We start from the raw sequence: 60,948 nt of genomic DNA, 5'->3' as shown, positions 1-60,948 counted from the left end.
GATATATGTGAAATCAATCCCAGCCCCTTACAGCAATGTGATCTCGACTGTGATTGATGGGGGAATTGATCCAGACATTGAACTGAATTCAGGAGAGTTGTGTCACTATGTGCAGTCCTAACCATCTCAGCCATAGACTGTGCCGAATAGAGATGTGAGGGAATAACAAACCCAGTATTTCTTGATTGCTGTTATTTTAATGCTGACTGTACTCTAGCTATCAAAGTGATGCTGATCAGAAAACCTTAACTAATTAACTCTCTTCACTCTAACTACGAATCAATTCAACTGGAAAAATAAGAGACATGTTTATTATCTTAAAACAAATCCATTGTGTAAAATCCAATATAGTATGATCATTGGAATTCACAACACAGTCATTCTTAAAAATCAAAGGATCAGCTTGTTACCTCTTTGTAAAACACTGGTGGAAATATCTCAAGTGTGCATGGCTAGGTCAGTGATTTTCACACCATTTTATCTTACATTTGGCACAGTCCTCAGCAGGAGGGTTAGCTGGGCACCAATTTTGCCAAGACCCAACACGTCTTTGAATTAACAATCCTCAAAATATTCAGGTCCGATTTCACTCCCTGGTGAACCTGTACATTCCATGTGTGTTCATGTCAACGGGCTATCAGTGGAGGTTCCCGAACATAGAGAAGGGTTTGTTGATGTGAGCATTGGGTCGGTAACCAATTCGCTCATTTATCTTTTCTCTAACTTTGGCATCATCTCGTGCGCCATTTGCACTGTCCACATCACTGGAGCTCACCATGACCCCTTCCTCACGCTGCTGTTTCTTCCGATTCTGCAGAAAGACCAGACCACATTAAGGATTTACTCGGTGTGCCCACAGCTCCTAAAATACTTCAGGCAGAGAGAAAAAAAAAATTAGACATATTGGAGCCAGAAGGCCAACAGCCTGAGGTTTCACCAGAGATTCAGGACTGCCCCATAGCAAAAACTGGTAAAAGCTCTATGGAGCTCGAACATCCTCATGACAGGGCATGGGGAAGTGTATGTTCAAGCTATAGAGGATTTAGTAATTAGGGGGACAGTAAGCATCTAAACCATAAGACGTAGGAGCAGGAGTTGGCCATTCAGCCCATTAAGTCTGCTCCACCAGTCATTGCGATCATAGATGATCTGAATCCTCAAACCATACATTCCCTTAATAATCAGAAATCTGTCGATCTGAGCCTTGAATATACTTTGTGAGCCTGTCTCAATAGCCTTTTGTGGTGAAGAATTTCAGATTCAGTATCCTCGGAGCCAAAAATCCTCACCTCTGCCTTAAATGGGTGACCCCTTATTCTGGAATTATGATCTCTGGTCTAGAATCTCCCATACGTGGAAACATAGTCTCGACATCTACACTCTCAAGCCCCTGAAGAATTTTGTGTTTTAATAGGGTCATCTCTCATTCTCCTAAAATCCAGTGAGTGCAGGCCAACATACTCAACATCTTTCCATAAGAAAATCTTCCATACCCGGAATCAACCCAGTGAGCCCCCTCTGGACTGTCTCCAATGCCAGTCTAAGTTTCCTTAGATAAGGGGACCAAAACTGTTCCACTATATTGTAGGTGTGGTCTGACTAGTGCTTGTACTTTTAGCAAGTGCTCCCTGTCTTTATATTTCATTCCCTTTGAAATAAAGGCCAACATTCTAATGCTTTCACCATTACCTGCTGAAGCTGATGTTAACTTTTTGAGATTCATGCACGAGGACTCCTAAATCCCTCTTGTGCTGCAGCTTTTTCCCCATTTAAATAATATTATTTTCTTCCTGCCCAAGTTCATAGCCTCACATTTTCCCACATTATATTACAACTGCCAAATATTTTCTCACAAGCTGTCTATATCCCCCTTCGGTCATCCTCCTCTTTTTTTTTAAAATTCACTCATATGTGGGCATTGCTGGTTGGCCAGCATTTATTGCCCATCTAGCTGCCCTTGAACTGAATGGCTTTCTAGGCCATTTAAGAGGACAACTAAGAGTCTGGAGACTTATGTAGGCCAGATCAGGTGAGGATGGCAGATTCCCTTCCCTAAAGACATTAGTGAATCAGGTGAGTTTTTCCAACAATCAACAATGGTTTCACAGTCATCAGTAGTTTCTTTATTCCATTTTTTTATTGAATTCAAATGTCTCCATCTGCATTGGCAGAATTTGAACCAGAGTTTCAAGATTAATACCATTGGCCTACTTCCTCCCCATTACATCCCATCCATTTTTATGTCATCCACAAAACTTGGCGACAGTATATTTACAATTTGGATAACGGAAGTGAATGCAAATTGTGATTAATTGTGACCTACCAAGCATTGATCCTTGTGGCTTCACTAGTTACAGGTTGCCATTCTGAAAATGCCCCCTTCGTCATAACTTTGTTTGCTATTTGTTAGTCAATCCTTCGTCCACGTTAATATGCTATCTAATAAATTAAGTTGCCTTATGTGTGGTACCTTATCATGTGCATTTTGGAAATCTAAACATATTACATCTATTAGTTCCTTTTATCCACCATGCTCGTTATTTCCCTAAAGTACTGTACCAAATTTTTCAGGCACGATTTTCCCTCATGAAGTCATGCTGACTCTACTTGATTATATTGTGTCTTTCTAAATGCCCTGTTTTTATATTCTTTATAATAGACGCTAACATTTTCCTAACAACTGATGTTAAGCTAACCAGCATATAGTTACCTGTTTTTGTCTCCCTCACTTCTGAAAAAAATGTACTATATTGGCTGTTTTCTAACTCTGTTGGACTTTTCCAGAATCTAAGGATTACGAAGATTATGACCAGTGCATCCACAACCTCTGTGGCTACTTCCTTTATAATGCTAGGATCCATTTTGTAAACTTGGCATGCTGCACCATCTTGTGCCTGGATGAAAGATATTGAAGAAAGAGGATCCAATTGTTATGCGGACAACATTGGAAAGAGAAAGCAGAAAGTCTGGTTTTGGGAATACCAGCAGCACAGAGCCAAATTGCAAACAATTCTTCAAACCTTCTAATCTGTGGATTGTTACATAAATTCACACACGTCTTTAATAGAGATAAACAGATTACAACGGTGAATCTATGGTTGAAAAAATGGTGTTGAAGAGGCAGGTTCCATTTCGTGCGACACTGTAATCAATCCTGGGCCTGGAAGAAACTGCAGCTGGAATGGTATCCACCTGAATAGAGACAAGATGAGGGTCCTCATGGAAATGTTAAATCAGGAAGTCAGAAAGACTTTAAACTAATAAATACCTGGGGGAGGTTGAGTGAAAAGTGTAAATAAATGTTCAAAACAAAACAAAAGCAAATAGAATAGACTAAGTCAGAAATTGTGCTTTAGATGCTCTTGGTAAAGGGAAAGACTAAATGGTTGAAATGAGTAAACCAGAAGAGAAATAAGAAATGTGAGAGGAAAACTTCTTTAATCATAGAATCCCTACAGTGTGGAAACAGGCCCTTTGACCCAACAAGTCCAAACCGACCCTCCGAAGAGTAACCCAGCCAGATCCATTCCTCTAACCTATTACTTTACATTTACACCTGACTAATGCATTTAACTACACATCCCTGAACACTATGGGCAATTTAGCATGGCCAATTCACCTGACCTGCACATTTTTGTACTGTGGGACGAAACCGGAGCACCCAGAGGAAGCCCACGCAGACACGGGGAGAGCATGCAAACTCCACACTGACATTTGACCAGGCTGGAATCGAACCTGGGCCCCTGGCGCGTGAGGCAGCAGCGCTAACCACTGAGTCACCGTGCCACTCCATGAACAGCTTCTGATAAGCCAAGCAGATCACATCCTCCCATCATAACAGTTTGGGGGCTTGGGTCATAGATTTGGACAGGTTTAGACAGATCCAATCTGAGATTTGAACAGATTTAGGTTGCGAGAGATCCCAGCAGATTTAAACACAATGGAAAGGACAGATTATAGTTTGTGACCCAAATAAAATAGAGGATGAACAAACAACTGAATGAATTGTTGAGGCAATTTCAACTTAGCAGGTAAACAATAGGCATTACTGAGACATGGCCTTGAAATGGTCTGGTCTGAGAACTAAGCTTCCAGGTTCTAAGATCTATAGGAAGACTAGGGAAGGATTAAATAATTTCTATATTAAGAGATGATACATGATGTAGAAAGCAGCCAGAGGACACTAATGGCTAGCATTAAGAAATAGAAAAGGACATGGGAGTTGTGAATAGCCATTCCCCCAACTAACAGCTGTAAAATGGCAGTGGTATAAATGTAGGGATGAGACATGCAAAAGGCAGAGTAGTTTTAATGGAAGATTTTATCTTCCATCTCGCTTGGGCTAAGCAGGTATGGTTATGTTAGAAAATTACCGCATTTCTTGAGCGTGTTCAAGGCAGCTGTTTTGCAACAATATATCCTAGAACCCACAAGGGGGGGCAGGCCATATTAGGTTTAATTAATGAGCCAGATTATGGTGCAGGAATATTTACCCAAGATCGATCTTGGAATCTATGGATTCCTTTTCCCTTGGCCAAAACTTTTCTCTATTGTAATTTCTCTCCTCTCTTTCCTCACCATTCGAGTTCACCTTGTTCATAACACCCATCCGGTGCTCAATGATCCTATTCCCACTAAATCACTGACCACCAACTTACCTGTCATTGCTCACACATTAACTAAAATTACTAGTGGTTCTTATCTCCTCTGGTTCGGAGCCTCTCTCCTTCAAATCTGCCATCACATTCCCCTTATCAAAAAATCTTGAATTCCCTGTGCGTGCAAATTGCTGCCCTTTTTCCACCACCCCCTTTTCCAAAATCCTTAAGTGTTGGTGGCATCTCAAATCTGTGCCCAACTTTTCCAAAACTGAGTGCTTGAATCCTTCCAATTAACACCGCAACAGCTCTTATTCGAGTCACAAACTACACCTTCTTTGATCATTCAAAGGTAATCTCTTCAAACAGGCTGTGGTCTTCAATCAGGCTTCAACATGGTGGCCATCTTCTTCCAATGCCTCTCCCTGTTGTCTAGCTGGATGGGAGTCCACTAGCCCGATCCCAGTCTTGTCGCATCATAGCTGGGCAATTCATTGGGCTTCTATTTCTATTCTTAACATAACTGCAGATTTCCCCCAAGGATTCATTTTTGGCCCCCTCCTTATTTCTCACGAAGCCTTGGCAACATCATTATCAACTCTCAGTGCCAGTTTTTACATCTACCTGACTACTACTTCCCTTGACTCTCCATTGTCTCATCTTTATCATTAAAAATTGCACAACACCAGGTTATAGTGTTGGACTATAACCTGGTGTTGTGTGATTTTTATCTTTGTCCACCCCAGCTTCTCACATCATCTTTATCAGCTTTCTGCTCTGACATCCAAGACTAAATGGAAGAAATTTACTCCAACTAAACTGAGAGACTACAGGCCCCTGTTTTTGATAACTAATAAAAGCCCCGTTCTGTTGCCATCGATTCTTACCCCCACTGCTTTTTGCTGAACAAGATGGTGTGCAACCTTGTAGCATTTAACTCCAGGTGAGCTGTAATCACATACTTAGGTCAGAATGAGAAACGACTATGTCCACCTCTATTGCATTATCCGACTCTGTGCATTACTGCTTCATCTGTTCTGCTGCTGAAACCCAATCCATGCCTTTATCTTCAGACTTAATTATTTCAATCATTTCTAGCCGATCTCCCACATTCTAACCGCTGTGAAGTTGAGGTAATTAAAATTTCTGATGCCTGCATTCTAACATGTAGCATTCACCAATCACCATTGTACACGCTGATCCACACGGACTACTAGTTAAACACCACCTTGATTGTAGAAAATCTTCATCACTGTTTTCAAATCTCTCCATGGCCTGGACCCTCCCCACATTTGTAATATTCTCCAACTCTGTGACCTCCTGCACCTCTCATGCATTTGCAATATCCCTAATTTTAATTATTCTACCAGTGTTGGCTATGCCTTCAGTTGCCGGGTTCCAAGCTCTGCAATTCCTTTACTTAATCTTTCTGCCTTTGTCTCACTCTCCTCAAGACATTTCTTCAAACCCACTTTTTTTAGCCATCTGACAATTATCTAATGTGAGCTGGTGTTCTCTTTTTTTCGTAATGCATCTGTGAAGTGTCGCACAACATTTTATTAGATTAAAAGGTGCTCTATAGATTATTGTTATGCATATTGTGTGTTTGAAATGGAGAAATGAGAAGTCAACTCCAGCACGCTGAGTCAGAGACCATCCCACATAATACTATAGATTTTGGAAATTTGAAATAAAAACAGAAATGCGAGGAATAATTACACAGTCAGGTAATATTTACAGTGAACAAAACTAAGTCAATTTTTCAGTTGACCTTCCATCCAAACAGAAGTCACCAACCCGAAATGTTGACCAATGATACTGTCTGGGTTATACAGTCATAGAGATATACAGCACAGAAACAGAGCCTTTGGTCCAATTCATCCATGTTGATCAAATACCCTAAATAAATCTAGTCCCATTTGCCAGCATTTGGCCCATATCCATCTAAACCCTTCCTATTCATGTACCCATCCCGATGCCTTTAAATGCTGTAATTATACCAGTCTTCACCACTTCATCTGGCAGCTCATTCCATATACACACCACCCTCTGCGTGAAAAATATTACCCCAAACATCTCTTTCAAACCTATTCCCTCTAGTTTTGGAATCCCCACCCCAGGGAAAAGACCTTGTCTATTTGCCCTATCCATGCCCTTGATGATTTTATAAACCTCTGTAAGGTCACTCCTAAGCCTTCGATATTCCAGAGAAAACACCCCCAGCCTATTCAGCCTCTCTCTATAGCTCAAATCATCCAATGTGGACAACATCCTTGTAAATCTTTTCCGAACCCTTTCAAGTTTCACAACATCCTACAGTAGGGAGACCAGAATTACACTCAGTACTGTAGATCCCCCCATACTCTCAGGGGATACGTTCCATGACCTACCGCAGAAGCCTGAAAACGCAGATAGAAGTGAATCCATTCATTTCAATGGGAAACTTGCCTTCCCAGTAGCCCCGGTCCCTGGTTCCGGAAGGTCCCCTTTAATATGTTTGGGCCACAGTACACCGTGGAAAACAATTCTGCAGATACGGGGGTCATCCTGTATTCCAGTAGTGGCCTATCCAATGTCCTGTACAGTTGCAACATGACCTCCCAACCCCAATAACCCAATACAATAACCAATGAAAAAAAGCACATCAAAAACCCTCTTCACTATCCTATCTGCCTGTGACTATGCTTTCAAGGAGCTATGAACCTGCACTCCAAGATCTGTTCAGCAACACTCCCCACAATCTAACCATTAAGTGTATGAGACCTGCTCTGATTTGCTTTCCCAAAATGCAGCACCTCGCATTCATCTAAATTAAACTCCATCTGCCACTCCTTGGCCCATCTGATCAAGATCCTATTGTACATTGATGTAACCACCTTCGCTTTCCACTACACCTCCAATTTTGGCATCATCTGCAAACTTACTAACCATACCAATATTCACATCCAAATCATTTATATAAATGACGAAAAGCAGTGGACTCAGCACCAATCCTTGTGACACACCACTGGTCACAGGCCTCCAGTCTGAAAAGCAACCCTCCACCACCATCCTCTGTCCGTTCCTTTGATCCAGTTCTCCCTCTATTCTGTCTGATCTAACCTTGCTAACTAGTCAACCATGAGGAACCTTGTCGAATGCCTCACTGAAGTCCATATAGATCACGTCCATCGCTCTGCCCTCATTAATCATTTTTAATCATTGTCTGTGATTAACCCCTGAATCTTTTAATGAATATGACAATGAGATTAATGGAAAGTGTTCAAAAGTCATAGAGCCATACAGCACAGAAACAGACCCTTCAGTCCAACTCAGCTTCCCGAACTAAACTAGTCCTACTTGCCATTGTTTGGCCCATATTGCTCTAAACCTTGCCTATTTGTTTAGATTAGATTAGATTCCCTGCAGTGTGGAAACAGGCCCTTCAGCCCAACCAGTCCACACTGACCCTCCGAAGAATAACCCACCCAAACCCATTTCCTTCTGACTGATGCACCTAGCACAATGGGCAATTTAGCACGGCCAATTCACCTGACCTGCACATCTTAGGACTGTGGGAGGAAACCCACAGACACGAGGAGAATGTGCAAACTCCACACAGACAGTCGTCCAAGGCTAGAATAGAACCTGGGACCCTGGTGCTGTGAGGCAGCAGTGCTAACCACTGAGCCACCATGCCGTTTAAACAGAGTTTCAGTTATAAAGGGAGGCTGGATAGACTGGGACTTTTTTCACTGGAGCATAGGAATTTATCAAATCTATAGATAAGGTGAAGAGCAAAAGTCTTTTCCATCAAGTGCCGTTTACCTGTTTAAACGTTTTTTAAATGGTGTAACTGTACCCACATCTACCACTTCCTTTGGCAGTTCATTCCACATAAGAATCATCCTCTGTGTGAAATCATTTTCCCTCAGGCCCCTTTTAAATCTTTCTCCTCTCACCTTAAAAATAAGCCCCCTAGTTTCAAATTCCCACACTTGAGAGAAAAGACCTTTGTTCTTCACCTTATCTATGCCCCTCATGATTTTATAAATTCCTATGCTCCTGTGAAAAAAGTCCCAGCCTATCCAGTCTCTCCGTATAACTGAAACTCTCCAGTTTTGGCAAAATCGTGGTAAATCTTTTCTGAACCCTATGCAATTTAATAATAGCCTTCCTTTAGCAGGGCAAGTAGAGTTGGACACAGTACTCCAAAAACAGCCTCAAGATGACAATCTAACTCCGATACCTAATGGTCTGACCAAAGAAGGCAAGTATCAAATGCTCTGAATGCTCGTAGTATTCATAACAAAGTAGATGAACTAACGGTACAAATCATCATGAATGATTATGATGTGGTAGGCATCACAGAGGTGAGGTTGCAGGGTGTTCAGGACTGGCAGTTAAACATCCAAAGATTTACAACTTATCGAAAAGACAGGGAGGTGAGCAGAGGGGCGGGGTTACCTTGTTAGTTAAGAATGCAATTAAACCTATGGCACTGAATGACATAGGTTCAGATGATGTGGAGTCTGTGTGGGTGGAGTTGGGGGACCACAAAGGCAAAAACCATAATGGGAGTTATGTACAGATCTCCTAACAGTGGTCAGGACCAGGGGCGCATGATGTACCGGGAAATAGAAAGGCAAGCTCACAGTGATCATGGGGGACTTCACTATGCAGGTGGACTGGGTGAATAATGTTGCCAGTAGATTCAAAGAAAGGGAATTCATGAAATGCTTACAGGATGGCTTTTTTTGGAACAGCTTGTGATGGAGCCCACAAGGGAGCAGGCCATTCTGGACTTGGTCTATGAAATGGGCCATATTTTATCAAAGATCTTAAAGTAAGGGAACACTTAGGAGGCAGTGATCATAATATGCTAGAGTTCAGTCTGCAGTTTAAAAGAGAGAAGGCAAAATTGGATATAATGGTGTTACAGTTAAATAAAGGTAATTACAGGGGCATGAGAGAGGAACTGACGAAAATTGATTGGAAGCATAGTCTAACGGGGAAGACAGTAGAGCAACAATGGCAGGAGTTTCTGGGTGTAATGGAGGACACTGCAAAGAGGTTCATCCCAAAGAAAAGCAAGATTATTTGGGGGCGGGGTGTCAGACAGCCATGGCTGGCAAAGGAAGTCAGGAAATGTCAAAGAAAAAGACGACAGCCTACAAAGTGGCCAAGAGCAGTGAAAAATCAGAGGATTGAAAAGGCTACAAAAAGAAACAGCGGGTAACAAAGAGAGCCATTAATATTAGAAATTATAGTAAAGGTTTCTTTCAATACACAAGAAACAAAACAAGAGGCAAAAGTAGACATTGGGCCCCTTCAAATTGATGCAGGAAGGCTAGTGATGGGAGATAAGGAAACAGCTGAAGAACTTTTGCGTCAGTCTTCACAGTGGAAAACATCAGTAATATCCCAACAATTATGGAGAGTCAGGGGGCAGAGTTGAGTATGGTAGGCATTACAAAAGAGAAAGTGCTAAAAGAGCTAAAAGGTCAAAAAAATTGATAAATCTCCTGCATCCTAGAGTTCTGAGGGAGGTGGCTGAGGAAATAGCGGAGGCATTGGTTGTGATCTTTCAAAAGTCACTGGAGTCAGGGAAAGTCCCGGATGATTGGAAAATTGCTGTTGTAACTCCCTTGTTCAAGAAAGGATCAAGACAAAAGATGGAAAATTATAGGCCGATTAGCCTAACCTCAGTTGTTGGTAAAATTCTAGAATCCATCGTTAAGGATGAGATTTCTAAATTCTTGGAAGTGAAGGATCGGATTAGAACAAGTCAGCATGGATTTAGTAAGGGAAGGTCGTGTCTGACAAATCCGTTGGAATTCTTTGAAGAGATAACAAGTAGGTTAGACCAGGGAAACCCAATGGATGTTATCAATCTAGAATTCCAAAAGGCCTTTGATAAGGTGCCTCACGGGAGGCTGCTAAGTAAAGTGAGGGGCCAAGGTGTTCGAGGTGAGCTACTGGCATGGATTGAGGATTAGCTATCTGACAGAAGGTAGAAAGTTGGGATAAAAGGTTCTTTTTTGGAATGGCAGCCAGTGACAAGTGGGATCCTGCAGGGTTCAGTGTTGGGGCCGCAGCTGCTCACTTTATATACTAATGATCCGGATGAAGGGACTTGGGGCATTCTGGCGAAGACTGCCGATGATACGAAGTTAGGTGGACAGGCAGGTAGTACTGAGGTGGTGGGGAGGCTGCAGGAAAATTTAGACAGTTTAGCAGAGTGGTCCAGGAAATGGCTGATGAAATTCAATGTGAGCAAATGCGAAGTCTTGTACTTTGGAAAAAAGAATACAGGCATGGACTATTTTCTAAAGGGTGAGAAAATTCATAAAGCCAAAGTACAAAGGGATCTGGGAGTGCTAGTCCAGGATTCTCTAAAGGTTAGCTTGCAGGTTGAGTCCACAATTAGGAAAGCGAATGTAATGTTGTCATGTTTCTCAAGAGGGTTGGAATATAAAAGCAGTCATTTGCTTCTGAGACTTTATAAAGCTCCAGTTAGGCCACAGTCAGAATACTGTGTCCAAGTTTGGGCCGCATACCTCAGGAAGGACATACTAGCACTGGACCATGTCCAACGGGGATTCACACGGATGATCCCTGGAAGGTTAGGGCTAACATACAATGAACGGCTGAGGATCCTGGGATTGTATTCATTTGCGTTTAGAAGGTTGAGGGGAGATCTAATAGAAACTTACAAGATAATGCATGGCTTAGAAAGGGTGGATGCTGGCAAGTTGTTTTCATTAGGGGGGAGACTAGGACCCATGGGCACAGCCTTAGAATTAGAGGGGGGTCAATTTAGAACACAAATGAGGAGAAATTTCTTCAGCCAGAGTGTGGTGGGCCTGTGGAATTCGTTGCCACAGAACGCAGTGGAGGCTGGGACATTAATGTCTTCAAGGCAGAGATTGATAAATTCTTGATCTCGCAAGGAATTATGGGCTACTGGGAAAGGGCAAATAAGTGGAGTTGAAATGCCCATCAACCATGATTAAATGGCGGAGTGGACTTGATGGGCCAAATGGCCTTCTTTCCACTCCTATGTCTTATGACTTTCTTAACCACCCTGTGATACAACTTTCAAATTCAGTTTTTATAAAAGTTAGGTACATAGGCTCAAATCAGAAACACCTTGGTCAACTGTGTATGGTGAAGTGAATGTTGAAATTATAGATCACTTCATGGGTCAATGTTAGTAAATTTCTGAACAGGGTGATTAGACAACTAGAAATGACCCATAACTTCACAGGTGACACAAAAATTATAAGAGCATAAGACCATAAGACATAGGAGTGGAAGTAAGGCCATTCAGCCCATCTAGTCCACTCCGCCATTCAATCATGGCTGCTGGGCACTTCAACTCCACTTACCCGCATTCTCCCCATAGCCCTTAATTCCCCGAGACAACAAGAATCTATCAATCTCTGCCTTGAAGACATTTAGCCTCCACTGCACTCTGCGGCAATGAATTCCACAGGCCCACCACTCTCTGGCTGAAGAAATGTCTCTGCATTTCTGTTCTGAATTTACCCCCTCTAATTCTAAGGCTGTGCCCACGGGTCCTAGTCTCCTCACCTAACGGAAACAATTTCTCCCCTTAATCTTCTAAACTCCAATGAATATAATCCCAAGATCCTCAGTCGTTCCTCATATGTTAGACCTACCATTCCAGGGATCATCCGTGTGAATCTCCGCTGGACACGTTCCAGTGCCAGTATGCCCTTCTTGAGGTGTGGGGACCAAAACTGGACACAGTACTCCAAATGGGGCCTAATCAGAGCTTTATAAAGTCTCAGTAGCACAATGGTGTTTTTATATTCCAACCTTCTTGAGATAAGTGACAACATCGCATTTGCTTTCTTAATCACAGACTCAACCTGCATGTTGACCTTTAGAGAATCCTCGACTAGCACTCCCAGATCCCTTTGTACTTTGGCTTTACGAATTTTCTCACCGTTTAGAAAGTAGTCCGTGCTTTTATTCTTTTTGCCAAAGTGCAAGACCTCGCATTTGCTCACGTTGAATTCCATCAGCCATTTCCTGGACCACTCTCCCAAACTGTCTAGATCCTTCTGCAGCCTCCCCACTTCCTCAGTACTACCTGCCTGTCCACCTATCTTCGTATCATCGGCAAACTTCGCTAGAATGCCCCCAGTCCCTTCATCCAGATCATTAATATATAATGCGAACAGCTGTGGCCCCAACACTGAACCCTGCAGGACACCGCTCGTCACCGGCTGCCATTCTGAAAAAGAACCTTTTATCCCAACTCTCTGCCTTCTGTCAGACAGCCAATCCTCAATCCATCCCAGTAGCTCACCTCGAACACCATGGGCCCTCACCTTGCTCAGCAGCCTCCCGTGTGGCATCTTATCAAAGGCCTTTTGGAAGTCTAGATAGACCACATCCACTGGGTTTGCCTGGTCTAACCTGCTTCTCACCTCTTCAAAGAATACCAACAGGTTTGTCAGGCATGACCTCCCCTTAGTAAATCCATGTTGAAGTGGTATTGGAGTGGTAAAAAGCAAAGAGCAAAACCTTAGCCTCCAGCCTTTAGATGGACTGTCAAATGAGTTGAACAGCTGCAAATGGAATTTAATTCTGAAAAGTGTGAAGCGATACATTTTGAGAGAAATAACAAGGCAAGGGCATGAGGACATGATAAACAATAGAACCCGAGGAATCTTGATGTGGATTTGTCCACAGATCCTTGAAGGCAACAGGAGGTGGTTCAGAAGGTACACAAAAAAAAACTTGCCGTTGTCAGACAAGGCACTGAACACAATGAAAAGCTTTATTTGCGAGGAGTACAGGCATAACATAGTAAGGAAGGACATGGCGCGGTGGCTTAGTGGTTAGCACTGCTGTCTCACAGTGCCAGGAACCTAGGTTTGATTCCAGCCTTGGGCTACTGTGTGGAGTTTGCACATTCTCCCCGTGTCTGCGTGGGTTTCCTGCTCCAGTACAAAGATATGCAGGTTAGATAAATTGCTCATGGTGTTCAGGGATGTATAGGTTATGGACATTAGGGATAAGTGCAGAGTAATAAGGTAGGGGAATGGGTCTGGGTGGGTTACTCTTTGGAGGGTCGGTGTGGACTTGTTGGGCCAAATGACCTGTTGCCACACTGTAGGGATCCCATGATTCTATTGTATAGTAAGCAAGGGCATAAAGAGCATAGGGTGCTTAGCCAGAGTGAGGCGTATTGCAGAGGAAGAGTGCAAAGCAAGATCAACATTAACTTAGGCCACTGCTGGAGCACTGTGTGCATTTCTGGTAGCCCTCTATGGGAAGGATGTGTTTGCACGAGAGGGAGATTTACCAGGATATTGAGACACAAACTGGGGTTGTTTTCCTTAAAGCAGAGACGGCTAAAATACAAGACCAAGTGCTAGAAATTTGTTTGGAATAGGCAGAACTCGAATGGCCGATAGTGTAAAACACAGCGGCTCTAATGTAGTAAGAACTCCAATGTTACAACACAGGCCATTCAGCCCATCAAGTCCAAATCTCTCTCCACTGGGTCCAGTCCCACGGTCATTCATCCCGCCTGATTTGAAGCGGTTTCCCGTTCCCTATAGGAGAAAGTGAAGGCTGCAGATCAGACCCGAGAGTGTGGTGCTGGAGAAACACAGCAGGTCAGGCAGCAAAAGAAGCAGGAAAACCAAGCCCTTCATCAGGAATCAGCCTCAACCTCGAACCTCCTGCTCCTCGGAGGCTGCCTGACCTGCTGTGTTTTTCCAGCACCACACTCTCGACTTCCCGTTTCCTTTGTCGGTGCCGTCTCCAGGCGGTGCTGGGTCAGGCTCTGGAGTGAACGGTGAGCTTGGGTAAGCGATGGCAGAGGCTCTGCCGAGCTCTGGGGACCCGAGCCTGGGACCAGCCTTGGCCGAACTCCTGCCGCCTCGTGACTCACCTCCAGCTCCTTCTTCATACTCTCAAACTCCTCGATATCGTCCAGTTTCAGTTCGAGCCGGGTGGGCTTCCTCCGCAGCATTCTGCCTGCACGGCTCACATCCAACTTGGAGGCTTCGAACCCAACAGGCCGCACTCGCCAGGGCGTTCGCGTCAGCCCCGCGCGGCATTCTGGGACATGTAGTTTCGGAGAGGGGGGAAACGACTACAACTCCCAGCAAGCCGTGCGCGCTGTACGATGGGCAGTGTCGTCTCGAGATGAAGAACTGCAACTCCCGGCAACCAACGCGGCGCGCCCTAAGCCTTTGACCCGGACGCAGTTGGCGTCAGCCTGACGATGGTGTAGGAGCTGGTAAGGGCCTTGCGGGGTCGGCTTGGGTTGGAAGCGTCAGCCCCGGGGTGGGGGGAAGAGAAAGAGAGAGAAAGGATCGTCTAAAGCTAGGCCTTGACTATCGCCGTCGTCTTCCTTTCCTTAGCCGGGCCTGAGGCTTGCAGGCGTTGTTTGATGGTGAAGTTGGTCAGTGTGGAGAAAGCTTGTGCCAGAGGCCGTCATTGAGCCCCAATGTATGGGGGGGGGGGAGTTGGGGAGAAGGCTGTGCTGGATCAGAAACCACACGATGCTCTAGTTGTGGTCCAGAGCTTTATTAAGGTTCGGCGTAAATTCCCCTGCTTTTTCCATCAACATTTCTATTTTTGAAGCTCATGACTCCCATGTGCTTTGTTAATCGCGCTCTGTGCACCCTGCAACCTTCAAAGTTTGCATGTTGTTCTCTGTCTGCACGCTCTTTAGGACTGGGAAATTAAGTATACATTGTTTGCGTCCAAAATGAATGATTTGTTAAATCCCAATCTCTCAGCCAATGTGGTCTGACAGGCAGTTGCAATCATACACTCCCTACACTGTGGAAGCATTTGGCCCATGGAGTCCACACTGAGCATCCCTACCTGATTCCTGTAACCCTACATTACGCATGGCTCATCACCTAGCCTGTACATCCCTGGACTCTTTGGGCAATTTTGCATAGCCAATCCACCTAACCTATCTTTGGGCTGTGGGAGGAAGCCAGAGCACCCAGAGGGAACCAACACAGACAATGGGAGAATGTGCAAACTCCACACGCAGTTGCCCAAGGTTGGAATTAAACTTGGGATCCTGGTGCTGTGAGGCAGCAGTGCTAACCATTGAGCTGCTGTGCCAGCCTGTGGAGTTGGTAATAGTGGTATCATTAGTCCTCTTTCCAAGTTTGGTATAATTGGTAAATTTTGAAATAATTTCAATAATCAAATAACATCTAAAACCCATCCCATATATCTATAATATATTGACAAGCTAATCTTTTGTAAGAAGATAGTTAAGAATAAGATAGATTAGATTACTTACTGTGTAAACAGGCCCTTCGGCCCAACAAGTCCACACCGACCCTCCGAAGAGCAACCCATCCAGACCCATTCCCCTACGTTTACACCTTTACCTAACACTACAGGCAATTTCGCATGGTCAATTCACCTAACCTCCACATTTTTGGACTGTGACAGGAAACCGGAGCACCCGGACGAAACCCATGCTGACACGGAGAGAATGTGCAAGCTCCACACAGCTAGTTGCCTGAGGTGGGAATTGAACCCGGGTCTCTGGCGCTGTGAGGTAGCGGTGCTAACCACCGTGCTGCCCTTTATTCCCCCCTTTGAGTCTTATTACACTTAGTATGCATTTAGATACTTTTAATCAACCTATTCAGACAAGTTATGGCTGATTTGTACCTCAATTCCAATAAACAATCTTCATTCCAATTTTCTTGGTACTTAGACAAAATAACAATCTTATCAAGTTTCTAGCTCAATTATTCCAATGTGCATTGGTTTTGATTTGGGGAGATTCTGTTGTCTTTGATTCTCCTGGTTTCCTGCTTGTTTCTCTGAAGATCCAAATATTTGTATCTGCTCCTGGGCTAGAAATCAACTCTCATTCAGTTCTTCCTGTTCCAATTTATTTCCCAAGGCATCAAAAGAACAGAATTCCTTTGGGCAACATCTGAATTTAAGTATGCAGATGCATGTACACACAGACACAGATTAGAGCGAGAGTCAACAGTCTGCCTTTCTCTGATTAAAGTGGTTTGTTAATATTGTGCATTTTCCACATCTTCAGTTTCCTGCTTCATATTACAAGAATGTCTGATGATGATGATGCTCCGTTGCCTAAGAAATCTCGGATTTACTATGGAAGCCTTGAAGAGAAGGAGAAAGAAAGGATTTCCAAAGGAGATGGAGGATACCTGGGGAAAGATGCTGTGAAAGCTGGGATAGAAGCTGGACATATTAATGTATCCAGCAGTAAGTGATGATGCTTCAGTTTCTTTTACCTGTATAATTGGATAGTTACTCCATCTAATTGAGTCAGAAAATGTGGAGCTGCTGAAAGATTGCTGAGAATTTTAGAAAGATAGCTGGGAACGATAGTAATAAATAACAGTTTTAGATGATTTTGGGCAGTATTTTAGATGCAAAAGTAACAAAGTCTTTAACGTTTGAAACACTTTTGGAAATGGTAACAATTTTAATGAAGAAGTTTGTGCACAGAAATTTAAATGATGTTCTGGATACAGTAGAGACCAAATATGTATTGTGCTGTTCTGTCTCATCTTTAGGTACAATGCCAGCACTTTCTAGTGATTGAGAGGAGATAACAGGTTCTGTTGGTATTCCACAAAGGTAGTTGATGAAGATTAGAGCTTGATGCAATCATAGAATCCCAGCAGTATGGAAACAGGCCATTTGGCCTAATCTCTAATCCGACCCTCCAAAGAGTAAACCACCCAGACCCATTCCCAACCCAATTACTGTACATTTACCTCTAACTAATGCAACTAACCTACACATCCCTGAACACTATTGGCAAATTTAGTATGGCCAGTTCACCCAACCTGCATACTTTTGGATTGTGGGAGGAAACCAGAGCAGCTAAAGGAAACCCAAGCAGACATTTCTGAGCAATTAAATTTAAACTTGCACACAAAGATGTCCTCCCCCAAGAACCACAGTTTAAATTGGATCCTTTAGTGGGGGATACAGGGAAGTCTCAGTTAAAGCCAAATACTGGCAAGTAATGAATGTACAATTAACAGATGTTCAAAAGAAAGTGAATTGAAAATATTCTGGCTGTTCAAAGCAATGTTTAATAGATCTCTTACCAGTGTGAAGTTGCTTATATGATGACATGTTTTGACAGTACTAATCCTTTATCCCACACATGGCCGAAATCAAAAAGTACTCTGCAAAACTTTGCATTTCAAAACCTCCTTTACTCTGAGGTTCTTCACAATTTCTTTGCACATGCTTTTCTTTTTCTGAAATGGTTGATGATTTGCATCTACCCATTTGTTTAGAAATCTATTTTCTTCCCTCCAGCATCTGTTTCAAGCCAGCAAAGTCAGTTCATAACCTCTCTCTCACATTTTGTATCCCATTGTGAAGCATTGTCTACACTTTCTGGATGTACCATTTTCAGTAGGCCCAATGTACAGAGTCTCCTTAAATTATTTCACAAAGAGAATTCCATTTCCACAGCCTCCACACGAACCAGTGTTTAAGCAGCCAGTGTACTTTTACAAACATAAGAACAGGACTAGGCCAATCAGCTCCTTGAGCTTATTTCTCATCCTGAGAGATCATGGCTGATCTGTGTTACCTAACTCCGTATACCTGCCTTTGGCCCATTCCCTTTAATATCTTTGCTTAACAAAAATGTATCCATCTTTTATTTAAAATGAGCAACTCATCCAACAGCCCTTTTAACAATTCTTTTCAACTTCCGAGCCCCACAAGCAGAAAAACAATGTTTTTCTATTCCTGCCCCTCAGAAATATTAAGAAATCATATGCTCTGGAATGCCCACCAGAAAAATTAGCATCGCTACATTTTTGTTTCTCTTTATTCATTGACATTGAGGGTGACACTGGTTAGGAAGCATTTATTGCCCATTCCTAATTGCTCAGAGGGCATTTAAGAGTCAACCGCATTGCTGTGAGTCCCATGTCGGCCAGACCAGGTAAGGATGGCAGTTTCCTTCCATAAAGAACATGAGTGAACCAGATGGGATTTTCCTGACAATTGACAATGCATTCATGGTCATCATTAAACTCTTTCTTTCAGATACTTATTGAATGCAAATTCCTCCATCTGCCATGGTGGGATTTGAACCTGGATCCCCAGAATCCTTTCTGGGTCTCAGGATTAACAGTCTAGCAATAATACCACTAGGCTAGCGCCTCCCCAAAATGACTAGTTTCACGTGTTTTGGGTCACCCATGAATGGAGAACGTGAACTTTGGTATGCATTTCGCCTGATTTAATTTTTAAAATGTTTTATTTCCCCTTGAAACATTCTCAACTTCAGGATGTTCTATCATAGGCCCTGACTACAACATGTCAAATGTAGCATCTGGTCAAGTCTCAGGCCCCAACTAACTCAACTGACCAAACAAGCATTGTGGTGTTCTGTCTCATCTTTAGGTATAATGCTAGCACTTTCTGATGGTTGAGAAGAGATAACAGGTTCTGGAAGTAACATCTGAGATAGGAGATAATGTTATCCAAGACTAATTTGCTTAATATATTCAACAATTGCTTAAATTTCAGTACAGGTAAGGAAAGTCAAGAAATTTTAGCTCCTAATTAATAACTTAAACTTATACTTCAAGATATCAGGACTTAGGCAAGAACTACTACTGTACAAGTTGAACGAAATGATCATTATAAATTGAACATGGTATTTCATAAATACTGTATTCTGTCTTTATAGGGAAGCACTTAGGTGGTAATATTTTAACATGTAATAGGTGGGAGGGAATGTTGTGATGAGGACATTGGAATCTGCAAATGGATATAGATATAGTGAATGGGTAAAAAGTTGACAGATGGAGTTCAGTGTAAGAAAGTGAGAGATTTTGCACTTTGGCAAGAAGTTTGGTTCCTGTATTTAAGAAAGGATATATTGGCTTTGATTGCAATTCAAAAGAGATTCATTAGACTGATTCTAGTTATCAAAAATGGCTAAACTGTTTTCAAAGAGCAGCTAGATAGATGTTTGAAAAACCAAGGAGTTGAGGGCAGTATGGGGATGACACAAAAAGGAGTTGAGGCGGATCAGCGATGATAGGACAGTCTTGACACCTCTTGCTTCTTAATATCTTACTCTTTTAATTTAATCATCCTGTTCAGATGTGTTAGGAAACACCTTCAGGACAGGGGTGACCTAAAGACAAATTTATGGACTGCTACTGTATTGTAAGATTCAAGATCTTTAAGTTCTTTAATTTATAGGATTTTGAGAATCTTTAGTTTTGTGGGACAAAAACTAGAAGTGCTGCAGTTGTCAAGAATTAACTTTGATTCTCTGTTTTCCACCATTCTCCAAGGTAAAAGATTTCTTGGGGTTCTTCCACCAACATTTTTTAAATCTGTTTATTGGATATGGGATTGCTGACTGGGCCAGCATTTATTGCCTATCCTAATTGCCCCTGAGAAGATGGCGGTGAGCTGCCTTCTTGAACCCCTACACTCCATGTGCTGTCAACCCCCAAAGACATTAGGGAGAGGGAATTCCAGGATTTTGACCCAAGAATACTGATACAGGGTAATATATTTTCCAAGTCGGGTTTGTGAGTGGTTTGAAGGGAATCTTCCACGTGGTAGTATCCCCATGTAGTTGCTGCCCTTGTCCTTCCAGAAGAAGATGGATTTGGAAGATGCTGTCTAAAGATCCTTGATGAATTCATTGAATCATCATAGAATCCTTACAGTGTGGAAACAGGCCATTTGGCTCAGCAAGTCCATACCAACCCTCTAAGGAGTAACCCTCCCCATTCCCATTCCCCTACTCTATTACTGTACATTTACCCCTGACTAATGCACCTAACCTACATAACCCTGGCCACTATGGGAAATTTAGCATAACCAATTCACCTAACAAGCACACAGACAGTCACCCGAGGCTGGAATTGAACCTGGGTCCCTGGTACTGAGAGGCAGCAGTGCTAACCACTGAGTCACTGTGCTGCCCTGTTACTGCAGTTCATTTTGTGGATGGTATCCTGCTACTGGGTGTCAGTGGTGGAGGAAATGGCTGTTTGTGGATGCAGTGCCAGTTAAGCAGGCTGCTTTGTCATGGATGGTGCAGCTATACACATCCAGGCAAATGGGGAGTATTCTATCAAACCACTGATTTGTGCCTTGTAGATAGTAATCAGGCTTTGGGGAGTCAGAAGGTGAGTTATTTGGTCCTAGCCTTAACCTGTTCTTGTAGTTGTCATGTTTATATGGATAGACCTGTTAACTTCTCTCTCTTCACCCCGCCCCACCCCTCCCCTAAGACTGTTGGTAGTATTCAGTGATAGTAATGCCATTGAATGTGAAGAAGCAATGATTTGAGATGGCCATTGCCTGGAACTTGTGTGGTGTGAATGTTACTTCCTGTTTTTCAACCCAAATCTGGATATTGTCCAGGTCCTGTTACATTTGAACATGAACTGCTTCAATATCTGACAATAGCGCTAAACATTGTGCAATTATCAATGAACATTCCCACCTCTGACCTTCTGATTGAGGGAAGGTTATTGATAAGGCAGCTGAAGATGTTTGGATCTGGGACACTATCCTGAGCAATTCCTGCAGAGATGTCCTCGAATTGAGATGGCTGACTTTGAACAACCAGAGCCACCTTCCTATATGCCAGATATAGCTCCAACCAGCAGAGAGTTTTCCCCATGATACTCATTGATAGGGTTCCTTGATGTTGCAATCTGTCAAATGTGGTCTTGATGTCAAGGGCTGTCACTCTCACCTAATCCCTGGGATTTAGCTATTTTGTCCATGTTTGAACCACAGATGTAATGAGGTCAGGAGCAGAACCCAAATTGGGAATCACTGTGCAGATTATTGCTAAGCAGATGCTGCTTGATGGCACTGTTGATGGTATCTTCCATAACTTCACTGAGAGTAGACTGATGGTGTGGTATTTGATCAAGTTCAGTTTGTGCTGCCTTTTGTGTATAGGACATACCTGGGCACTTTTCCACATGGGGTAGCTTTGGCTAGTTAAGTCCTTCAGTTTTCCTTCAACACCACCTGAATGTGTACTCCCAGCTCAAAAATGGGCCTCACTGCGCTCTTGCTTAATGATTGCAAATCGGAAAACCTGCTTGGTTTCTGATAGTCCTCTACTCCTGGTTCCAGTTCTTTTACACCCTCTGGTAGATTCTCTGCATAGGTCAGAGTGATTCCCAGGCTGCCTGATTTACATTTACTTTTCAGTTTATTTACACTCTTCTCAAAACAAATGTTTCATTTATCTTAAATTTAAAAGTTTTAATTCCCAGCAAAAGATATTCCTTAATGGACAAATCTTGACTTTAGATAGTCACAGTCGAGCGTGTGTTGCTGGGAAATCAGAGCAGGTCAGGCAGCATCCAAGGAGCAGGAGAATTGATGTTTCAGGCATATTCCCTACATCAGGAATCTTTATGCCCGAAGTGTCAATTCTCATGCCCCTTGGATGCTGTCAGATTTGCTGTGCTTTCCAAGTGACGCACTCTCAACTCTGATCTCCAGCATCTGCAGTCCTCACTTTCTCCTTTAGATCTTCACAGTACAATCTAGATGAAAGCCCAACAAGCCTGTCTCCCAAATGTAAACTCAATCATAATCTTAATTGTATTTCTCATTCCTCAGTAAGAAATCAACATGCATCACAAAGCTGCTCAAGAGCTTTATTAACGATAGCAACAAAACCCCTATAGCATCTAAATTTAATTGAACACAACCTATATTCATGAAAACAGTTTGCATTGAATGCTACCACATCTTAAAGGCATCATTCAGGCCATCATGCATTTATGTAGTTTCCATGTTTTTCCCACTGTATATGCTGCCCTTTTTGTGGAATATCAGAAAGATATCCCTGTAAAAAAAATCACGATACCGGAATATAGCTTGTATCTGAATTGACTGCACTCGTGGGCAAAAAGCTCTGAAAAGGTTTTAAGGGATAGTTTTCCAGCTGCAAGAGAATCTGTAAGGCTTCTTTAGCTATCAATGTACTGACCCAGCAATCCTGAAACTGATTTTAACCAATCATCAGTCCATGTTCTTTATTTCCATGCAATGACTATCTGATTTTCTTCAAAATCTGACCGTTCCTTCTTAATGTTCAGTAGATTCATAGAATATAAAACAATACAGCATTGTACAAGTCCTTCGGCCCTTGTAGTGCTGATCTTTTATCATACGCTAAGATCAAATTAACCTACGTATCCTTCATTTTACTATCATCCATGTGCCTATCCAAGAATTGCTTATGTATCTGACTGTGCTACCACTGCTGGCAGTACATTCTGTGCACAAACTACTCTGAGTAAAGAGCCTACCTCTGACATCTCCCCTAAACCTTCCTGCAATCACCTTAAAATTAAGCCCCCTCATGAAAGACGTTTCCATCCTGGGGAAAATAAAAGTCTCTGGTCATCCACTCTAGCTAAGCCTGTCATCATCTTGTACACCTCTATCAAGTCACCTCTCATCCTTCTTTGCTCCAATGAGAAAAGCCCTAGCTCTCTCAACCTTTCTTCATAAGACAAGCCCTCCATTCCAGGCAGCATCCTGGTAAGTCTCAGCTGTACCATCTCTAAAGTTTCCACATCCTTCCTTTTAATGAGGCGACCGGAACTGAATACAATATTTCAAGTGTGGTCTAACCAGTGCTTTATAGAGCTGCAGCATAATCTCACAGCTCTTAAACTCAGTCCCCAGTTAATGAAAACTAAAACACCATATGCCTCCTTAACATCCTATCAACTTGGGTTGCAACTATGAGGGATCTACAGATGTGGGCCCCAAGATCCCTCTGTTCCTACACACTGCCAAGAATCCTGTCTTTAACCTGTAATCTGAATTCAAGTTCAAACTTCCAAAATAAATCATTTCACACTTTGCCATTTGAACTCCATCTGCTATTTGTCAGCCCAGCTGTGCATCCTATCAATGTCCCATTGCAACCTACAACAGCCATCCACACTACCCACAACTCTGCCAACCTTTGTGTCATTGACAAAGTTACTAACCTATCCTTCCACTTCTTTATTCAAGTCAGAGGTCCCAGAACAGATCCTGTGGAATGCCACTGGTCACCAAGCTCTAGGCTGAATACTTTCCATCTACAACCTCTCTCGGCCTTCAGTTCTATATCCAGACAGCCAAATTTCCCTGTATCCCATACCTCTTGCTTTCTGAATGAGCCTACCACGGGGAATCTTATCAAATGCCTTGCTAAAATCCATATACACCACAACACATGAATGTGTTTTGTCACATCCTCAAAGAATTCAATAAACCTTGTGAAGCATGACCTGCCCCTCACAAGTCATGCTGACTATCTCTAATCAAGCTATGCTTTTCCAAATAATCATAAATCCTGTCTTTCAAAATCCTCTCCAATAATTTGCACACCACCAACATAAGACTGACTGGTCTGTAATTCCCAGGGTTATCCCTATTCCCTTTCTTGAACAAGGGAATAACATTTGCCATCTCCCAATCATCTGGACTACTCCAGTGAACAGTGAGGACGCAAAGATCATCGCCAAAGGCTCAGCAATCTCTTTCCTTGCTTCCCATAGTAACCTTGGGTATATTGCGCATGGCCCAGGGGACTTATCTATCCTATTTTTCAAAATTTCTAGCACATCTTCCTTCTTAACGTCAACCTGTTCGAGCATATCTGCCTGTTTCACACTGTCTCACATATGACAAGGTCCCTCTCACTAATGAATACTGAAGCAAAGTATTCATTAAAGACTTCCCCTACCACCTCCCACTCCAGGCACAAGTTCCCTCCACTACCACTGATCAGCTCTACCCTCATTCTGACCATCCTCTTGTTCCTCACCTAAGTGTAGATTTCCCTTAATCCTCCTTTTCATGCCCCCTTCTAGCTCTCCTAAGTCCATTCATCAGTTCCTTCCTGGCTACCCTGTAACTGTCTAGAGCCCTGTCTGATCCTTGCTTCCTCAACCTTAAGTAAGCTTTCTTCTTCTTGACTAGATATTCACATCCCTTGTCACCCAAGGTTCTTTCACTGTGCCTCAGTGGGACAAACCTATCCAGCACTCGCAGCAAGTGCACCCAAAACAGTCTCCACATTTCTGTTGTGCATTTCTCTGAGAATGTCTGCTCTCAATTTATTCTCCACAGTTCCTGCCTGATGGCATTGTAATTCCCCCTACCCCAATTAAATACATTCCCATACCGTCTATTCCTATTCCTCTCCTTGACTACTGTTCTATAAGAACTAATACAGTTGCGCCTCGACTTACGAACTTAATCCATTCCAGGACCCGGTTCGCAGAGTGTAAGAATGCTTGGAAGTAGCAACGAACGCTGTTCACAGTGCACGCGCCAGAGACGAACTGAATGAGATCACGCGGGGCCCGAGAGCTTTTGCGTTCGACAAGCGCATAGCAAAGCAGAACAATGAAACTACGTGGTCGCACACAGGCTTTCTGCGATCGTACCTTGAGGCAAAATTTTATGTACAATTCTGTTTGTAAACCGATTTGTTCGTGAACGGGGTTGTTCTTATGTCGAGGCGCTACTGTATAACTCTTAAATAAAACCTTTATCATACCTTGTTTATCCCTTAGCAAGGGTGTAAACCCATGCACACATATCCATTTGATTCATGTGCTGGAACATTGGAGGGTGTAATCATACTCTGCAAATTTACAGTTGTTTCCTCACAGTTGACACTTTTTTTCCCCATTTTCTACTCGGCTTTTAGTTTCCATCTTTTTCTTAGATCCCTCCTTTCACCTTTAAGCAACTGTTCTCTGCTACCATGTTATAATACAGAAAACCAGTTAGTGAAAAGTAGAACTGGAACCAACCTTTAAGAATTGTATCAGCATTAACCTACAAACTTACACATTTAAAAGCATTCTTCAGTAAATGCCCACCACCCTCACCCAGCTGTCAGAATAAAAAACAACAGGTTATAGTGCAATAGGTTTATTTAAAGAGCAAAGAAAAATGCAGCACAGGCATAGGCCCTCCGGCCCTTCTGTACAAAAACACTCTACGCTTACAGAATCATAACCTTCTATTCCCTTCCTATTCGTGTATTTGTCCAGGTGTGTTTTGAATGTTCCCTGTGATGTTCATTTGAGAAGAATAAATATTTAACTTTATCCATATTGAATGCATGGACACCTTCAAAGAATGTATGAAAACCCCATGGAAGAGCAGCATAGAATATAAACATAGTGTGATGTAAACTGTGGGATCTTTGTATATATTTTTAATATTATTTGTTATGAGTTTAAATTTCTAGTTTTTGAGTTGTTAACTGGTGGATTATTTGTATGTCTGAAGTTAATTTTAAAAATCACAAGCTTTTGGAGAGCTTCTCCTTCGTCAGTCCCTTCACCTGACGAAGGAGCAGTGCTCTGAAAGCTTCTGATTTTAAATAAACCTGGTGGCATATAACCTAGTGTCATAACTTCATATCTTGCCCACCCCAGTACAACACTGGCACCCCCACATCATGGCTTTCATTCAACTAAACATAATTAATATACAATTAACAGCCAACTCTTCTTAAATAGGATTGTAGGATTTTTTTCATCCATTTGAAGCAAATGAGGACTTCAGTTTAACACCTACGCCACATTACAGTGACAGTACAACATTGTTGCTATTGTGCTGCAAAGTCAGCTTAGCCTTTAAAGTAGGACTGAAACCATCGACCTGATTCACAGGTGAGCATGCTTCCAACTCAGTGAGAAAAAAAACAAATGTGGAAGAGCAGAGGCATTTGGTATCCAGATTCAAAAGATTTCTTTTCAAAAAACCGTTTCCATTGGATAGTGGTGTAAATAGCCAATGGGGTGCTAGATTTTATGAAGAAATACAAACTTTTAAGTCGTGTTATTGAATATGTAAAATCCTCGTAAAATTGCAAAGAGCTCTATGCTATTTATGACTTCAGCAATAGAAGGATATGGGAATAATAGTGAGGGCATAGCGTAGATTTCCTCAGAAAAGATTTCACAAGAAATAGGGTTGGCTTGGTTGGAAATCAGCAGATCAGGGTCTTATTTAAAACGAATATTGAAAATTCTGATAGAATGGGACTTAGTAGGTGAAAACAAGCTTCTTCCAATGATTGAGAAATGTAGAACAAGAGGGGATAAACACAAAATTAGGACTGCGATAAATGTTTTTTCACAGAGATTGAGAGCATGTCGAATGTAATACCGGATTGAAGCAGAGGTCAGCTCAGCATTTAAGAATGAGTTGAATGTAATCAAAAAGGAAGGCTGATAAAGAAACATTGGATTAGGCGGGGCATATAGGATGAGGAATTCTGCACATGAGGAGTATAAATGCCAACAGGACCAGGTTTGAGGTGAATGAGTTCTTTCTAAACTAACACAACTGTTTGCATTGATCAGAGTTAGAGTAGGGAGGGTGAGTAGGCAGTGGTCAGTGTTGTGTGTAATTCCAATCCTCTCTTCTGCAGATGAGTTCTATGAGGTCGAAGACCACGTCAGTGAGAGGCAAGCAGAGGTGCTGGCAGAGTTCGAACGCAGAAAACGAGCACGGCAGATTAATGTTTCAACAGATGACGCAGAAGTGAAGGCCTGCCTACGAGCACTTGGAGAACCAATCACTCTTTTTGGGGAAGGACCAGCTGAGCGACGAGAGAGGTGATATTTGAATAGCTCTGGTGGGGTTTAGCTGTGAACAAAAGCAGTCCTGGTATGGTGTGAATTGACTGTGTCATGTGGTGTTTGGTTTTGAGGAGCATTGATATTTACTGGTGGCTGAGAGTATTAGTGGGAGCCTTGGATTTGAGGATCATAGAATTCATAAAATCCCTACAGTTGGCGCAACAAGTCCACACCATCCCTCCGAAGAGTGCCCCACCCAGATCCATTCCCCTACCCTATTACTTTACATTTCCCCTGACTAATGCACCTAACCTCCACATCCCTGGACACTGCGGGCAATTTAGCATGGCCAATTCACCTAACCTGCACATCTTTGGACTGTGGGAGGAAACCCACACAGACACAGGGAGAATGTGCAAACTCCACATACACAGTCACCTGTGGCTATAATCGAACCCAGGTCCTTTGGCACTGTGAGGCAGCAGTACTGAGCACTGAGCTACCGTGATCAGTGGTCAGGGTATTGACTGAGAAATTGTCTGATGGGTTTGGCTGTGGTGAGCAACTTAGGGATCATGGGTAGTCTGGTGAAGTTGGCTGAGAAACATAGAAACAGGAGTGGGCCATTCAGCCCATAGAGCCTGCTCATCCATTCAGTTAGATCATGGGCTGGTTATCTACCTTAACATCACGTCCCTGCACATCTCCATATCTCTTAATGTCATTGTTTGCCAAACAAATCTCTCAGTTTCTGTCTTGAATCTGCTCAATGATTAAGCTTCCACAAACCTTTGTAATGGAAATTTCCGAAGATTCACTACCATCGAAGTGAAAAAATGCCTCCTCATATGAATTTTAAATGACCACCTTTTATCCTGAGACTATATCCCTGTTTGTAAACTCACCAGGCAGGGGGAACATTGTCTACTTTCATCCTGTGAAAATGTTGTCAGTTTCAATAGAATTACCGCTTGTCTTTTTTAAACTGTAGAGAATGCCGATGCAGTTTCCTCAATCTCTCGTCAAAAGACAATACCCCATCTCAATGATTAATCTGGTCATCTCCCATTGTGCTTGCCCTAATGGTCATATCCTTCCTGAAATAAGAATGCCAACCTGTACACATTACTCCAGATGTTGTCTCACCAAGATTCTATTCAATTGCAGCAAGATGTCTCCTGTTTTCATATCCCCTTGGGATAAAAAAAACAATTAGTTGAGAATCAACCAGTTCAGGTTAGTTGTGATATATATCTGTAGCAGGTAGGATTTGATCCTGGGCCTTCTGACCCTGAGTTAGGGATACTACCACTGCACCAAGGACTCTATTCACTTACAATGAGCACCATCATTCCATTTGCTGCCTTAATTGCTTGCTGTAGTTGCATCCTCCCTTTTAGCAACTCATGACCACAGAAACCTAGGTTTCTTTGGACACCTGTATTTCCCAACCTCTTGTCATTTAAGAAATATTCTTTTGTTTCTCTATCGAAGTAAGTAACTTTACCCTTGTCTTTGTGTTGTATTCCATTTGGCATATTCTTGCCCATTCACTTAACCTCTCCCAGTTTGCTTGAAGCCCCCTTCTTCCTCACAACTTGCAATTTTGTGTCATCAGCAAATTTGCAAATAATGTTGATTCCCCCATCCAAATTCTTTATATAGGTTGTGAACTGCTATGGTCCCAACTCTGATTCTTGCTGTACCCCACAGCCTTCTATCCTGAGAATGACCTATTTATTCTGATTCTCTGCTTTCTAACTGTTAACCAATACTGAATCCAGAATAGTAAATTCGTTCCAATGCCATCCCTTAACTACAGTGTAAGGAATGGTAGTTTGAGTGAGGGCAATCAGAGACCATAGATTCAAAGTAATTGATAAAATAAGTAAAAATAGTATGAGAGGAAACCTTTTCCACAGCAGGTGGCTAAAGTATGGGAATGCACTGCTTGAGAGAGTGGTGGAGTTAAGATTAGTTGAAACATTTCGAAGAGAATTAGACAGTTTTCTGAAAAGGGAGTGAGTGCAGGGTTATGGGAAGTAGATTGGAGTTTGGAATTCTAAATTGGTCATTCTTAGAACCGGTGCAGACACAATGGGCCGAATGGCTCTTCTACACTGTAAGGAAAGGTAACCTGGTGATTTATGGTTGACCTGGTGGACCTGGCTCAACGGGGTAGTAGTGTCCCTACCTCTGGGCCAGAAAGCTTGGGTTTACATCCCACTTCTTCCAGAGGTGTGTCGTAACATCTCTGAACAGATTGATTAAAAATATCCACATGTACATGCAGGGTAAACAGCATTTTGGAGGCTATTGTTTCTCTAATCAGCCAATCACTGCACAGCATCCACTTCCCAGATGCTGAACGTCCCTGTATTCTTTCTTTGGACTGGGAATCCCATTTCTGAGCACAAGAGGGTGCTATTTGTCTAAAATCTGAATAAGAAAACAATCACAATATTTACAGTTAAAAAACAATTGTACTTTTAAAAAATCCCCAAATGGGAACCATTTTATTTGACCATCTGATCAAAGGTGAGGTTTATCGAAGTTCCTTCTAAGACAGTTGTCTCTCCTGCACAATCTGGGAGTAATATAAGATCTTAAATTCACTCATCTTTTCTCTTTACTGGTGATGACTGACTGCTATTTATATTGTCGACTTCAGTATTTTTGAGCATTAGTCCTTACATCTTGCTCAGTCCAATAGATCCTCCTGCCCCCTTCCTGTTTTCTCTCCTTCTTGCCCTGTCCCCATCTGCCACTCTACTGCCCTCAAATGCACTTATTCACATAGTGATAGCCACATAAATACAAGCTAATGCTCAAATTCTGCAGATGGCGCAGTCAGAATTGAGTTCATTTGGAGCTTTTTTTCTTTGGTTTTCTTGTGACTTTTTATTCCCATCAAAGAGAGTCTGATTCTGAGATTGAAGTTGTGTTGACTGTTGAAGGAGATATCCCATAGACGTCCTGTTGAAGGTGTGCTGTCGGCCCACAGACTGCTGAGTTGTGCATCATTTTTCCAGGTTACGTAACATACTATCTGTGGTGGGCGCTGACGCTTTGAAGAAAACAGAAAAGACAGAGGATGCAAAGAAAAGCCGACAGGAGGTATGGCGCGCAAAATTGTTTGTGGTGTATTAGCAATGCATCTCAGTCATTGTCACAGGAGAATTTGATAGCAGGTGATGACCCCTGACCCCAGGTGGGAAATCATAGCTGAGTCATTTGGCTAACCTGTAACACTAATCTGATTTTTTTTATGCCCAGCATCAGCAAACCTGGTATCACGAGGGCCCCAGCACCTTAAAGACCGCTCGTGTCTACATTGCCCGCTTTTCTCTGCCAAGGTCAGTTTCATCACACTGGCTGCTCTCTGGGATTGGGTAGGAATATGGAGGATCTCTAATTTGTTTTTCAAGAGTTGGGCAACCTGCGAATGAACATTTTGGGTCATTTGAATTTGCCTCTGTCCTAAAAGAGATTGTACTTAACAGTAAGACTAAATAATTTTAGAAATGTTGAGATTTTGATTTATATATGTAAATTAAGCAGAGAGTTTGAGTGGTTTATATACTGGTAGTGATGGTGTGAGAGCTGCAGGAGGTCGGCACAGAGAATGGTGAAGAAAATCGCATAGGCAAGGGAATGAGGCAGATACAATAGCTGTACCACCCAGAGACAATACTAAGTATTGCATGTACAATTTCTCTGTAGCTTGGTGCCCATAATCCCCCAACAAGCTTGGTTCATAGTGGAATGTGTGTTGGACAAACCTTACGAGAGAGTTGGGAGTGTTGCCAACTCCTCACCCCTACCCCAGTAACTCCCTCCCACTTCCCTGCTACAAACAGACCCCATAAACCAAAAGGCAAATTCAACAGGAACTTGTGAATTTCCCTGATAGAATGACTAGGGTTAGGATCCAGTTGATGTGACTGGATGTAGTGCTGGTTTGCATTTATTTTGTTAAGATCATTTTTATTCTATTAGTGTGAGGTTGCATAATTGATGTGAGACTATGTATTCCACAATATGGAAATGAATGCATCTAATACACCATATAGTGTTAACATCATCTTACTGAGTCAGTGCGTCTAAAACACTACAGCATTGGCACTATCTTACTGGATAAGTGTGTTTGAAAACATTATACATCATTAACACCATCTTACTGCGTCAGTGTGTCTAAAACGCTGTGTACCATGCTAACCTAGTCTTGCTGGTCAGCAGATAAAACTGAACAGCATCGCTGTACTAGGACGTTGTATAAAATGCATTGTGTTTGCTGGATGTGATTGTTTGACTGAGTTTTCTATTCTTTCTTAGAGCTGTGAAGCGACTGGAGGAAGCCCGGGCAAACAAGGAGATTCCAGAGGCTTCACGAACTGCGCGACAGCAAGAGCTCCACAAAAGCTTACGGGTAAGTAGAAATAAGTTGAACAGTTTGAGGATCAGGAGCTAAATATATATATGTGATATGAAGAGCAGGTTACAACCATTTTTGAGTTGTTATTGGGTACTAGGAGAAATGTCAGTAATGTGTTATTCTTAATGTGGGAGCATAGAGTGGGCTAGAGTCATTGAAGTTTTACAGCACCGAAAGAGGCCCTTTGGCCCCTCTCATCCACAGCAGAAGACAAATATCCATCTATTTAATACTAAATAATTATAAATGGAAGAAAATATTGCTTTTTCCAAGCTCTGATATCTCATTCCCCTTAAACCCATTTTTAAGAAAAATGAACAATCTTTGTAATGAAGCCATATTCAAACTAAACTTTGAATCTAATTGTTATTATCCATCAAGGTGACAGATGTCAGTGCTAGGGATGGGCATATATGTGACCTCTGTCACCTTGTACCACTGCCAAGCTGTCTTGTGTTAGGTGTAAAGCTGTTTATGATATCCACAGCCATTACAAAGTAATGATTCTTCTACTGTCCATCTCATAAGTATTGCTTAGGAACAGCTCCCTCTATTTTTCTGTTATGTTCTGTTCCAATGTGCCGTGATGGCATTTTAATATTGCTGGCCTCTCCCGGTGCACTTTAACAAGGAACTCTTATAGCTTAAACAAACTAAAGCCTTTAATTCTGTTGATCCGGTTAGGATCAGAGGTATCAGAACTAAGAGTGTCATACTGAAACCAGTTACAGTACATAACCTCTAGCATGGCCATAATTAAACTGGTACTTCAGATTTAAATTTCTGTTTGGCTGGCTGATTAGAATCCAGTATTGGACTTTGTGTCACTGTTAACTTCTGCATTTCCCCTTTTGTGTTTATACTACCTCATTGTTTTGTAAACATGGTACAGTTTAAATGCAAATTCTGTTTGTTTATCTAAGAGGACCATCCACACGCCCAGATATGCACACACCCCAGTTCTCACTCTGTTCTCATTGCAGGCCTTAAATAATTTCTGCAGCCAGATTGGTGATGACCGACCCATCTCCTACTGCCAGTTCAGCCCCAACTCCAAGCTCCTAGTTACAGCTTCTTGGTAAGACACAAGGGCATCAAAGCCGAGTAATAATATTCATTGGGGCTCATAAGCAGGTCAGTGGGTGGCAGGGCGTGTCACGGAACCATACAGATGGCACGTGTTCCTGTTTCAAACCTTGGTTTATACTGTGTTAGTTGATTCCACCCAGTCAGAGCAGTGACACTGAAACTGTTTCTAGACCTATGGGTGAGCATCATAAAATGAGTCGAGGCTCCTCTGGTGATTCATTGACATTGTTGGAAAATGCTGCGAGTGGATGGCAATGGGGTCAAGATCTGAGCCTTGCTGCAATATTTTGCATGGTCACATAGTTTGTTCTGAATGTCCAGTTCTCACAGAAGGTAAGAGGGGACCAATAGTGATTTACATGTAAAATGTGGCTACTTGATTGAGGTGCCTAAGGCTTGCCTGTGTCCAATGCAGTTCACTATATTTGGCAAGGTAGGAAACTACTGAAGGAGAGGAACAATCGGTGGCTTATAATAGTCTTACACTTTGTTCTCCTGTTTATTAATCTTGGGCCTGAGTTAAAAGGTCAGTGGTTCAAGACCCACTCCTTCAAAGCCTTTAGCACAATTATCAAGATTGTGTAGTTCAGAGGGGAGTGTTGTACTGTTGGAAATGTGGTTTTTGGGATGCGGCATTAAACCGAGGCCTTATTTGCTATCTAAATTTGCTCGAAATTATCTCCCTCCTACATGGAACCTGGTATATTGATGCCTGACCAGATCGATGCAATGCATTTAATGCTACTAACTTGCAATATGGTGATTTTCTGCAAGTTCCAATTTCTATCTTTTATAGTCTTGGTTCACGAGTGTAGAAGTATGGGAGACAACACAGTGTGACACTGGCTGCATTGAGCTCTCTTTGGAGAGGTTCCTCTTTTCCTTTCACCACTCCACAGAGAGAAGAGCTCGGAGCATGTTCCCTAGCACAGCTACATACAGAACTGGTCATTCTGAGACCTGGAAGATTGATTCAAATCCCATGTCAGAAGTTGTGAAAACCTGTAATAATCAGGTAGTATTAGTAGTGAATCTACTGGATAGTTATAAAAAGTCAAACTTGTGGAGAACAGGATGCCATTCTTACCTGGTCTGGTTTATATGTGACTCCAGTTGACTCCTGACTGCCCTCTGAAATGGCCACTCCAATGTATTAAAACCACTATTGATTGCTATGATCTGCAAGGACTTGAATAATTCTACGAACCAGTTAACATTTTCTCAAAGGCATTTAGGTATAGTTAGTGAATATATATGGAGACCCAGTGACGTGCTTGCTTCTCTCTCTGGTCGTGAGGAATGGATAATCTACAGAATGGTTTTCCTGCTCAAAATAAAAACAAAGCTGAGCTAATCCTTCCTAGTATTGCTAGTATTGTAAAATCTTGGTATTATTTGGACAGTCCAAATGTTTGTGACATTATTATAGCAAAATGGAGAAGGAAAAGGATAGACAGGATACAAAGGTTAAAGTTCTAAATTGCAGGAAAGTCAATTTTGACAGTATTAGGCAAGAATTTTCAGAAGTTGATTGGGTGTAGATGTTCGTGGTAAAGGGATGGCTGGAAAATGGGAAGCCTTCAGAAATGGGGCGACGAGAGTCCAGAGGCTGTATGTTCCTGTTCGGGTGAAAGGCAAGGCAGATAGGTGTAGGGAATGCTGGATGACTACAGAAATTGAGATTTTGGTCAAGAAAAAGAAGGAAGCATATGTCAGGTATAGACAGCAGAGTTTGAGTGAATCCTTAGAAGAGCATAAAGGCAAGAGGGAAATCAGGAGGGCAAAAGGGGGACATGAGATAGCTTTAGCACATGGGGCTTAGGAGAATCCAAAGGGATTTTATAAATACATTAAGGACAGGAGAGTAACTAGGTAGAGAATAGGGCCCCTCCAAAGATCAGCCAATGTGTGGAACAGCAGGAGTTGGGCGAGATACTAAATGAGTATTTTGTATCAGTGTTTACTGTGGAGAACAGAGTGTGGGGAAATAGATGGTGACATTTCAATTCCTGCCTCAGGCAACTGTCTGTGTGGAGTTTGCACATTCTCCCCATGTCTGCGTGGGTTTCCTCCCACAGTCCAAAGATGTGTAGGTTAGGTGAATTGGGCATGCTAAGTTGCCTGTAGTGTTAGGTGGATTAGTCAGGTAAATATTAGGTGGGGGGGTGGGGGGGTTCTCTTTGGAGGGTCGGTGTGGACTTGTTGAGTTGAAGAGCCTGTTTCCACACTGTAGGTAATCTAATCTAATTGAGGAAAAATCTTGAAAAATGTCCATATTACAGAGGAGGTGCTGCTGCATGTCTTAAAACACATAAGTGGATAAATCCACAAGACCTAATCAGGTGTACCCCAGAACTCTGTGGGAATGTAAGCAAGTGATTGCTGGGTCCTTTGCTGAAATATTTGGATCATTGATAGTCATAGGTGAGGTGCATGAAGACTGGAGGTTGACTAACGTTGTGCAACTATTTAAGAAAGATGATGAGGAAAAGCCAGGGAACTATCAACCGATCAGCCAAACGTCGGTGGTGATAGGCACATTGTTGGAGGGAATCCTGAGGGACAGGATTTACATGTATTTGGAAGGGCAAGGACTGATTAGGGATAGTCAACATGGCTTTATGCGTGGGAACTCATGTCTCATGAGCTTGATTGAGTTTTTTTGAAGAAGGAACAAAGAGGATTGATGAGGGCAGAACGGTGGACATGATCTATATGGGCTTCATTAAGGCGTTCGATAAGGTTCCTCATGGGAAACTGGTTAGCAAACTTGGATCTCATGGAATACAGGAAGAATTAGCCAATTGGATACAGAACTAGCTTGAAGGTAGAAGACAGAGGGTGGTGGAGGAGGGTTGCTTTTCAGACTGGATGCCTGTGACCAGTGGTGTGCCACAAGGATCAGTGCTGGGTCAATTATTTTTTGTCATTTATATAAATGATTTGGATATGAACATAGGAGGTATAGTTAGTAAGTTTGCAGATGACACCAAAATTGGAGGTGTAGTGGACAGCAAAGAAGATTACCTCCGATTACAACAATCTAGATCAGATGGGCCAAGGAATGGCAGTGAGTTTAATTTAAATAAATGTGAAGTGCTGAATTTTGGAAAAGCAAATCTTAGCCGACTTACCCACTTAATGATAAGGTCCTGGGGAGTGTTGCTGAACAAAGAGACCTTGAAGTGCAGGTTCAAAGTTGCCTGAAAGTGGAGTCACTGGTAGATAGGGTAGTGAAGGGGTTTAGTATGCTTTCCTTTATTAGTCAGAGCATTGAGCAAAGGAGTTGGGAGGTCATGTTGCAGCTGTACAAGACACTGGTGAGGCCACTGTTGGAATATTGCGTGCAATTCTGGTCTCTCTCCTATCGAAAGGATGTTGTGAAACTTGAAAGGGTTCATAAAAGATTTACAAGGATGTTGCCAGGGTTGGAGGATTTGAGCTACAGGGAGAGGCTGAACAGGCTGGGGCTGTTTTCTTTGGAATGTTGGAGGCTGATAGGGTAATTGGACAAGGTCTTTTCCCTGAGGTGGAGGAGTACAGAACTTGAGGGCATAAGTTTAGGGGTGAGAGGGGGAAAAATTTAAAAGGGACCTAAAGGGCAACTTTTTCATGCAAAGGGCGATGTGTGTATGGAATGAACTGCCAGAGGAAATGGTAGAGGCCGGTACAATTGCAACATTGAAAAAATATGAATAAGAAAGGTTTGGAGGGATATGGGCCAAGTCCTGGTGAATGGGACTAGATTAATTTAGGATGTCTGGTCAGCACGGACGTATTGGACTGAATGGTCTGTTTGTTAAATTGTACTGTGGATTAAACAAGATTTACATATGCCTCTTCCAACTTTGCATATTGTGGTGCCACTCTCAAGGTTGTAAATGGAAAATACCTGCGCAAATATCTGATGCTGTAATTGCATCCTGACCACACTGGTAATTGGATGAAACAACAGATTTACTCACTGAAACAATACTCCTCCTGATGTCCGACACGAAAGTGCTCAATTCAAAGGCAGGAGAGCCATGTCAGAGGAAACATCTCCTGAAAGGGATAGAAATTCTGGTTCTATTGCTTAAAAAAACAAAAACCGCTTTAGAGAAAAAGAAATCCCCAGAGCTTGCATTTGCCATGGACCCACTCACATTACTGACGTCGCTTTAAAATGGGCGAGAGGTCATTGGCATCTCCAATTCCCCTGTGCCTTGGTAAGTGCCTTTTCTGACTTCATGCCCCATACCGGAAGTATTTGTCATTCCCGATCCTTCCATCCATATCTCTATCCCTGATCTGTTCTAGTCTTCTCCTTTGTTTTCTATTGTTGTCTTCCACGATCCTTACCTATTTGATCCTCCTGTCCCTATCTATTGTCCCTTCCTCCTATTTTTGCCTCTTCCCTGTTTTGGTTCAGTTAATCCCAACACATCCCTGGTGTACGTGAAAACTCCAGTGGATTTAGATCATCCTGATTCAGTGTAAACAGATGTACTCTAACATCATTGGATTGGGCACTAATTTATATGTTCACGTTTATCATGAAAGCTGCTAGTGTAAGTTTATCACATGTAACACTATCCTCCTACCAGCAGTGACACAGTGCTGTTTCAATTTTCCATCGCCCACTTCTGTCTGTACTGTAGATAGCCCCTGCTCCAACCAAATCCACTTGCCTGCACCCCAACATGATGCAAGCTTTTCTGTTTTATTTCATAATATAAAGGTATCATACACACCAAAACAATGAGTCTGCACCATAAACTGTGTGGAAGATGACCAGAAAACAATTTGTAATTCACTGTGCAATGAACAAACAGGCTGTGCACAACAAATATTCTCTTCAGAACTTGTGTGCACACCCTTCTCGTAATCTCAAAGGGACCAGTCAGTACAACCAGCAGACCACACAAAGCCAAAATAAATTTGAGGGAACATTGGTCTGAGTGTCCTAACAAACTGTTCCCACCCCAATCCTGCCTCACTAGAACACTCTGTTCACTCCTGAATTTGTGTCGTGTGCTGTGGGAAATCAATCAGTCAGAGTGTTCTTGCATTCTTTGATCTCCTGCCATGTATGGATAATTCGTACTGACAGCCACTATTACTTCTCCCGTTTATCTACAGGAGTGGGCTTTGTAAGCTTTGGGGTGTTCCTGACTGCAGTCTTATCCGTACACTGAGAGGTAAGGTAATCCCACAGAATTGCAAGGTAATTGCAGGTGAGAAAGGTCTGATGTTAAACTTGAGCAATTTCTGATTCTAAGAAGTTCACCCCAACCACCATTGTAGCATCCAGTTGTTTCAGCTTCATGAATCTCCTAGGAAATGATGTTGGTTACTCTGAAGAAAGAAAAAAAATGCTGACATAGAATCATAGAAGGATTCTGCAGGGAACAAAACTATTTGATCCCGAGCCTGTCCCATCTCTGGTAGGGAACCCAAGGAATTCCAGTCCCCTGATTTTTCTCATTTCCCCCATAAAGTTTTTCCTTTTGAGTATTCAACCAATTCTCATCCATTTCTATCCAAAATGTACTGTGTATAACAACTTTACGTAGCACTTTCAACATAATTGATGCAAATCACAGAGTCACGATAAAACAAAATATGACGTAGAAGGATCTATTGGGTCAGATAACTGAAAGCCTTTGGAGTGTTTTAAAGACCAACAGCAAAGCAGCAGGACAGAAAGGTGCAGGGAGAGAATTCCAGAGTTTTGGGCCTAGGCAACTTGAAGGTATGGCCACTAATGAAGGAGCAATTTTAATTGGAAATGGGCAGAAGGCTGGCATTGAGGCTTACCCAGATGATTCTCTAGTTCTCCAAGCTACCCCTTCTGATTCCCCTGCCCTTACTAGATTGCACCATAGGTAGATTTGCCCACATTATGGTTCCAAATCTCAATTATTTATATACATCCTGATGTAATATCTTGCATCAATAATTGGTTTATTTTCCTTTCATCTAATGTATTTCATAAAATATTCCTTCCTGTTGAACGATTGTGATGATGTGATGCAGTCTGAGGTATGCTACATTTCGGGCCTGACCGTAATCCATTTGGGTAGTTGTAGAACAGTGCAGCACAGTACAGGCTCTTCAGCCCACGATATTCTGCTAAGCATTTATCTTAATCGAAGATCAACTTTACTTACACACCCCTCAATTTACTACCATCCATGTGCTTGTCCAGCTATCACATAAATGTCCTTAATGTCTCTGACTCTACTACCACTGCTGGCAGTGCATTCCATGCAACCACCACACTCTGCGTAAAGTACCTACCTCTGAAATTTCCCCTATACTTTCCTCCAATCACCTTAAAATTATGCCCCCTTGTGACAGCCACTTCTGCCCTGGGGAAAAGTGTCTGGCTATCAACTCTATCTATGCCTCTCATTACCTTGTACACCTCTATCAAGTCACCTCTCTTCCTTCTTCTCTCCAGTGTTAAAAGCCTGACCTCACTCAACCTCTATTCATGAGACAAGCCGTCCAATCCATGCAGCATCCTGGTAAATCTCCTCTGCACCTTCTAAAACAACTACATCCTTCCTTTAATGAGGCTACCGGAACTGAACACAATATTCCACGTGTGGTCTAACCAGGGTATTATAGAGCTGCAGCCAAACCTCTCAGCTCTTAAACTCCAGTCCCCCTGTTAATGAAAGCCAGTACACCATATGCCTTCTTAACAACCCTATCAACTTAGGTGGCAACTTTGAGGGATCTATGTACATGGACACCTAGATCCTGCTGTTACCCCACACTGCCAAGAATCCTGTCTTTAACCCTGTATTCAAATTCGACCTTCCAAAATTCACATTTATCCAGGTTGAACTCCATCTGCCCCTTCTCAGCCCAGCTCTGCATCCTGTCGATGTCTTGTTGTAACCTGCAACCGCCCTGACACTATCTACAACACCACCGACCTTTGTGTCATCGGCAAACTTACTAACCCACCCTTCCACTTCATCTAAATCATTTATTGAAAAACTGCAAAGAGCAGAGGCCCAAGACCAGATCCCTGCAGGGCACCATTGGTCACCGACCTCCAGGCAGTATACTGTCTATCCACTACCACTCGCTGTCTTCTTTCAGCCAGCCAATTCTGTGTCCAGACAGCCAAATTTCCTGTATCCCATACCTCCTAACTTTCTGAACCAGCCTACTGTGGGGAACCTTATCAAACGCCTTATGGAAATCCACATACACCACATCCACTGCTTGACCTTCATCAACTTGTATCGTCACATCCTCAAAGAACTCAAAGCTTGTGAGACAAGACCTGCCCCTCACAAAGCCATGCTGACTGTTTTTAATCAAACTATGTTTTCCAAGTATTTATAAACCCTATCTCTCAGAATCCTTTCCAGTACCTTGCTTTCCACAGATTTAAGATTGACTGGTCTATAATTCCCTGGTATTTCTCTATTCCCTTTCTTGAACAGTGGAACAACACTCACCACCTTTTGGTCAGCTGGTTCTACTCCTGTGGGGAGTGAGGATGCAAAAATCATAGCCAGAGGCACAGCGATCTCATTCTTTGTTTCCCATAGTAACCTTGTATATATCTGGTCTGGTCCTGGGGACTTATCTATCTTGATACTTCCCAGAAATTCCAGCACATCCACTTCCTTAATATCGATCTGTTCAAGCCTATTAACCTGGTCCACAGTGTTCTCACTATCAACAAGATCCTTCTCTCTCGTAAATACTAAAGTAAAGAACTCATATAGGGCCTCCCCCACCTCTTCAGGCACCAGGCACAAGTTCCTTCCACTATCCCTGATCGACCCTACCCTCTCTCTCTGATCATTCTCTAATTCCTCACGTAAGTATAGAATGCCTTTAGGTTTTCCCAAATCCTTTCCGCCAAGGCTGAATCGTGACCCCCTCCTAGGTCTTCTCAGTCAACTTTTGAGATCTTTCTTAGCTACCCTATAAACCTCTGGCTGTGCCAGACCCTTGCTACCTCAACTTTATCGAACATAGAGCAGTACAGCACAGTACAGGCCAGTTAGTTCCTTAAAGAAGTGGAGGGTGCTATTGAAGTGTAGTCTCTCTCTTATGAATCCGTGTTGGCTGCTGGTACCACAATTATTATTGTATAAATAGAACATAGAAAAATACAGCGCTGTACAGGCCCTTTGGCCCTCGATGTTGCGCTGATCCAAGCCCACTTAACCTACACTAGCCCACTATCCTCCATATGCCTATCCAATGCCCGTTTAAATGCCCATAAAGAGAGAGAGTCCACCACTGCTACTGGCAGGGCATTCCACGAACTCACGACTCGCTGAGTAAAGGATCTACCCCTAACATCTGTCCTATACCTACCACCCCTTAATTTAAAGCTATGCTTCCTCGTAATAGCTGACTCCATACGTGGAAAAAGGTTCTCATGGTCAACCCTATCTAAACCCCTAATCATCTTGTACACCTCTATCAAGTCACCCCTAAACCTTCTTTTCTCCAATGAAAACAGCCCCAAGTGCCTCAGCCTTTCCTCATACCATCTTCCTACCATACCAGGCAACATCCTGGTAAACCTCCTCTGCACCCGTTCCAGTGCCTCCATATCCTTCGTATAGTATGGCGACCAAAACTGCACACACAACTCCAGATGCGGCCGCACCAGAGTCTTATACAACTGCAACATGACCTCAGGACTCCGGAACTCAATTCCTCTACCAATAAAAGCCAGTACGCCATATGCCACCTTCACCGCACTATTTACCTGGGTGGCAACTTTCAGAGATCTGTTTACATGGACACCAAGATCTCTCTGCTCATCCACACTACCAAGTATCCGACCATTAGCCCAGTACCCCATCTTTTTGTTACTCTTACCAAAGTGAATCACCTCACACTTAGCTACATTGAACTCCATTTGCCACCTTTCTGCCCAGCTCTGCAGCTTATCTATATGCCGCTGTAACCTGCCACATCCTTCCTCACCGTCAACAACTCCACCGACTTTCGTATCATCCGCAAACTTGCTCACCCAACCTTCTAGCCCCTCCTCCAGGTCATTTATAAAAATGACAAACAGCAATGGTCCCAAAACAGATCCTTGTGGAACACCGCTAGTAACTGCACTCCAAGATGAACCTTTACCATCAACTACTACCCTCTGTCTTCTTCCAGCCAGCCAATTCCTAATCCAAACCTCCATCTCACCCTCAATGCCATACCTCCATATTTTTTGCAGTAGCCTACCATGGGGAACCTTATCAAACACCTTACTAAAATCCATATACACCACATCTACTGCTTTACCCTCGTCTACCTCCTTAGTCACCTTCTCAAAGAATTCACTAAGGTTTGTGAGGCACGACCTGCTCTTCACAAAACCATGCTGACTATCCTTGATCACATTATTCCTATCCAGATGTTCATAAGTCCTATCCCTTACAATTCTCTCCAAGACTTTGCCCACAACAGAAGTGAGACTCACCGGCCTATAGTTACTAGGGTTATCCCTACTCCCCTTCTTGAACAAGGAACCACATTTGCTATCCTCCAGTCTTCTGCCACTATTCCTGTAGACAACAAGGACATAAAAATCAAGGCCAATGGCTCTGCAATCTCCTCCCTTGCTTCCCAGAGAATCCTAGGATAAATGCCATCAGGCTCAGGGGACTTATCTATTTTCACCCTTTCCAGAATTTCCAACACCTCTTCCCTACATACCTCAAAGCCGTCCATTCTAATTAATTGTGACTCAATATTCACATCGGCAACAATGTCCTGTTCCTGAGTGAATACTGACGAAAAGTATTCATTCAGTGTCTCCCCAATCTCTTCAGCCTCCACACACAACTTCCCACTACTATCCTTGACTGGACCTATTCCTACCCTGGTCATTCTTTTATTCCTGACATACCTATAGAAAGCCTTTGGGTTTTCCCTAATCCTGCCAACTAAGGACTTTTCATGTCCCCTCCTTGCTGCTCTTAGCTCTTTCTTCATATCCTTCCTGGCTACCTTATAACTCTCTATCACCCCAATTGAACCTTCACACCTCCTCTTTACATAGGCCGCCCTCTTCCCTTTAACAAGGGATTCCAATTCCTTATTAAACCACGGCTCCCTCACACGACCCTTTCCTCCCTGCCTGACAGGTACATACTTATCAAGGACACTCAATAGTTGCTCCTTGAACAAGCTCCACATATCGATTGCGCCATTCCCTTGAAGCCTACTTTTCCAAGCCACGCATCCGAAGTCATGCCTCACCGCATCATAATTTCCCTGCCCTCAGCTATAAATCTTGCCCTGCAGTGCACCTTAAATAAATCCTTCGGTTTACTCCGGATCACTTCCAGTATTTTACATTGAATACAAGTAAAGCTAATATGCCTGTAATTATCTGTATCGCCTTTGTTATCCTGCAGATTCCCTGCACACGGAATGAGCTTTATAGTTTCCTTAGCACCAATAAGTGCACAGGCAAACCTTCCTCTACCCACTCAGTCTTATTCCATTCAACTGCCCATTGGGATAGAGTGACCCTTGTAGATTTGTTTCATCCTCCCATTCAGACATGACCTAGACATGTCTATGACAAGTGGGATTTAAACCTTGAAAATACTCCCAGTAAAAACACTGGGTGACTTACAGCATACATTAAACCGATGGTTACATTTTCAAGAAATCACACCTCTGTTAAAATATAACTCTGAAATAGTTCAAAATCTTCCAGTATTTTTCCAATATATCTATATTTAAAGAAAATATTTCCAGCAAACATTATAATTTTGCAACAATTTTACTGGCTAAACTCTGAGCTGTACTGAGTCTGGTAATTTTGTTAGGTGGGCTTTTTGACTAGAGCTGAGTGCAGTTCGGAGACCCTGTGAACTAAACTGTAACCAAATACTCTACTCCTGATCCAGAGGGCTGAGTTGAACTGGATCAGGACCAGGTATACCAAGCTGACCTCAGACAAGACAGTGCTCACTCAGGTGTCTATGGACATCTCAAGTTAAGGCAGTTGCTGACTGGCTTTTCTGTTTTGTCAGGTCACAGCACAAATGTGGGTGCCATTGTATTTCATCCCCAGGCCACCATCTCACTTGATGAGAAGGACTGTAACATGGCATCGTGTGCAGCTGATGGCTCAGTGAAACTCTGGAATCTGGAAAGGTTTGTAAAGACTACAAAGTGAACAAAAACTTTTAAGTTGTGATGGGAGAAAAGATATCTGGGGCAAGTGTGAAGAACTTAAAATCTCTTTCAAAGCACAAAATGTCATTGTGGATTTATGAAAGCAAAATTATGTTTGACAAATGTGTTTGCAGATTTTGGGAAGAATAATTAATAAGATGGGTAAGGGATATTCAGTAGTTGAAGTGTAATTGAATTTTCAAATCAAAATTGCTACAAGAGGTTATTATGCAAAACTAGAACAGTGACATTGGAGGATAATAGTATGGATTATTAATATTAATAGACAGGAATAAACAGGACACTTCCATGTTGACAGGCTATAACTAGCAGGGCACTGTATGGATTGGTACTGATTTGTCAGCTATTTACAAATCTACAGTGTTTTTGAGGAGTGTAACTTGTTTAAGTTCACTGATGATGCAAAGTTTAGATTGGGAGGTAAGCAATGAGAAAACAATGCAGAGAAGTGGAGACAGGTTGGGTGAATGAGGAAGATGATGGTGGTCACAATACAGTGTGATTAGATGTGAACTTGTCTGCTTGGATAGGAAAAATGCACTTGAAAGTACCTGAGTGTTCTTACACAAGAGTCACGGAATGTTACCTTGCAGGTGCAGTAAACATTTCAGAGAACATCAGTTAAACAGCATTGGAATATGACAGTAAATTCTTACAAAACAGTGATGAGATCATATACTATGGGAGGTTTGGTCTGTTTCCCTAAGAAAAGACTTATCCTTGATTAAGAGGATTGACCTACAAGGAGAAATTGGGTATTGGAGATATTCTGATGAAAGGTTTTCAATTTGAAACATTAATTTTCTTTCTGTCCACAGATACTGTGTGAGTTGCTAAGTCTTTTAAGCTATTCTTGTTCTTATTTCACATTTTCAACATCAACAGTAGTGTTTTTGTGCTATATTCCCTAGAATCCAGAAGCCCCTTAAGAATTTTATATGTCTCAACTTGATTCCCTTTGTACCTCCTTATGTTCTGTTCACAACCTCTTCCTCACCTAACACCATTCGCAAGTTTCTGTTTCATCAAGCTCTTTAACATTTGCTAATTCTCCAACTTTTGCTTTCAATAATCTCACTGCTTTTTGCAGAAGTGTTTGTTTTTTTAACAATCTATTCTTTCCAATAACATTTGCTTAAAAGCTCCTGAATCTTGAGGGAAACAAATTAGAAATGAAGCAGCATTAAGGCTTTACATTAAATTTCCAATGAATCAAAAGATCCGTGACAAGATCAAGAAGATTAACTCTTGTTATATAGTCATTTCAAAGTTTCATTCAACCCTACCTGTGTGAGAAAAATCAGTTTGACATCAGTTAAACCGGGTCTTCCTTTGATGTTGTTCAGTTCCTGGTCAGGGTCAGGGTTCTATCCCCAGTTGGGTTCTTTTTTCTGTAAACTTCACTGTACATGACAGAGATTTCTGGCTGCACAACTGATTGACCTTGTTCAGACCCAGCCTATTGACCAAAATGCGTGGGTCTGGTTCCAGTCCTATCACTCTGGTGAATCGAGTCTTCATGTTGCAGAATGGTTCCAGTGTGTTTTGGAATGTCAGTCCTCCCGTGAAAATCTGGACAGATTTAAGAAGGACGTAGTATAACAAGCCCTCATTGTTTGTGTCTCTTTCCCATAGTCACTTGGATGCTGGCTGTTAGTCATTGTTAATGGGTTGAGGGCCTTGTTACAAAGTTGAGATATGACCCATCTGATGGTGTTTCCTCTGATAGGTCAGTTTAGCATGAAATATGCTCTGTATTTGCTGCATTTAAACTCTGCTAGTACTGAAATGGCCGCAGTCTGTAGTGGTGAAGAATGGTGCCTGTGAACTTTTACTTAGTTAAGACCATGTAGGAAGAACTGTAGGTTATTTATTGAAAGTTATCTTCTGATGCTCTAACAATGCAAACTTGGATAACATTGCTTATCTTGAATCTGATATTGTTGTCAAAGTCTAAAATGACCCGTTAGATTTGAATTTGTCGATTCGAACTGGTATGGAATGCACAGCTTTGTTGAGGGTTTCTAGACCTAGCAGATTGATTTGTTTACACAAAGCACACCACCCCAGTGTTTGCATTGACATAAGGTAACTATATCTTGTCTCTGAGTCTGACGGTTCAAGCTCCACACCAGAAAATTAATCACAATGCAGGCTGGCTTTCCAGTGAAATACTGGAACAGTACTGTACTGATTGTGGTGTCATCTTTCAGAATAAATATTACATTGAGGTCTTGTCTGCCCTATCGGTGGAGTCAGTATTCTGTGACACATTTTTGCAGTGACCTGGCCAATTTCTATTTTGCAACCAATAACTGAAACAGATTACCAAGTCAGTTTTCTTATTTCTGTTTGTGGGAGCTTGCGGTGTTTTGTACCTCAGTGACTACATTTCATGTTCTTAACAAGCTTTGGGCACCTGAGGTCACGAAAGATGCTATGTAAATATAGTTCTTTATCTAAAGTATGTACTCCATGTGTCTGAACTGTCAAAGTCTTGGAATTTTGCAGTGATGAACCAGTAGCTGACATTGAAGGACATACCATGCGAGTTGCTCGAGTGGCATGGCACCCCTCAGGCAGATTCCTGGGCACCACATGGTAAGTAATATCAAATGCAAATATTACACAAGTTAATTGGAAATATACATATATGCATGTTTGCACAAGTAAAGAGGAGCTCAAAATGAATTGTGCTTCATGTTGGGCGGCACGGTGGCTCAGTGGTTAGCACTGCTGCCTCACAGCACCAGTCCCAGGTTCGATACCAGCCTTGGGTGACTGTCTATGTGGAGTTTGCACCTTCTCCCCGTGTCTGCGTGGGTTTCCTCCAGGTGCTTCGGTTTCCTCCCACAAGTCCAAAGATGTGCAGGTCAGGTGAATTGGTCATGCTAAATTGTCCGTGGTGTTAGGTGCATTAGCCAGAGGGAAATAGGACTGGGTGGGTTACTCTTTGGAGGGCCGGTGTGGACTTGAATCTAATCTAATCTGTGCGGTGGTTGCAGAAATTCAAACATGTAGGGTTAGTTGTTGATGTTGCTTGACTTCTCAACGTTCTGTACACCTCCAGACTGCTCTGTTCTGTTTCGATTCATATATTTACTGGTGGCGAGTGTTGTACAGTCCAGCCTGTGTTCTGATGCTCTTACATTAGTGTTTCCCTTTACCCTCTCTCTCTACAAACCATGTTCATGCACTTACCATTAATGTCTATGCTCTGCCATTGCCTTGTGAGCATTCCTTCATTTCACAGTAAGGTCTAGTTTCTTTATATTATTTGCAGTGATACTTATATTATTTGCAGTTTCTTTGGTCTTAGATGGTTGCAGGTAAAATTCAATTTCTATGGTTGGACCAGAACCATAAGAAATAGGTCATTTCGCCCATCAAGTCTGCAGTAGCATTTGTTGAGATAATGGATGATCTAATAATCGCGACTCCACTTTCCTGCCTTTTCCTCATAACCCCTTGATTCATATTCCGCCTTGGGACCCTGCAACCACAGGGGGTAAATGTGGATTTCAACAGCTTCCTCATTTCCCTAACTCCCATATTATCCTAGTCCCAAGCTTCTAACTCAGCACCACCCTCTGGACCTGTCACCTTCTCCCTCACATTCATCCACCTATCGCTCTCTCAGCTACCTTCCCCCAAACCCACCCCCTCCCATTTATCTCTCAGTCCTGACCCACAAGTCTAAGTTCTGATGAAGAGCTTATGCCCGAAACGTACATTCTTCTGCTCCTTGGATGCTGCCTTATATGCTGTACTTTTCCAGCACTACACTCTTGACTCTGATCTCCAGCATCTGCAGTCCTCACTTTCTCCTGTCTGTCTGTCTGTCTGTCTTAACCATGGATATACTTGATGATCTATCCGCTACAGTCCTTTAATGGTAAAGGATTCCACAGATGCGCTACTCTCTGACAAAAGAAATTTCTCCTCACCTCTATTCCAACTTGGTGACCCCTTACCCTAAAATTATGTGCTTATCTGGATTCTTTCACAAGGGGAAGTATCCTCTCGGCATCTACCACATCAAGCCCCTTAAGAATCTTATATATATATCGATAAGTTTGCCTCTTATTCCTCAACTCCAATGAGAATAAGTCCAACCTATGCAATATCTCCTCATAAGAAAATCCCTCTTGCTCAGAATCAAGTTAATGAACCGACTCTGGACTGCCTCTAATGCCTGTATATTTCTGCTCAGGTAAAGGGACCAGAATTGTTCAGGATATTTTCAATGTCATCTAGCCTAGTGCCGTGGGTAATTTTAACAAGATCTCTCCAATTTTATACTCCATTTCTTTTCAAATAAAGATGAATGTTCAAGTTGCCTTCCTGATTTCCTGCTGAACTTTTGTGCTAGCTTTTTGCAATTTATGCATGAGTACCCCAAAATCCCTCTGTGCTACACCTTACTGTCATCTTTCTCTATTTAAATAATGTTCACTCCTTCCAAATGTAATTTCTTTCGTTTTCCCACTTTATATTTTTTTCTGCCAGGTTTTTGCCCAGTCACTTAATCTGGCTAAGTTACTATGTAGGCTATGTGCCATTTGCAAACTTAACAACAGTACATTCAGTACATCACATTTCCTCAAGTCATGAATAGATATTCTAAATAAATGTGACCTCAACACTGATCGTTGTGGCACTTCATTATTTGGAGGCTGCCATCCTGAAAATGCTCCCCTTGTCCTAACTTTGCCTTTTATTATTTAGCCAATCCTTTATTCTTGATAAGATGCTATTTCCATCACCGTGGACTGCTATCTTAAGTAATTTAATGCATGGTGCCTTATCAAATGTCTTTTGGTAATCTATATATAATATCTACCGACTGTCCTTTATCTACCCTGCTTGTTACCACCTCCAAGAACTCTAATAAATTGGTCATTTATGATTTCTCCTTCATGATGCAAGGCTGACTCTGTTTATTATATGCATTTTGAAATGCTATGCTGTTCCATCCTTCATAGTAGACTCCAATATTTCCCCAATGACAGATGGTAACAGATTGTCGCAGATAAGATGTGGTGTCCATTGTAAAAGATGTTTCAGTGATGATATTTTGACTGCTCTTTCTGACTTTTAGTTATGACCACTCCTGGCGACTGTGGGATCTGGAAGCTCAGGAGGAAATCTTACACCAGGAAGGCCATAGCAAGGGTGTCTATGACATTGCCTTTCACCGTGATGGCTCATTGGTGGGAACTGGGTGAGTCCAGACCGATTGGAGAATGTATAACTGGAACTGAATCTTCTCAAATGAGCAGCTGCTGAGAATCTCGCATTATCCATCTGCAGCTATACTGTTAAATGTTATTAAAAATATGACTTGAGCTGCAAGTCGTTTTTGAAATCATAGATTATATATTGATAACATTTAACTACAATAAAGCCTAGGATTTTCCATCATTCATTCAACTTCCACATGGAAGAAAAGATTTCCCTTGCAGATGTGGAAGGACAGAACTTGGAATCCAATCTGGAACTGACCATTTGAAACCATGAGTACTTCCGAGAACTGTATTGATTACATGGTCTTCCCTGTGACCAATATGTAATACAATCATTGGTAATCATAAGCTCTAATCCATTGTGAGTTTTAGTTGGCCAACATGTTCACCATCACAGTTGGAATAGAATGCTTACACAGCTTTTTGATTAATCAACAAACATTTAGAAATTGAGATTTGAAGTTTCAGTATTTCCACTTCAAGGGCATGAGTAATTTTAAAAAATTTTAAATGTTGAAAATGTGCAGAGTCTGAGGAGAGTGAAGCCTTCATGAACCTTTCCATCTCCATTCAGGATATTGACCAGTATTTATTTTCTGCCAATGCTGATAGGCTTGCTGTGTATTTCCAGCATCAAAGAATTGTAGAATCCCTGCAGTGCAGAAGCAGGCCATTTGCCCATGGAATCTGCACCGATCCTCTAAACAGCATCTCACCCACACACTTCGCTCTCCCCTATCCCCATAACTCTGCATTTCCCACAGTTAATCCACCTAACCTGTACATCCCTGGGCACCATGGTCAACTTCGTGTGGCCAATGCACCTAACCTGTATATCTTTGGACTGTGGGAGGAAACCAAAGCACCTGGAGGAAACCCACACAGATGCAGGGAGAATGTGCAAACTGCACACAGTCACTTGAGGCTGGGTTTGAACCTGGATCTATAGTGCTGTGAGGCAGCAGTTCTAACCACTGAGCCACCATGTCATCCCATTTCTTTCTTTATTTCTGTAAAGTTGCCTTTGCTGCTTTGCAGCCTAGATAGCATCTGCATATGATGTGCTAGTTTGATAATTTCAGTCAAGGTCCAGTTTGCTTGAGCATTCCTGATGAAGGTCTTATGTCCAAAACGTTGATTTTCCTACTCATCGGATGCTGCCTGACCTGCTGTGCTTTTTCAGCGCCACATGTTTTTGACTTTGAGCTGATCTATGTCTTTGGTGAACATTGCTGGTTTCAGCATCTCCATCAGGTATATCATCATGCAAGTTCCCAGGAGGGATGGCCTTGTTCTAACCTTATAAACCGATACCCCGCTTCCTGCACATTCTCAGTAACGGTCATATCTCTTGCTCTACCATAAAAATGTTTTCCAATTAGTGAGTTTTGAGAAGATTTGTAGCTCAGGTTGAGGTTCTGGATATAAGTTTGTTCACTAAGCTGGAAGCTAGACCTGTTAATGTCCTTTTGAAGCTATCCACCTCCACAGTTTACAATTCTTCTAAGTATTGTATTGTCAAGCTTTGAAGTTGTCTGCTGCACACCAACACCGAGATCATCTACATCAGGAAAAGCAAGAGTCCCAAATCCAGCCTTTGGGGAACTTCATTACCGGCCTTTCTCCAGCCTGAAAAATATCCATTAACATTTCCTGTCTGTTTCTTATCCCTCCGCCAATTTTGTACTCTCGCTCCTACAGTCTCTTTTATTCCTTAAGCTATAACTTTCCTCAAGCTTCCTGTGTGGCACTATATCAAATGCCTTTTGGAAGTCCATATGCACAACATAACAGCATTAGCTTCATCAACCCTTTCCATTACCTCTTCAAAAAAAAACCTCTTGCAAGTTAGTTAGACACAACTTTTCACTTCACACATCCATGCTAGCTTTTCGAATTAAATCATATTTTTCCATTTGACTATTAATCCTAAACTGAATAATTATTTCGAATAGTTTTCCCACTACAAAGTTAAACTGACTGGTCTGTAATTGCTAGGCCCACCTTTATAAGCCTTCTTGAACAAAGGTGTAATATTTACAACTGTCCAATCCTCTGGGCCAACCCCCAAGTCCAGGAAAGATTGAAAGATTACTGTTAGTGCATCTGCAATTTCAGCAATCACTTTCTTGAGTTTCCTTGGACACACTTCACCAAGCCGCAGTGCCTTATCAATTTTAAGCAGCGCATCTAATGTTTTCTTCTCAATTTTAAATGCTTCTGGTGACTGAGTTTCCTTCCCCATCACCATGGCCTGGGCAGCATCTACGTTGTAGGTAAAGACAGGTACAATATTTATTTAACATCTTTGTCTAGCCTCCTGCCTCCATGTATAAATCTCTTAAATGAGATTTTGACTCTACATGGCTCTACTCTTATGTTTAACCATCTTTTGCAGTTTCCTCATTCATCTGAATGTCGTCCAGAATTTTTGGAAGATATATACAAAGGTTCCTTTATTTGCTCTTTGGTTTCCTTGTTACATCCACTCCATCTAGTTGGTTCAGTATGCAAAGCTTACATGGAACAAAAGTGGGAGGGCTTCCTATATAGGAGAGGCATGTTAATAATGAATGCAAAGTCAATTTGTAGTTAAAAAATGAGGAAAGTGGTGTTCAGGTAGGCAATCAAACATTATTGGAATGTAGGTGTCGCTGGCAAGGGTTTATCCCTCTTGCCTTTAGCAATTGCCTTCTTGAATTGTTGTCAGTAGTTTGACATGTAGCAACTTTCTCTGGTGCTTCAGATGGTTGTAAAGAGTCAACTGTGGTTTAGACTTGAAAGAGTAAGATTTGCAGTTTTCTTTTCCTAAAGGATATTAATAAATCCATGGGATAACAAGTGAAAAGTGTTAAGCAAATCTAAGGTGGATGTTGAGAAGCTCATGAAATTAGACACATTATCGTTCTCTCTGTCTGTCTGTCTCTTTTTTTTCTTTCTCTTTTTCTCTCTCTTTCTTCGCGTGTGTTTCTCTCTCTCTCTGTTTGTCTGTCTCCACACCTGTCTCCCTTGCAGGTAGCTGTTTTGCCTATCTCACAAACCAGTAATGTGCTATGTGAATTTCATTGCTGGTAAATTGCTAGGTGTGCTGGCTATGCATTCAGAAAAGTGGGCGGCACGGTGGCACAGTGGTTAGCACTGCTGCCTCACAGCGCCAGAGACCCGGGTTCAATTCCCGCCTCAGGCGACTGACTGTGTGGAGTTTGCACGTTCTCCCCGTGTCTGCGTGGGTTTCCTCCGGGTGCTCCGGTTTCCTCCCACAGTCCAAAGATGTGCAGGTCAGGTGAATTGGCCATGCTAAATTGCCCGTAGTGTTAGGTAAGGGGTAAATGTAGGGGTATGGGTGGGTTACGCTTCGGCGGGGCAGTGTGGACTTGTTGGGCCGAAGGGCCTGTTTCCACACTGTAAGTAATCTAATCTAAAAAAAAACTGGTCCATCATATTGCACAGTGTATCCATTCAGCTGCATGACACGCAAGATACTGACCGTGCTCAACCAGCCAGCGCATGCAGTATTCACGACTTAATGTCCAACATTAGATTCTGCAATTGGGCAATGTTTACTGGTTAATTCTGAACTGGTGAAGAACTATGCTGACGGCCAAATCGTCAGACTCTGTGTATCGCCATAAAGTCATAGAATCCTACAGTGCAGTTAGAGGCCATTTAGCTCATCAAGTCTGTACAGACCCTCTGAACAGCATCCCACCCAGATCCACCACATAACGATCTCTGATCCAGCATCTTTAAAAATTAGAATTATTGATTTATTAAAAAAGCAAGATTTAATTGACAGAGATGCAAGGTTGATTTACATACAGTTTGAAATATGAAAGTATAAATATCTGCCCTTAATAATCCAACTCGAAAAGATGTTTGCTGGCTGGTCAGTATTTATTGCCCATCCCTGGTTACCATTGAGAAGGTAGTGGTGAGCTGTCGTCCTGAAACATTGCAGTTCACATGCTGTAGGTTGACCCATACTGCCCTTAGGGGGAGAATTCCAGGATTTTGACCCAGTAACGATGAAGGAACAGCAATACATTTCCAAGTTAGGGTGGCAAGTGGCTTGGAGGGGAATTTGCAGGTGGTGGTATTCCTGTGTATTTGCTGCCCTTGTCCTTAGAGATGGAAGTGGCTTAGGAAAGTGCTGTCAAAGGGTCTTTGGTGAATCTCTACGATGCATCTTGTAGATATTACACATTGCTGCTATTGAGTATCAGTAGTGGAGGGAATGGATGCTTGTGGATGTGGTACCAGTCAAGCAGGCTGCCTTGTTCTGGATGGTGTCAAACTTCTTGAGTGTTGTTGCGGTGGCACTCATCCAAGCAAATGGGGAGTATTTCATCACACTCCTGACTTGTGCATTGTAGATGATGGTCAGACTTTAGGGAGTCAGAAGATGGGTTACTTGCCGCAGTATTCCTAGCCTGTAACTTGCTCTTGTAGCCACTGTGTTTATGTGGCGAGTCCAGTTGATTTTCTAGTCAATGGTAACCCCCATGATGTTGATAATGGTGACACATGAAATGTTAAGGTGTGGTGGTTAGATTAATTCTTATTGGAGATATTACCTGACATTTGTGTGGAGTGAATGATGTATGCCACTTATCAGCCAAAGCTTGAATAATGTCTAGATCTTGTTGCATTTGAATATGGACTGCTTAAATATCGGCCTTCCAAATGGTACTGAACATTGTGCTGTCATTAGCGAACATACTCACTTCTGACATTATGATTGAGGGAATGTCACAGATGAAGCAGTTAAAGCTGTTTGGTTCTAGGACAGTACCTTGAAGGCCATATGCCAGGCCATGAGGTCATAGATTGTGTTGGAGTATAATTCTGCTGCGGCTGATGGCCCACAGTTCCTTATGGATGCCCAGCCTTGAGTTGCTAGATCTATTCATAATCTGTCCCGTTTTGCATCATGATAGTGTCACACAACATATTCCTCAATGTGAAGGTGAAACCTTGTCTCCACAAAGAGTAATGTAATAGTTATTCCCACTGATACTGTCATGGATAGATGCATCTGGGCAGGCAGATTGGTGAGGATGTAGTCAAGTATGTTTTTACATCTTGTTGGTTCTTTTTCCACCTGCCGCAGACTTATTCTAGCAGCTATGTCCTTTAGTAGCCGACCAACTCAGTTGGTGGTGCTGTTACTAAGCTGTTACTAAGCCACTCTTGTTGAATTCCCATAGCAATTCCCTCCCAACTCTGATTTCCAGTGAGTCATAGAATAATACAGCACGGAAACAGGCCCTTCAGCCCAAACTGATCCACGCTGACCATGGTGCCCACACACTAGTTCCAATTTCCCACATTTAGTCCATATCCCTCTAAACCCTGGTACCTATCCAAATGTTTTTTAAATGTTGCTATTGTACCTACCTCAACCACTTTCTCTGGCAGCCCATTCCATATATGAGTAACTCTCTGCCTGACGAGGTTGCCCCTCTGGTCCTCCTTAAATCTTTCCCCTCTCACCTTAAACCTAGTGGTTTTGGGAAAGAAAAAGTGTGCACAATGTCCCTTCACTGGCCTTTTGAAAAGTAAAACTGGTCTGGATATTTCCTCAGTACTTCAAATGAACAGAATTCACAAAGCTTTAGTCTGGAGTTCCCAGAATATACTAATTATGAAAGCTCTTTTCTTGCTATCAGAGACTCCTACTATAGGAAAGATGTTATTGAACTGGAAAGAGTGCAAAAAAGATATATAAGGGTGTTACCAAGACTGGAGGGTTTGAGTTAGTTTGAGAGGCTGTATAGACTGGGACATTTTCCCTGGAGTGTAGGAGGCTGAGGGGTGACCTTATGAAGGTTTATAAAATCATGAGGGGCTGGATAGGGTGAATATGCAAGGTATTTTCCCCATGGTAGGGGAGTCCAAAACTAGAGGATGTAGGCTTAAGTTGAGAGGGGAGAGATTTAAAAGGGACCTGACGATGTTGCATATATGAAACAAGCTTCCAGAGGAAGTGGTAGAAGTGAGTACAACGTCAACATTTTTAAAAAAAAACATTTGGACAGTTAATGGATAAGAGGTTTGGAAGGATATGGGCCAAATGCAGGCAAATAGGACTAATTCAGTTTGGGAACCTGGTTGGCATGGATGAGTTGGGTTTAAGGGCATGTTTCCGTGCTGCATGACTCAAATCCCATTTTCAGCCTATGTAGCTGTATTGGATACCAATAGGAGGATTCCACCAATATTAACAAAACCAGGGTCTTGTCTTCAGAACTATGAAAGGGTTTGTAAGGGGTTATTGTTGATGTCTTGTCTGAACAGAATAATAAGGTTCAAAATCAACCTCAGAAGGAGCAGTGATGGAGTAGTCAACAATTTGGAGAGATGACAGGATTTATTTGGTTTTGTTTGAATTGGCATCATCCCACCGCATGTCATTATTGTGACTAATACTTTGTGTTTCTCCCTCTAACAGAGGTCTGGATGCCTTTGGGCGACTGTGGGATTTACGGACGGGTCGATGCATCATGTTCTTGGAGGGACATCTGAAGGAGATCTATGGGATCAGTTTCTCTCCCAATGGGTCAGTGAACTTCCAGAAACCCTTTGACAAACTATTGCTTGGGAAATTACTGACGTGCAATCTTAGTATGAAATTAGGAGGGTAGCAAACTCACTTACAAGTTAATAAGAATGAAGAAATCAAAGAGATCAGGGCAGTTTTTCCAGAATGATTGGCCTTTAGATTCAGATCTGGAGCCATTTTTGCTTGTCTGTGTGCGCTACTGATTTTAATCCAAGCCTAGATGTGATTGAATCTTCAGCTCATGCCAAATTAGGAGATTCAAGTTAACCCCTTGAAAGGCTAAAGGGATTTTAATGAGATGGGGAATGGTCTACAAGATGTCAGAAGAAGTGTGTGTCAGAGTGGGAACTTGTGCTTCAGATAAAACAAAACAGTACTTTGAATATAAATAGGCTCAGTTCTCAGGATGAGAAGAGGCATTTAGGGAACAGGTCCACAGGACATTCAATGCAACGTTATAAAGCTGTAAGTGAAAAACAAATAGAATTCTAGAGTTTTTTCACAAGAAGAATGTAATCAGGAAGAAAATAGATCATAACGATCTAATTATAAAATCTTCATAATTCTCAATTAGACCATTATGTGTAGTGTTGGATGCCAAGCTACAAGAAAATATTGAGGCACAATAGGGTGAGAACATTACAGATTTGCTGCAATCTGGTATCGAAATACAAATGTAATAAATCCTCTCTGTCCATGAAATTGTGAATTTGCCTATCTTTGTCAAAATGTAAGTAACATCAAAAATCACTATCCATGGGCAAAAGTCGTGAATCCATGATTTTTAATCACTTTTTATCAAGCTTCACACTCGTGAATTTTCATTGTTTGGTGGGGGTGAGGGTGTCAGGAACTGAATCCTTGCTAACATGGAGGAATGACTCCCACGATATACTTGGAAAGGGTGCATGTCCTCCCCTTATCAGCACAGACTGTTGAGTTATTTAATAAACGTGTTACAATATTGTCATGTTATAAAAAGGTGAATCATGGTTAGCTAGATGCAGATCTTTTCCAGTGGCTGTCTAAAATGAAGGGTCACACACAATATTAAACATGACCGGGAGAAAGTGAGGACTGCAGATGCTGGAGATCAGAGCTGAAAATGTGTTGCTGGAAAAGCACAGCAGGTCAGGCAGCATCCAAGGAGCAGGAGAATCGATGTTTCGGGCATAAGCCCTTCTTCAGGAATTCCTGATGAAGGGCTTATGCCCGAAACGTCGATTCTCCTGTTCCTTGGATGCTGCCTGACCTGCTGTGCTTTTCCAGCAACACATTTTCAGCATTAAACATGACCAGTTTATAGCAGAAATACTTGAGCAGAAAGCCGCAAGGCTGTTGAATTCACCTCCAGAGCTGGCAATGTAGGCATAGGCTGTTAACATTGCAAGAGGTAAATATCAAAAAAAGACTGGGTTGAGTGGCTTGTCCCATGTTTTAGGTTCTGCAGGTTTTTATACATGTGTTTCTCAGTACTACACTGAAGTGAAGCATGGTCTGTAGTCAGTATGCAGGATAGAGCTAATTCACAGAAAATGAAAGAAGCAGACAGATTAAAAAGTGGTACGTAACATAACTGTGGTTGTGTCTGGGTGATTTCCATGGAGAAGCAGTTTAGACTATGCTCTGTAAATCATACTTTCTGCCATTGTCCCCGTAATCTAGCTGAGCAGTGTTCTTACAATGCATTTTGTATACACCATGCTGTTTATTCAGCAAAATGGATGGTTGGAGTTAATGCCCCCATATCATAATGTGTACAGAGCTTTCCAATCATCCCACAACCAGAGTGGACACTGTCCATCTCCTCAGTAATGGCTACAAGTTCCCATTAGCAATTCACCCCCCCCCCTCAAAAAAAAACATTTGTGGGTACCCATCTGCTTTCCTGTAATGCGTGAAGGCACATAGTCCTCCTATGAGTGTGCAGGTGTTGATGCTATTCCAATATCAGGAATATAAGCAATTATTTGCCTTTGCCCAATATTATGACGTGGTCACCCGTTGTTATTTTACTGACTCTTTCCACATTCTGCTCTGCATCCTGCACATTATTTTGCACAAAGCTGCTGAGAGTCATGTGGTATATTGACCCTTTGCTTTTGGCACTGTAACACAGGATCAGACAGTTTGTTGGGTTTGAGGTTGTGCCTGTACCGAGCAACAAGCTAGTTGTCAATTTCTCACTGTCAAATCTAAAAGTGACCCTTCGCTTCCAAAGAAGAGTCATCGGACTTGAAACATTAACTTCCTTTCTGTCTGCACAGACCTGTTGAGTTTCTCCAGTACGTTTTGTTCTAATTTCAGATCTCCATTTTTCTTTAATTGCAAATTGACTTTTTTTTTGTAGGTACCATACAGCAACAGGGAGTGGAGATAATACCTGCAAAGTTTGGGACCTTCGCCATCGGAAATGCATCTATACCATCCCAGCACACCAGAACCTCCTGTCTGCAGTCAGGTTTCAGCGTAAGTACTGTACAGAGCAACCCAACAGGAACACAATTATTCTCCTTAGAGCAGAGCTGCTTAAAATGAGTTAGATTAGAGGTGTTCAGACTTAGGAGGGTTTGAGATAGAGAAAATAAGGAAAAACTATTGCTCTACCACAAAGTTCAGAGGTTACAGGTTTTGGGAATTGGCCAAATAACGAGTGTAAGATAAGAGTTGTTTTTGCATGTTGAGTAGTTGTGATCTAAAATGTACTCTCTGAAAAGGAGGTGGAAGCAGTTTCAATCGTTGTTTTTAGAAAGGAATTCAGTAAGTATTGAGAAAATAAAGCTGTCGGGCCTGAGAGGATAGAGTAAGGGAGCTGGCTTGTATGTTTTGTGTTTCCAGTGTGGAATGTCTGACCCCACCCTGTGTAAAATCATTGCATAGGGAATGAGGTGTTGTTTTAATGGGGGTTTGCTAGTACATGTAAGAAGGTGATATCGTGACCAGTTCCTTCCTTGGTGCGCCATTTCTCATCCACTTCCATCTCTGAAATGCCTTCCTTTTATTACTTTCCAAATCTCCCACTGTCTAACAACCAATTTATGTCTCCCTGCAGCCACAGATGGACATTACTTGCTGACCGGTGCCTATGACAACACTGCAAAGATTTGGACACACCCTGGGTGGTCACCTCTCAAAACCATGGCTGGGCATGAGGGCAAGGTGATGGGGTTGGACATCTCTCCAAACGGGCAGCTGATTGCTACATGTTCGTATGACAGGACCTTCAAACTCTGGACATCTGAGTAGACAGAATGGAGCAGAGCACTGACTACAGGCCACTCCTATTCTGGTGGAGGAGAGAAATTCCTTCTAGTAACTAATATATGACCAAAAGACTGGCAACTGGCCACAAGGTTCAACATCTCCAAGAAATGACACATCCAGTCATCAAGCACTCATTGCCATGGTCACCTGGAGACTTTGGTCATGTATTCTCATTGTCTTGGTGATTGACGGATCTATTGAGAATTGGATCTTCCCAATTCCAGTGAAACCTGAGCTGATTGTTACCAGTTTAAATTGACCTGGCCCTGCTCCACAGAAACAGCATAACTCTGAGGTGGAACAGACGCTGAACAAGATCTTCTCTACTTGCAAGAACAAACCTCTGAGAAGATCGTGTTCTTTCTGTTCCTCGCTGCCTTCTCATTTGTATCAACACCTTCAAAGAAACAACCGATTCAATCCTGGCACACCTGCAGTCAAAATTAAAGATTAGCTGAGCCCAGCAGCTCTGAGCAAACCTTTGTGTGGCTGTTGGAATCCGGTGAAATCTGCAGAGTTGGGGATGAAATGTGTTAGTGATTTGAGTGTCAGTGTAATGATTTGGGTGTCAGTGTAGCACTGAGCCCACAGCAGTGTCAGTGATGACTGGAATTTGTGCGTGTGCAGTATTGTGTAAGCCACACAGGTGATGGTGTTCTCTAGCAATGCTTTTGTAATAAATATTTTGAAAAATAAGTGTTGTTATAATTTCTGAATCAGACTAAGTAATTTCCATTCAGTATGTGCACAACAGCACTTTGCATATAAACCATCCAAACATTTTGATTTGATTCAACTAATTTCTGGACATGTTCTATATCTTTCCAACCCCACTATTTCTAACCATTCAGACTCCAAATTAGATTGCAACCTGAAATGCACTCCATGATATTTGTCATTCTATGGGTAAGAGCCCATGCAGCTAATATGATTCATTGCATTCTGTCTTCAGGCTCAACCTTTGTCCTTCAAACCTGATCTTGGAGTGCAGGTTCATAATTCCTTTAAAATAGAGTCGCAGGATAATGAAGAAGGCATTTGGTATGCTTTCCTTTATTGGTCAGAGCGTTGACTATAGGAATTGGAAGATCATGTTGTAGCTGTACAGGGCATTGGTTAGGCCACCTTTGGAATACTGCACGCAGTTCTGGTCCCTTCCTATTTTAAGGAGGTTGTGAAACTTGAAAGGGTTCAGAAAAGATTTACAAGAATGTTGCCAGGTTTGGAGGATTTGAGCTGTAGGGAGAGGCTGAATAGGCTGGGGTTGTTTACCCTGGAACGTAAGAGGCTGAGGGTGACCTTATAGAGGTTTATAAAATCATGAGGGCATGGTTAGGGTAAACAGACAAAGTATTTTTCCTGGAGTTGGGGGGGGTGGGGTGGCGCATCCAGAACTAGACAGCATAGGTTCAGGGTGAGACAGGAAAGATATAAAAGGGAATCTAAGGGGCAACACTTTCATGGAGAGAGTGGTGTGGAATGAGCTGCCAGAAGAAGTGGTGGAAGCTGGTACAATTACAGCATTTAAAAGGCATCTGGATGGGTATATGAATAGGAAGGGTTTAGAGGGATATGTGATATGGCAAATGGGACTAGATTAGGTTAGGATATCTAGTCAGCATGGACGGGTTGATCTAAAGAGTCTGTTTCTGTGCTGTACACCTCTAGACTCTATGATGTCATTATCCTTCTGTAAAAAAGCATTCCTGATCTCAAGCATCCTTGTTAACTTCCACCCCATCTGCAACCTCTTTTTCACTACAAAGTCCTTAAACATTTTGTTATCAAGCAAATTAGTCTTTCATGAACTCCTTTCCTATGTTCCTCCAATCGATTTTCAAGGGCCTATTAATTCAGTTGGATAAATGATTAGAGATTGGTGCAGAATAATGCCAACAGCACAGGTTCAATCTCGTTACCTGTCTGC

At 42.2% G+C, this 60,948-nt stretch overlaps 2 protein-coding genes across 5 annotated transcripts; one reads left to right on the top strand and one right to left on the bottom strand.

Moving 5' to 3' along the window:
- Positions 1-283: 283 nt before the first annotated feature.
- cdc26 (cell division cycle 26 homolog) lies at positions 284-14,687 on the bottom strand. The gene is made up of 2 exons (XM_072566362.1): positions 14,515-14,687; positions 284-811 (listed from the first exon to the last, which is right to left on the bottom strand). Exons 1-2 carry the CDS (start codon positions 14,593-14,595, stop codon positions 638-640), a joined length of 255 nt encoding a protein of 84 aa, XP_072422463.1. The 5' UTR covers positions 14,596-14,687; the 3' UTR covers positions 284-637.
- A 60-nt stretch (positions 14,688-14,747) lies between these two features.
- prpf4 (pre-mRNA splicing tri-snRNP complex factor PRPF4) lies at positions 14,748-59,717 on the top strand. 4 transcript variants are annotated; one of them, XM_072566355.1, is made up of 14 exons: positions 14,748-14,865; positions 16,663-16,847; positions 27,085-27,271; positions 30,268-30,352; positions 30,512-30,591; positions 31,571-31,664; positions 32,654-32,748; positions 37,881-37,939; positions 43,784-43,907; positions 46,461-46,550; positions 49,051-49,173; positions 55,647-55,754; positions 58,108-58,226; positions 58,810-59,717. In XM_072566355.1, exons 2-14 carry the CDS (start codon positions 16,685-16,687, stop codon positions 59,001-59,003), a joined length of 1,521 nt encoding a protein of 506 aa, XP_072422456.1. In that variant the 5' UTR covers positions 14,748-14,865; positions 16,663-16,684; the 3' UTR covers positions 59,004-59,717. The 4 variants fall into 4 exon arrangements, with proteins under 4 accessions (XP_072422456.1, XP_072422458.1, XP_072422457.1 ...); XM_072566357.1 differs by lacking the exon at positions 14,748-14,865 and adding an exon at positions 14,940-15,030; XM_072566356.1 differs by lacking the exon at positions 14,748-14,865 and adding an exon at positions 15,004-15,162.
- Positions 59,718-60,948: the final 1,231 nt, after the last annotated feature.

The sequence above is a fragment of the Chiloscyllium punctatum genome, chromosome 49, assembly GCF_047496795.1.
Source record: "Chiloscyllium punctatum isolate Juve2018m chromosome 49, sChiPun1.3, whole genome shotgun sequence".
In the NCBI taxonomy this organism is placed as follows: Eukaryota; Metazoa; Chordata; class Chondrichthyes; order Orectolobiformes; family Hemiscylliidae; genus Chiloscyllium; species Chiloscyllium punctatum.
This window is presented reverse-complemented; position numbering and strand designations above follow the sequence as displayed.

Coding starts and splice junctions, on each gene's coding strand:
- cdc26 (XM_072566362.1), bottom strand. CDS start 14,595: ATGCTGCGGAGGAAGCCCACCCGGCTCGAACTGAAACTGGACGATATC. Junction 812..14,514: donor GTATGAAGAAGGAGCTGGAG/GTGAGTCACGAG, acceptor GTCTTTCTGCAG/AATCGGAAGAAACAGCAGCG.
- prpf4 (XM_072566358.1), top strand. CDS start 16,093: ATGTGCAAGCTCCACACAGCTAGTTGCCTGAG. Junction 31,665..32,653: donor AGCTCCACAAAAGCTTACGG/GTAAGTAGAAAT, acceptor TTCTCATTGCAG/GCCTTAAATAATTTCTGCAG. Junction 58,227..58,809: donor GTCTGCAGTCAGGTTTCAGC/GTAAGTACTGTA, acceptor GTCTCCCTGCAG/CCACAGATGGACATTACTTG.